Source organism: Neofelis nebulosa, chromosome 3 (assembly GCF_028018385.1).
Source record: "Neofelis nebulosa isolate mNeoNeb1 chromosome 3, mNeoNeb1.pri, whole genome shotgun sequence".
NCBI lineage: Eukaryota > Metazoa > Chordata > Mammalia > Carnivora > Felidae > Neofelis > Neofelis nebulosa.
In genome coordinates this window covers 119,910,699-119,982,787 of record NC_080784.1, presented here as the reverse complement: position 1 = coordinate 119,982,787, position 72,089 = coordinate 119,910,699, and the positions used below count along the sequence as shown (strand labels likewise).

Sequence of the window (72,089 nt, the reverse complement as noted above, 5' to 3'; positions counted from 1 at the left end):
GCCTTATACATAGCAGACCATTGGTAAATATTAGTTGCGTATATAAATGATGCAATCAGTAGAATTAAACAGCTGTTGTAGCCTCTACCTCAGTTAGAAGTGTTTACAGTTATGAAGTCAAATTACTGTGAATGAAAATATTTAAAGTGACCAATTACTAACTAATGTCAGCAAGGAGAAAAAATACTCCTTACTCTTAACTCCTTAAGGCCCTGAAGTACCACCAAAGTGGCTTTAGTTCAGTTTGAATATATAAAGGTTGCCTATTTACCACTTGCCAGCAGATGGCCTAATTATTCCATCATTTGCCAGGCATCAATGCTGTTCTATATAAAGAAGAGCACTGGATGAGGACTACCTTTCACGTTGATTTTTTTTTTTTTTTAACAGAGATGCTGTTTTAGTATATTTCCCATTCTTTTTCTCTGGATTAAACAATTGATTAGAGATGCTGATTTTAATATAGCCTAGTCTAACCAATAAGGAAAGTATATACTTTTTTTTTTATATATGCCAAATCACCTATAAAGATCTATAGAGATGACATACTAATATTATTGCCTGAAGGATAAATTGGCTCATCAACATCCATGAGTAAATGAAGATTTTTGTTTTCCTCTAGATCGTCCTTATAAGTCATATAAAACGTTATTTCATTTAGATGACTTTACCAACTTTCCTGAAAATCAATGTAAAAGAACTGTTAATGTTCAGACTTAGTTTACCCATAATGAATTTCTTCTGAGTTGTGAGGTTATTTAAAAATTATATAATTTGTCTATAAGAGAAAAGTGCTCTTTCATGTTAATAGTATATTGAGTTGGGACGAGCACTGGGTGTTGTATATAAGTGATAAACCATGGGAATCTACCCCCAAAACCAAGAGCACACTGCACACTGTATGTTAGCCAACTTGACAATAAATTATATTAAAAAACACAGTATATTGAATTTGTTCTTACTGAGTTAACATGAAAAAGATGCTATGAAGAAAAAAAACAAGAGCAAGACGAGGAAGGTGGAAATTTTGATTATATATAATATTGTCTTGTTTGATATTTTATTATTAACTCTACCAATATAAAAGCATTCATTCCATTAATTTTTTTTTTTTTTTGGAAATATTGTCTCTTTGGGACTTTAAGTATTCATTTGCTTTCCTCTACTTGAATGTTAACACTTATGAGGATAGGTGCTTTGTCTCTCTTGTTGATTATCTTTTATGTACTGACTATCAATAACAGTGCTTGACATATGGAAACAATTGGTTTAATAGTTATGGAGTGAAAAAAATTGATTCTGAGTATTTTTTTCTGGGGTAAACTAATAGGACATAACAATGAAATTTGGCATCAGGAACAAAAATCTCAATTTTGGGACATTCAGAAATTTAAAATAAAATAATCTGACAAATTATTTTTCAGACATTTGCCCCATCAGGTCTAGTTATACCTTGCAACACGCCCTTCACTCTCTTTGATGTATTACATATTAAATATGATACCCAAGATAAAATATTGTTTTTGTAGAAAACCAATGATCTATCTCCAATCCTAAAATGTCATCATAAAAAAAAAATTAGAGGAGAAAGTATTAACACAAATAGTATCAATAGGCACTCTTAAAATTAGGAACCAGGTTCACAGTGTTTGTTTTATTATTCTTTATAAGTATAGTAAGTCTTTCTGGACATACTAAATTTTACAGAATAAAGATATTTTTAGAAGAAAGTGAAAAGGAGGTAGAGTGATTTAATCATTTTGTCCTTGCTACCTCATTTTCTTTCATTTGTGGTTTTACCACGATTTTGAAAGAAGGAAAACAGGCCTTTTTACCCTCATAATGACATCTTTCTGATTAGTCTTCCTAGATGTATTTCATATTGTATGGATATTGCCTTATTAATTAGAAGAGCAAGTCATTTCTGCTTCCCAGTGGAACTGTTACTGCATTCTTTTTTGACAGTTTACAATATTGTTTTATTTTTTGCTAAGCAAATCATTGGAAAATTATTTCTTGTTAAACATGAATGTGGTATTTGGGGTTTATGATTGTGTCATTTTTAATTTGTATTTTTGAAGTAAAAACTCTCATGGAAAGAACATGCCATTATTAAATATATATTGAAACTGATTTCACTGATATAAATGCATATTTTTAATTAGTAATAAGAATGTTAAATTTTTTTTAAAAAACCTAGACACCTTAAGAGAAAGTTCACAGATCTCAGAATATTCTGGAAAAATGCTTGGTATTGTCAGGCTGATTTTTTATAATTTATTTATTTATTTATCCATTTATTTATTTGATTTCACTTCAGAATTGTATCTCCTTTAATCAGCGCTTTGAGTATGTAATCAAGAAGGAGTCTGCACAGTTTGCTATTTTAAAAAAGATTCGTAGAAAATTTCTCAAGTCTGCTGTAGAGTCTTTGGGCATTAGTAACAGTAAAGACAAAATGTTAGCACTTTTATGGTCTTAGTATTTGGATGCTTTTTGATTTCAAGATTTCACTTATATTTTGGAGATCTAGCACATCTATGCTCTGTTCACTTACTATCAACAAAGAAAAATTGATTTAGATACTTCACAATGGATATTATTTTATCTAAATTTTCTAATTTTTAAAACAATTCAAAAACTATACTGTAAACAATACTTGGAATTTGAGATTCCCAAGAAACAATAAAATATGGTGGGTGTAATTTCTTTTTTATATAAAATAGATATTTTATACAAATATACAGGAATACTCTCTCTAGAGATACAGATATAAATACATAGAGACTGGGCTTACTAGAGGCCAGAAAGGCCATGTATTGTTCTAGACACAATAATGAACAAAACCAATTAAAATCTCTGCCCTTAAGAATTTACATTCTAGGGGCGCCTGGGTGGCTCAGTCGGTTGAGCGTCCGACTTCAGCTCAGGTCACGATCTCACGGCCGTGAGTTCGAGCCCGCGTTGGGCTCTGGGCTGATGGCTCAGAGCCTGGAGCCTGCTTCTGATTCTGTGTCTCCCTCTCTCTCTGCCCCTCCCCCGTTCATGCTCTGTCTCTCTCTGTCCCCAAAAAAACAAAAAAAAAAAAACAAAAAAAACAAAAAAAAAACGTTAAAAAAAATTTAAAAAAGAATTTACATTCTAGGAGAGGGGGAAGCAAAGGATACCAACAAAATGTATATTACAAAATGGTAAGCAAGAAAGCAAAAAATCTATCTGGCTCTATTGTTTACTAGCTAGATGATAATGGTCAAGGAATTTATTCTCTCTAATGCTCACTTTCTGTATTAAAAATGAGCCTAAAGCTTACTACAAATGGATGTCATAAAAAGCAAATGAGATAATAAATATAAAGTGGTTATTTAAGTGCTTGATATATAATCACATCCAGATTAAAGGTGCAATAATAATTTTAGTTATCAATATCTAAAAAATTCTATTTAATTGGGGAGATAGCATATAAGCAAAACATTGATTGATAGCTATATAGAGTGTTCAAGGAGAAGAAGAGATAAAGAGCTTAATTTCAATAAGATGGATTTATGGATGTTGTCGTTTTTAAACTAAATTTTACAAAGTTTGTTTTTTTAATTGAACATTAAAAAAATCACAGGTGAAGAAGAATTACATATATGAAAAAATGACAAAGGATTTCTCAAAAGATCCTTTACAGCATAGACACCACAGGAAAAGACAGGTAGACAACATCCAGTACTAGGCTTTAGATCAACTCTTGATACTTTTGTTGATTAAAAAAAAACCACATTTGCTAGGCAAGTGTGTCATCCAAGGAGATATTAAAACAAAAATTGACAACAGAGATTTACTAACTGGATAGAAAGGAAAATTAAGGGCAGCCAAGGCTTGAAACAAAGTAGTGAACATGTATCTGTTTCTAGATGTGATGAGAAAAGAATACTAACGTGGCCAGAGAAGGCTACTCTTGCAAATCCCGGTAACATTGTGACTGACGGTGGGTGCTCTATCAATGAGCATCTCTACTCCAGTTACCAAGCTGTGGGCGGTTACTGTTCTCCGATCCCTGAAAACAGATCAAATAAACAAGGGTAATATTGGCTTCTAGTTGTAGAAGGTGACTCTTGTATTCAGAAAGTCACTAAAGCATGGTATCAGATTTTTTTTAAAGGTAAACGTAGCGGATTAAGCTCAATTTAAAGAAATAGCGCATAGATAATGGAAGCTAGATAGAAAGAAGTGAATTGGGAAACAGAATGAGGCAATGATGGGGGTTCAGAAATGACAGTTTGTTTTTCATAATTGAGTTCTTGGTTTACTTTAGAGTTTTTGAGCATTGTTTAGGGGAAAATTTGACTTCTTTTCCTAGAATTTTTCCTGGAAGTCTAATAGCTGAGAGCCAGTGTGTTTTTTTTTACTGTGAGAAAGAAGAAAGAAGAGGCAAAGGACAAGATTGAAGCAACAAAAAAAGCTTGAGTGGAGGAAAGAACCAGTAATGTATGGAGAATTATCAGGCTAATTGTTACGTGAAGATATCCAATTCAAACAATATCCTTTAGAGCTTTGTTGAATAAATTGATCTAATTATTTTTACATTCCTACTTTATTCTCTACAAACATAAAAGAAGACAATAGCCAAACCATAGGCCATCTTTGCCATTGCTCCCCTGAAATGCCTGCCTTTCATCTTCAGAGGGCCTTCATCGGGCAGGATAGAGATCCATGGAAGAAGATAGGAATTTTGCATTAAGACCAACAGGTATTTTCTATCATAATCTAAAATGACAAATGTCTGTAAGTCTAGGGGATAGAATATAAAAAGTGGGTGTTTTAGACAGTACTTTCCTAACAATCTTAGTATTTGAAGGGGATTACTGATCTACATTCTATGATAAATGAACATGAGTAAATACTTTAAACCAGGTATGTTTGGCCAGAGCCACTGTGTTATTCCTTTTCTGTGATGTATGTACTAATAGTTATAATGAATGAAAGTATAAAACACTTTAAGTATTCATGTAGCTATTAAATTTGTCTTAATGCAGAAATTTAAAAAATACACAAGAAATAAACATTGTATGTATATATGTATGTATTTACAGAGAGAGAGAGACAGCACAAGCTGGGGAGAAGGGCAGAAGGAGAAAGAGAGAGAGAGAGAGAGAGAGAGAGAGAGAGAGAGAATCTTAAGCAGACTCTATGCTCAGTCGCTGGGCTTGATCCCATGACCTTGGGATCATGACTTTGGCTCAGGTCATGATCTCACAGCTTGTGGGTTCAAGTCCCGCATCAGGCTCTGTGCTGACAACTCAGAGCCTGGAGCCTGCTTCGGATTCTCTGTCTCCCTCTCTTTCTCTGCACCTCCCTTGCTCAATCTCTCTCTCCCCCTCAAAAATAAAGAGTAAAAAAAATAAGTAAACACAAAAAATCATATATATAAAAAACGTATATATTTTAATTTCTACTTTCTTGCCCTTTGCTGCTGGTAGATAACCTTAGTATTTAAAACTAACAGCAACAAACACGATGGAGTGACAGACATCAGAGGATACAGGAAGAGGTCAAACTACACAAACAAAAATATAAAATAGAGAGTACCTCCTGCTTAGATATTTTAATGGATGTCTGAATACTTAGTCAACCATGTGTGCAATGAAATAACCCATTATAACTTAATTGCGCTATATAAACACAAATGCACACACCACAATGACAGGACTCACACGCATGCGCATTATGCGGTGTAAACATTCGGCACCTAAGTTAAACCAGTATTTATTTCATTCGAAGCTTATGTTAATTACATTCGCAAATATTCTGTAATATTTAAATTATACATATAAAGTTACATAAAGCTTATTTTATGAAATTGGGAATCAAATCATATACAGTTGTATATGAATTACATCTGTGTTTATTATGCTCCATATAGCAACAGATGGGGCATGAGTCTATCAAAAGTACAATTCCATTCTTTGCTCAAAGGATTTAGTTAGGGTTCTGCAAGATACCAAATACACACACACACACACACACACACACACACACACACCAATTCTTAAGTTTTTTCTTGCTTATTAACCCTCAGCCATTTGGCCTAGTCTCTCACGTTCACTAGGCCTCAACAAAGACACTAAGTGCTTTCCGGAACATAGATTTAAATGAGGCCCCTGCCCAGTGGGCTTACAACCTAATTAGACAGAGACAGTTGACCAACATATGCCCACAGACTACAGTTGGCCACTTATTTATTCTCTAATTAACATAAAGCAGCAGGGCAACAGATCCGCCTGTGCTCAGTGAGCAGGAGAGCGTCTATGTGCGCTGTAGAACTCTGCGGGAAACGAGGCTGCTTCTTTCTGCGGGGCTTTTCAGTGTGCATTCTCTTGCTTCTTGCTTGTCTCCGTAATTAATATTCCTGTGCATATCTTGCTGTGACTATATATGTCCAAGCAAACAGACTCTCATGGCACAGCAGAACCATTTAGTTCAGCCGTCTTGATGATCAATACAGGTCACTGGATGGTTGACTTTATGGTTGCACATGTAACTGTGCTGAAAAGATAGGCCAGAGCAAGTCCAAGTGCTTATTCCATGCTGTGATTTAGTCTTTTCAGCCAAACAAGGAAGATTTTCACCTGATGGCATTAGATTGTCAAGGTCCAGTGGCTTCTTTCTGCTATTCTCACTGCCCTTACTAAACACTCTTGCGACCTCTTCAATTTTTGAAATTTCTCCCTTCCTAAGTGTGTTTGATGTGATGCTAGAAAAGTATTTGAAGTGACATAAACATGTACAGTGCCACACCGTTAAAAAAATAAGTACAGGGCGCCTGGGTGGCGCAGTCGGTTAAGCGTCCGACTTCAGCCAGGTCACGATCTCACGGTCCGTGAGTTCGAGCCCCGCGTCAGGCTCTGGGCTGATGGCTCGGAGCGTGGAGCCTGTTTCCGATTCTGTGTCTCCCTCTCTCTCTGTCCCTCCCCCGTTCATGCTCTGTCTCTCTCTGTCCCAAAAATAAATAAACGTTGAAAAAAAAATAAATAAAAAAATAAGTACATGAGAATATTACGAGGAGAGAAAGATAAGCACGAGGACCCATCAGATAAAGTTTGAGAAAAAGTTGGTATCTGAAATGCATGTCACAAGCTCACAAGTATTCATTAAACAAAATCCTTCATGAAGATGGTAGATGAGTTGAGAATTCAATCATTGTTTATCCAGAGACAAGAATGCAAGCAGGAAAATCATATTTTTTCCCTAAGTCTAAGGATATATTTAATGGTGGAAAAAGGTAAAACTCATTTGTTTTAGGTTACAGACACATGTAATTGCCAGTTACTACCTCTCTTAATGTTCCCTTTAAAATTCTATTTAATGCTCTTGACCTATTATTAATCCTGATTTACATCTTCTGAGAAGGAAAAGCTTCACAGATTTGTAGTCATGAGTTTTTCACCCTGTGGTTTTCAATCTGTTATTGGAGAAACTGATTTTTTGGGGGGAGGGGAGAGGGGTATTGTTTCTTTCCTCATTCTATACTAGGTCCTAAAAAATAGTGTAGATATCGGAGAATATAATTTCCTATGATATCATTCTTCCTTTGTTTAATTCCAAATTTTCAAACACACATAATTGCCATGGGGTAGTCAACATCATTATTGTTTTAAAGTGTTTCTCAGATGAACTTGAACATAACATAGAAGATATTTGGACTATTGGGAATTTAATACTTATATAGACTCTTCTCATATTTCTCTATAAATTGTGATCCTGTAAACTTACTACTATGCTGCTGAAGTAAAGAAATATAAACATTTAAAGTATAGTTTAAAAAAATTTGGGCGCCTAATGACACTATAAAGGAGACTTGCTTTCATGAGTCAAGTAAAAAACAAAAGGCCTGAGTCAAAATATGAGAATCTATAGAACTCATTATATAACTGCTTCTAAAATAGAGTCCCAGAAACACCAGCAATATTGTTTTTGCATGATAAATGGAGTTGGTACAATCAGACTGATCACATTTTAGAATTTAGGTATTCTGATAAAGATTCTTAACCTTAAGCATCTTATGGTTTAGAAATAAATGGTCATTTTAGTCTCTTTGAGTCAAATTGTTGCTTTAATTATTTTTTAATGTATATGTGAATATGCGCATCATGGTGAAAGTAAAACCCAAATTGAAATGAGTATCTAAAGCTAATGCAGTTTTACTTATTTCTACCAAAAACTCTGTATCTGGAACTTAAAACAATGCAATTTTGTGTGGGGTTTTTTTTTTTTTTGAGGAGGTATCCCTTTTCTCTCTCTCTCTCTCTCTCTTCTTCCATCTTCCATTTTCATTGTGAAAATCTCGTGCAGCAAAATAGGAAATTCCATCCACGATGATCTAACCTCAGGGCCTCCTCTAAGCATGCTGGAGAATCAGTGCTCTGTCACCTCTGAGAATAAAATTCATTTTGGATTCTTGTATTACCTGCCTCTGGTACTTGGGCACTTATTTCCTGACTGACTGAGTTATTGTAACTTTGGTATGATGTAAATGTCCTTTACTGCACAGTCTCCAATTTAGTATTTTTAAAATCAAGATGAACTTGAAACAGTGCCAGGTATTGTGCCCCCTCCCAAACAATAAAGTACTTAACTGAACATTTCAAAGGAAAAGTAATAAATCAAAGCTAGAAAGCACCATTTAAGATGGACTTATAGTGTCATAATTCTCAAAATTCAAATTATAGAATATTTTCATGCGTCCAAATATATTTCCTTACGAAATACAATGATTTGCAAATGATCACAACTATAAGCAACTTAGCACAATAAAAATATTGATAGTTGTATCAGCATCTGTAGGATTTAGTTGTTTTGATGGTACTTAACAGGTAGAACTAGTATTTCTGGGCTCCTGCCAGTTGACCATCTGTCTAGGTAGTCCGTGGAGAATCAGAACAACTGAACTTGTGGCACATCCAATTACACTGAGCAGCCACCAACCCTGTTTTAGGTTACAACAGAAGAGAGCATCACCAAAAGAGTATGTTAATTGATTTAATGCTGAGAATTTGGGGAATCTGGAGGTAGTCATGGGAGCATCTCCGCCTTAAGGAGTTGAACCCATAAAAAACATAAATTAATTAAGGGTTCTTTCTCTTATAGGTGTTTTGCAATAGGCATTTTGAAGAATACAGTGATAACATAATCCTTGCCCTTTATTGCATACAAAATGATATATGAAATAAAATTTTTGTTATACATATCTCTTAAGGAAGGCAGCCAAACATGTCAAAAATATCGCTACTTTTGTTGTTGGAGTACTGGGAGGGCAAACTACTTCCATATGGAGATCAAGAAAGTGGATCATGAAAGGCATGCCATTTGTGTTAAGTCTCAAATATGGACATGCCTCTGAGAAATAAAATTAGAGGTGAAGGTTTTACCAGGCTGAGGGACAAGTAGACTAAAAATAGTGAAGTGAGTTAGGGAATTAAAGCAGACTAAGATTGATTGGGGCCAAATCAAACTGAGAAATCATTTTAGAAATCCAGATTTATGTCATAGAGAGTCAGTAAGGAATTCTGAGCAGTGGAGCCATAACATTGTGTTAAGTATGATATGTAAAAGAAAGCGTAGTTAGAAGAATCTGGGACGAAACTCCTACAATGATGCAACTTGGAAGAAATAGTGCCTTCTCTGGGGCAAATGGAGAGGGAAAGAAAAAAGAGGGTTGATTCATGAGATGCAGCTGAGACAGAAGTGAAATATTTCATTTGAGTTTATGTAAAGGGAAAAAGAGGAAACAGATCAAGATAGTTCTAATGTTTTTGAGCAGCAGGGACTATAGTGTTATACAATCAAATGAGGTACAGAATTCTGCGAATTGCACAGGTTTTGAGATACGTTATGTGATCATTAAGGCCATACAAGTGCCTGGAAGGATAAATTTTGAAAAGTGCCACTACTGAAGAGACAGAGGAAAGACAGAGAAGAGCCTGGGAAAGAGAATGAGGAAAGGAAAATATAGGAGATTCAATGGAACTCAGTGAAATGAAAAGTATTCGTAAACAGGTGGTCATCAAGGTTAATTGCCTAAGAGATGTTAAGGAGGAGACCTTAAATAAAGTCACTGGATTGAGAATACAGAGGTCACAGGGGAATTTCAGGGGAATAATTGTAGTTGAGTAGGTAAGTGAGAAAGTCATATTATATTCATTTTACTTCTAAAAGAAGTGTCAAGTTTGCTAGTGAAAGAAATTGAGATAAAAGAGATTAGATAGATGATAAATGGTAGATATTGACAGATAATCAGACAGACACAAAGACAGATATAGAAAATCATCCCATAAGAAAATGGTTAGGAGTCCTGTGTGTGTGTGTGTGTGTGTGTGTGTGTGTGTAAATGGGTAGTCAGGGAAGGCAAGACAAACGCTAGCATTTTATCAAAGAATGTAAAATAAAAGGACTGTTACACAGAAGTTTGGGTAGGGGTAAAGAAACCAACAAAGGATGTTTACACTCTTCTCAGTCCTAATTCTGAAGAGGAAAGCGAGGAAATAGAGGACCCCAGTCACTGCAAGCAACGTGGTTCGCAGCAGACAGGGGAGGTAGAAGAAAGTCACACTTCTCCCCTCCCCCCAAACTCTCCCCCCAAGCCTCCTGTCTCCCGTCTCCTCTTCCTGCCTTCTGTTAGCAGAATGAAATATAAACCCTGTCAGCACTGAGCTTTTGTTGTACAGTTCTTGGGAGTCCGTTTCTTGAAGCATAAATCAAGGCACAACGGGTATGGAGTGGACAGTGGGAGACAAGCATATTCTTTTTTTCTTTACGTTTATTTATTATTTATTTTGAGAGAGACAGAGACAGCATGAATGGGGGGAGGGGCAAAGACAGAGGGAGACAGAGAATCCAAGCAGGCTCTGCATTGTCAGTGTGGAGTCCAATGCAGGGGCTTGAACTCAGGAAATTGTGAGATCGCAACGTGGGCCGAAATCAAGAGTTGGACGCTGCTGGGTGCCCAGAGAGACAAGCATATTCTAAGCAAGGAAGAAGTCCCAGGAGAAAAAGAAAAAAAAAAGTGTAAGAAAGAAGATGAGATAAAAAAGTGGAAAACAGTTCAGGATAAGATGAAAGAATACATAGAAAATTTAAATTAAAAAGTACAAAAGAGGAAAAGATGGGATGCGAAGCACTTTTGAAGTGGGAATTGGGGCTTGTGTACAATGGGTGTACAGAATTTGCCTTTGCCAACCTAGACATACAGGAATGCAAACAGTTACAAATTCACAATGTTATCAGAGCTTAACCTTGATTATTTTTGCAATGCTTAACTAATACTTTATAATTATTACCAAGTGAAGACTTTATTAAATACATTTACTATTAAGTTGAAAAACATCTGTAAAAATAAGTACACTTAATGACTGTAACGTACATATAAATGTGTGTGTGTATATATATATGTATTATATATATATGGAAAATAATATTTCAGTAAGTACAGTGATCAGGCGTTTTGTTAATATGTCCTATGGAGTAGACTAGAAAGGAAAGTTTCACAATAGTTATTTTCTAGTCATCATATCCTTGTTTCAAGCAGTGAGATGGAGAAGGGGATAAAAAGGGATACATTTGTTCACTTTTTAAAGGTTTCCTGAAAGCCCACAAGTGTCTTTCTGTGTATAACTTAGTCACATGGGGCTGCCTAATTCTGAGGAACAATGGGCCTTCTAGCTGAGTGTTAGTGTCCTAGCAGGGAATCAGTATTCTGATCACTAAAAGATCGGGAAGACACAGCTTTGTTAGGCATCTACATTTTCCTCCTTCCTGTGTTAAAATGAAGATGTTCTTAGAAAGACAATGCTTTTGTTACTCATGTAGAATAAATTCATAAGTGAGTATTGGAGAAACTAAGGACACTACTCCTGATTTGAAACACTACTCTAGGGGAGAAAGCACTTGAACATCGAACTCTAGGGGAGACAGCATGAAGTAGGGAAAAATGTAAGTCTGAAATAAAAAGGTAGGCTTGGAGAGTATCAAAGGCAATGTAGAACATATTCCTGGAATCAGCTCTACCTTGGAACTTTAAAATAATTCTGAAAGTCATCAAGGACAGAAAAGATTTTAAAATACATATCTCGAGATGAGATCTCTTTATTTCCCTTAAAGAAATTCTTTTTGGAGGATATTAAAAATAATGCACTGATTTACAGAAAACTCTAATCCATAGTGAACAATGTCCTAAGTGAACATTTTCACTAATTGGCAATAATGGCAATGGTCTCATTCATTAATCAACATATGTAAGTGGAATCAGACTGGGGTGCCTGGGTGGTTCAGTTGGTTAGGTGTCAACCTTGGGCTCAGGTCATGATCTAACAGTTCTTGAGTTACAGCCCTGTGTCAGCCTCTGTGCTGACAGCTCAGCGCCTGGAGCCTGCTTCGGATTCTGTGTCTCCTTCTCTCTCCCTCTTCCCTGCTCGCGTTCTGTCTCTCTCTCTCTCTCAAAAATAAGTAAATATTAAAAATATTTTAAAAATAAGTGGAATTAGACTGTGCATTGGACAGCAATTTATAAAGATTCATCTGGCCAGAAAACTAGTCCCTTGAACCCACACGAAACTTTTATATAACAGATATTTAATGGATGGAACACTTAGTCTAAGTTGAGTCTCCTAGCATGACACCCTCAAACTGTGGTCTGGTTTTAGCTTTCTGGAACCGGTGGTCATACCTCTGTAAGATAGGAAATTTAATTCTCATGTTCTTTTAGTTCTGAGCTATGAATGTTGCAGTACCAGTGAAGAAGGAGCTGTGACAATCATCACAGTATGTTTGAAGCATGTGCACTGGCTCAATCTTTTTCGTTTTACTAAAAAGAGACTAAAAATTTACAGCTTAGAAAATGTATTAAAAATGTTGCATAAATATCCATATCATAAACTCTAAGCAATATAATAAAAGTGGTAAGGAAAACAAAATTCTTACATCTACATTATCATAATTCTGCATGTTCTTTTAACATCATTTTGTGCAGAAGATAGTAATCTATAATGTCTTGAATGAGGTGTGGGGCAAAAAACCATATGTCTGTTGAACAAATATAATCATTCTTAGTGATTCTATTAAGCTACATGACAAATGATATATTCAATGGGTTAATTTTTAAATTCTGCATCATCTTTTCTATACATAATTTATTACCATACCTAGCTGAATCAAAAGTGTATCACTTGATTAACATTTACTCTCAATTATCTTAAAAATTCTTTTATATTTGTATATCTTAGAGTTTCAAAGATGTCCTTCAATAACTTTTTTTTTGCATTCAGGATATATTATAGACATAATATTATAATTTTTGTTCTTGCAGAATAAAAATGATTTGGAAAAAAAGTGGATTGGTGAATAATTTTACTTTGGTAAATTAGGAAATGGTTTCTTGTAAATATATAGAATATGAATGGCACAAGGGCAAGCTAATACTACATAGGTACAGAAAAGATGACAGAAGAATGGCAGGAGATTTTTAAAAAGGCAGTAATATATACTTCATAAGAAACCAAATAAAATTTGATAAATTAAGGCTGTACAAATATATAAATCCAGGAAATTATTAGTAAAAGCAATAGCAGGTAAACGTCTAGAAAATAACCTTTGTGCTCAGGATACCTGAATCCCAGATAGCAGAAGTGTTTAATTACTGAAGCATTTACCCATTGGCTCTCAGGGTATTGTTTGTAAAAAAGAAGGGATTGATTAGAGTGTGTGACTTTTATTAAATTCTTACACATTGTTTCATTTGATACCTGCAGCAATCATATTGAAGGCAATATTATCAGCCTCATTTTACAAATGGAGAACCTGAACTTTAAAGAATGTAAATAAAATGAAGTTCATAAAACAAGCAAACAAAAGAACAGGCCTAGAACCTAAGACTAGTTGAAAGCTTAAGTCAAATTTCTTACCCACCTTAAGGATTGTTTTTTTCTATGCATGACTATTTCTTCTTGCCAAGGAAGCCAATGTGCTAAAAGTCCTGGATATAAGTAAAAGAATTTAAAAAAACACATATTTCAAAGAAAGAAATGTAGTAAGGAGCAGGGAAGCATCATATGAATTAGTATTTATTTAATAGGTTATAGTCATCAGATTGAAAGTGTGTCACATAACAGAGCATATTGAAACTTCAGATCGTGCATTTTTGATGCTTTACCAAATATCTTGACAAATGGTATTTAAAAAGTATTATTTGCAATGTGGAATCTAAAATACTATCAACGAACATTTTGTATTTTTTTACATTAAAATCCATTGGTCCTTACAAAAAAATGCAATGTATAAAGGTGTTTAATTTCAACAGCAGTGAACTTACTTTCTGGTTATCTTGTATAAGGAGTAAAATATAGGTCTAGAATCTCTCTTGTTTGAGAACTGGCCCTACCAATTGGACAACTTATATGCTACTGCTGAATCTCAATTTATTCATCTTTAAATAAGTAATAAATATAAAACTTACATAATACTGTTGTTGTTTTTACACACATCCATACATGAACAATTTTGAAATTCCTGAAGCAAGTTTTTAAAAATAAATTTTAGTTTAAATTATTTTTACTATTATGGACATTTATAAAATGTGAAATATTTTTGGGTGCCTGTGTGGCTCAGTGGGTTAAGCATCTTACTTCGGCTTAGGTCATGATCTCATGGTTCTTGGGTTTGAGCCCTGCATTGGGCTCTGTGTTAACAGTTTAGAACCTGGATCCCACTTTGTATTCTGTGTCTCCCTCTCTTGATTCTCCCCTGCCTGGGCTCTGTTTCTGTCTGTCTCTCAAAAATTAATAAAATTTTAAAAAATAATTTATAAAACAAAATAAAATTTTAAAAAGTGATTCTCTTTTTCATATACAATTTTTTATGCTTATTTATTTTTGAGAGGGAGAGAGAGAGAAAGACAGAGAGTGAGCAAGGCAGGGGCAGAGAGAGAAGGAGACACAGAAGCCGAAGTGAGTTCTAGGCTCTGAGCTGTTAGCACATAGCCCGACATGGGGCTCGAACCCAAGAACCGTGAGATCATGACCTGAGCCAAAGCAGGACACTTAACCGACTGAGCCACCCAGGCGTCCCTATTTTCTTTAATCATGGCTTGCTTATTTGAAAATAACAAAAACAGTGTTCTAAAAATAGATTATCGGGGCGCCTGGGTAGTTCAATTGGTTAAGTATCTGACTTTGGCTCAGGTCATGATCTCATGATCTCATGGTTCTTGGGTTCGAGCCCGGTGTGGGCTCTGTGGTGACAGCTTCGGGTTCTGTCTCTCTGTCTCTCTCTCTCTCTCTCTGCCCCTCCTCTGCTCATGCTCTCTCTCTCTCTCCAAAATAAACATTTAAAAAAATAAAAAAAATAGACTATCAAAACATTCCTCAATATTGTCAACAGCCTATGAGCTATTTAAGTACAGGACCCCAGATCCTTCATCTTTGTGTTCCCGAGACCCAGCACTTAGAGGACTCTGTATGAATGTTGATTAAGTAAGTTAATCAAATATCTAATGTAGGTTCACTTAAATCTTTGCATCCAAATATTGGAAAGTTGTTCATCTATAATAATCTAATACTTCTATGATGATTTAAAACTTAGAAATAACTTCTACATATGATCACATGTGCCCTTACTACAACTCCATCTGATATCAAAAAGGCCTTTAAATTATTAATTCAAATAATATTTACTGAAATTGCCCTATGTACAAGACATTTTACTAGGTGATATTTGCAAGTGAGTTTAAACATGAAAAAGATATAGTCTTTATTCATGAGCTTTTAATCTATGACCTTAATTTGAAACAAGTTGTAAAAATGTATCATGGATTTCCAGTTTCCTGTTCCATATATAGGGAACGTGAAAGCACAATTCCATCCTAACAGCAAGTAAAAAGCTGAAGGGCCTGAAAAATCAACAACTCTTTCTAGATCCGTAGACAGCAGAGGTCACAGGGCAAACCGCAGCCCCTTAGACTGAAGAGAAGACAGGTGAATACAAGATATCATGGCTCACAGAAAACAGACTCAAAGGCGGAAAGCAGTATGGGAACCAGTGCCTGATACAGTGTGGCTGGCTGTCTCGAAAAATTACAAGGTGTACCAGAAGGCAAAACAAACAAACAAACAACAATTTGAAGATACAGAGCAAGCATGAGAGCCAGCCATGGTAGAGATGCTGTAGTTATCACACCAGCAACTTAAAAAACACCTATAATTGATGTACTAAGAGCTCTAATAAACATAGTAGATGACATGCAAGAACAGATGGAGAGTGTAAGGAGAGAGATGGACATCCCAAGAAAGAATGAAAAATAAATGCTAGAGATAAATGTATCACGTCACAGGGGAGGCAGAGTAACCGACTTTCTTGTCTGTAAAGAGGTATTAACAACTTCTACCTTTGACTGAAATATGTCAAAATTTGCATACATTCATAGGTGTGTGAAAAATCTACATAAACATGGCAGTTGCATCACAAAGATTTTCTCTGTTCCCTTTCAAAACACAACTAATAATAAAGCAATCAAATTGTGTTAGTCTACTAAGACAAAGGCTGGCAGAAGTGAAAACAGCAGGTTTGAAGGAAGGAAAGCGGTGATTACTGAGACATCCAAATGGCAGAAGTTAGAATCTATGTGCTTACAGAGAAGCTTCACAGATCCAGGGGAGAGGTCTAAGGCTTAAGGAACTCAGGTGGTGGGATGAGAGGAAGTCTTTAAATATCTATGTAATTCATATCTCTGTTTTTTTTACCAGTTTCTGCTCTTCTCTTCCTGGACACAAGATAGAACTAACTGCACTTTCTGAACCTCTCATGGATGGTTGGAACCTGAGATTCATCCTGGCTGATTAAGTACAGGATAAAGTAATCTATGTCACTTCCAGTCTGAGGGAATAGCCAATGTGGGGCTCTCCAGAGATCTCTCTCCTTTCCAGAATGGTTACCAACAAAATTTAAGATGACTGACGTCCCATCATGATAAGCAGAAATGTAACTTAACCTATGGTAGTCATGCAGCATGATTAAGAAACAAACCTTGGTTATTTTAAGGTTGAAGGCCTGGAATTCTTTGTTACTGCAGCAAAATCTATCCTAACTTGACTGATATAGTCTAGATGTGGGATATGATAAGTCTTCCTCATTATGCATAATTGGGAAATTCTCTACACCCCCGGGTTAACTCTCTGGAGGGACTGACCTTAAAATGGCTCCTGGGGCCGCCAAGCAGGGTACAGAGTTAGCCATAAGTTAAAGGACTAAAGTCAAGGGTTTATGTGAAATATAACACACTAAGCAGAAGAACTGCTTCTATCCAGCATGAGAAAGCTAACACTCAGATGTGTATTTGCCAGTGAAGGATTTGAAGAATTTTCTGTAGTAACTGACCAACCTCAGAGAAAGGCCTGCAGATACCAATATTGGAAGTTGCCTTAATGAGAAGACCTGCTCATTGCTTTACCGCATCATAGCAGTGTATCTCCCTTCATCCCACATATACGCACCAGACTGGTCAATGGTGAGTAATGAGGTCATTTATTTAAATTAGCATTTAAACAAATAAAAAGAATGTAAGATGTCAGAATGCACTCTGAGTATGTTAGAAATTGTTTTGTGAATGTTTGTTTCAATTATAGTTTCATGCATCTGTGTACTGGGATACAATGCAAAATGTACTTATTAGTAGGAGCAAATAAAAATTCAGGATGCCGAGGAAAATTAGAATTTGAATGTAAATTTTGGAAATTAAGGAGATGATAGGCTTTAAAAATCAATAAAGACATTTAAAAATCAACAAAAATGTTGCAAGATTTGGTTGAAAAAACAACTCGTGTTTTGCTTTTTTTTTTTTTTTATCACTGACTGACTTATTTTAGAACTGGAAGTTTGTACCACTTGAAAGTAAAACAAAACAAGTAAGAGTCTGCAATATATGTAAGTAAAGTCATTATGCTGCACGCTTTAAACTTGCACAGTGCTATATGTCAACTATATCTTGATAAAATTGAAAGAGAAAAATAAGAGAAGAAAAAAAGCCAAAACATGGAGAAATATCACAGGGGGAACAGGGGGATAGAGTGTCTGTCCAGTGTAAAGAGGCTCACATATTTTTGAATTAACTGAAAGATGAAAAATTATCAAAGAAAGAATACAGGATATTGCCCAAACTGAAAACATGAGTCTTATAGACACATACACTATGTCCCATACTACAAAAGGTAAACCACCAATGCTATATCATATCACCATGGATATTTTTTTAACATTAAGGATTTAAAAAAAAGCCCCTCCAGTAAGACAAAGACTTGTCTCAGTCAAAGGCTCAAGAAACAAAAGTGAGTAAGAATCCTTAACTTTATGAGAAGATAGTAGAGCAATACAATATTATGCAATAAAAAATGTTTTAAAGTCTAGATTTCAACACACACACACACACACACACACACACACACACACACACACACACACCATTTATCGCGTCACTTGCTACCATGGATTTTCTGCATCTACAGGATGCTTCATTTTGGAAATAGTTAAATGTCATTTTATCCTACATAATGGGTAAGACATGATTAAGAATAACTGAAATCACTGTTTCTGGTATGAATTTTATATTATACTGCTTTTAAATTTCTTCATAACTTTTTCTGTTTTGTTCCTATCTTGAGTGAATTGTGTTAATAAACTTTATTGACCTATGTCTATAATGTACAATGTCAAATCCTATAGTTGGTAATCTTTGGACTAGATCACATCATCAAAGTCATTTATTTCTATTACACTTTAATTTGGACAAATGATATTTCATTTGCAGCTTTAGGTGCATATGGATGTTGTTGCTATAGGTCTGTGGTAAGGTCTCCAATATTAAACATGTCCATTCATTTAGACTGTTACACTATCACTGCTCACACACACATAATAACTATATTGACCTCGATAACTTCGCTGGCTTCTCTTTGTTATAAAGCTTATCATTCTCCCCTGCTGACAGCATAGAGATTTCTAATCTTTCATTTGCATTAAATCTATAGCATTTTGGATTTTTTAATAACAAGGAAACTGTATGTGACAGAAATTATTCTTCCACATGCACCATGTAAAATCTTACCCATCCCAAACTTTATTTGCCCTTCACAAGTCATGTTTTGGATATATATTAAAAGCTAATGAAACAGTGGTGTATAAGCCACCTGAATGTCCTCTAAAAATGCTTGTGTGTATGTCTGGAATTTCTTTACATCATTTATCACTACCACTGCCACCACGCCAGCTGAATTGCCATCGCCCCTCATGGGACGACTGCCGTTGTTTTATGGAAACCTACAAGCAGTTTCTATGAATGCTGTTCTTGTGCTCAGAAACTCTTTTCTTTTCCACCTGCTTAAGTCCCGCTTGCCGTCCTCATCTCAACTCAAGGGTCATTCATTTCCTGGTCACTTTGACTTGGTGAAATGCCTTTACTACAGGATCTTGAAAAGTGGACTTCTTTTGCAATATACTTGTCCACAAAATATTTTGTCATGTGTGCAAGGATTAGTCTGTGTTTATTCAGCACATGAAGTTAATACATATTTATTGAATCAATGAATAATAGTTTAGTTTAATAATTAAATTATAATTGTTAATATGTGTCTTCTAAAGCTAAAGTTCAAGTGCTGCATTGTTTTAACTTACTATCACAGGCAAATCAATTTAATTGTTTTTCTAATATTCAGACAAAACAATTACAAACAGATCTTATGAATTTCCTTTATTTACATCCCATAGTACATTATAGTCATTAAAACCTTTCTTTCTATTTAAGAGGTAAGCATCCTGAAAACATAACTTTCTTTTTTTTTTTTTTAAATGTTTATTTATTTTTGAGACAGAGAGAGAACATGAATGGGGGGAGGGTCAGAGAGAGAAGGAGACATAGACTCCGAAGCAGGCTCCAGGCTCTGAGCTGTCAGCACAGAGCCCGACGCAGGGCTCAAACTCATGGACCATGAGATCGTGACCTGAACCGAAGTCAGACGCTTAACTGACTGAGCCACCCAGGCACCCCAACATAACTTTCTTAAATCATTTTATTTTATTATTTTTATGATGATAAGTGTGTTATTAATCCCTATCCCCTATTTCCCTCATTGCCCCACCTACCTCCCCTCTGATAACCATCAGTTTGTTCTCTATAGTTAAGATTATATTTCTTGGTTTATCTCCCTCTCTCTTTCTGTCTGTCTCTCTTTTTTCCTTTGCTCATTTGTTTTGTTTCTTAAATTTTACATGTAAGTGAAGTTACATGGTATATGTCTTTCTCTGACTGACTTATTTCAGTTAGCATAATACTCTAGCTCCATCCACATCATTGCAAATGGCAAGATTTCATTCTTTTTCATGGGTTAATAATATTCCATTATATATATACCACATTTTTGGTATCCATTCATCTATTGATGGACAATTGGGCTGCTTCCATATTTGGCTGTTGTAAATAATGCTCTAATAAACATAAGGATGCATGTATCTCTTTGATTTAGTGTTTTTGTATTTTTTGGGTGAATATCTAGTAGTGTGATTCCTAGATCACAGGATAATTTTATTTTTAGTTTTTTGAATAACTTTCATACTGTTTTCCACAGTGGTTGCACCAATTTGCATTCCCACCAACAGCGCACATCCGTTCTATTTCAGATTAGGGTCAAACTGTGACAATGACAATCATTCAGAGCCCTAGCCTCCTCTTGATCTGAATATGCTGTGATCAAGGAGCAAGGTAAGTTTTATACAATGGACAAGAACTAAACAGAAAGAAATAAATGATTGAATTATTGCCATTCAACAATAGCAGTTGAGCATTCCAGTATCTTCTGTCAGAAAAAAGAAATGAATGAAATTGATATCTTCTCACAAAACTTACAATTTTGCAGAAGAAATAAGTGATTCATAAAAAATGATAATATATAGTAGCAAGTTATACAGGTGTCCTATTATCTGAGGATGTTACCATTTTTACTTCATGTTTCCAGTAATTTTCTTTTAGGAAAAATTGCATTCCTGGTTTTGAAAGTTTAGGGACTCTTTTGGACTAAAAATGAGGTACTAATATATGCTTCCCCTAAAGCTCGTCCCACCCTCTACATTCTGAAATATTGATAATCTTCTCTGTGTTTTTATTTTTCTTAAGTTTATCGAGAGAGAGAGACCGAGAAAGAGAGAGAGAGAGGGAAAATGGGGAGTGGCAGGCAGAAGAGAGAGAGAATCCCAAGCAGACTCTGTATTGTCAAGAGTGGAGCCTCATGTGGGGGTTGAACTCAACAAACTGCGAGATCATGACCTAAGCCGAAATCAAGTCAGATGCTTAACCAACTGAGCCACCCAGGCACTCCTTCTCTACGTCTTTAAATCCCTGTATCTTCAAATTAAAGTTGATTGCTTTCATGGAATGGTGTCTGCCCACTGTTTAGCATTAATAAGTGAATGATATATTCTTTTAATTGTGTTTGCGAATCTGAATTTTATAGAACACTTTCTCTCCACCCCTTTATTATCCTTTTTTGCATGTGTTCAGGGTAAATGCTGGAGGGGTTCCAATTTTGAAGTGTTAAATTATCAAGTGAAATCATAAGAGCAATTTATAAAAGAGATAGCTGGAAATTAAAATACAAAAACCGCTCAAGGTAAAATTCGTGGGGGGAACTCTCTTGTCACCACCGCGAGACCCTGCAGAACAGATGGAACCAACTCTCCAGCTTCTGCTTGGGTACCTGCTGTTTAATTATACCCTAATTAATTAAAGGAAAATCTCCTGTGTGGTTTCAATAGTAGTGAGCAGGAGGGCAGTCAGAAAGAGACACTTGAATTCAAAAGACTTCAAAATTAACACTAAGAGGCTCAGGAAAAGCAGTTACTGTTTCCTCATTGTGGTCATTTTCCAAAAGCAGTTGTTAAAACAACAAATTGACTCTCTTACATCCAAAAGGATACATAGTATGTCTTCTTTTCAATGACAAAGCTCTGTAAATATTTTATTACTATTTTAAGGCTCACTAATAATTTTTCAGTAAACACATGAGGACTTTTAGGACCAGAGTAGCATGCATAAAGTTAAACTCAATGTGCTTCTTTAGTGGTTATTTTTTACAAAAAAAAAAAAAAAAAAAAAAAAAAGGAAAAAGGAAAGGAAAAGAAAGCTTACACACTCTTGTGCCTTATAAAACTTGTTTGGCAAATATTACTTCCAGGTTTAAGGTTTCACCCACTTAATGTCTCAGCCAACTGCCTACAAAAGTTGCAGGTAAATACAAGTATAACACATCTAGATAAATGGAATGCTAGTGGGGAGCTATTGTACTAATCAGGTGTTCAGTAACAATTCGTGCGTGGCCTTGCCATCCACATTCTGTGTTTACTTATGCACACACACTTGTTCTTCTGGCTCTCTGAGTTTCTCTTCTTTAACACAGATGTCATTAGAGTATTATAAGCCTTTTGGCTAGCTATATAAAGACATCAAGACATTTTTTGTAGAAAACCAATCAACAGATAAAAAGAGCCCATTGGTAACCTGCATTAGATAGGGCTGTGTAGATGTTCACGCATCTGTTGGAAATGTCATCAACTGGTAGAGCAGCCCAAGAGCCCAAGGCATATTTGCTAAAATGAATCCTGTATTCATCAACTGTTATTTTACATGTGGCCTTGAAAACATTAAATAATATATTTATTTAACTGAATTAAATTTAATAAAAATAAATTAAATAGGGGCGCCTGGGTGGTGCAGTCGGTTAAGCGTCCGACTTCAGCCAGGTCACGATCTCGCGGTCCGTGAGTTCGAGCCCCGCGTCAGGCTCTGGGCTGATGGCTCGGAGCCTGGAGCCTGTTTCCGATTCTGTGTCTCCCTCTCTCTCTGCCCCTCCCCCGTTCATGCTCTGTCTCTCTCTGTCCCAAAAAAAAATAAATTAAAAAAAAAAAAGTTGAAAAAAAATAAATTAATTAAATAAACTTAATTTAGAGGCATTTAAATAAATTAATTAAATTATATAAAGATTAATATTTAATTATATACATTATATTTGTTTATACTTATTTGCTTTATAAATAAAATATTAAATATAAATAATATGTAAATATTATATATAGGTTTATTCATTATTTCCTTATTAAGTAGACTTTATAAGGTAGTAAAAAATCCAATCTCACACAACTTCCAATGTGCTTATAGGGATTAAGTCAATTTTATTAAGCCAGATAAAAAACACACACACCAGATCTGGATCTATAGTAAGTATGCATGCAATAGATTTTCATTCTCTTTGTTATTTATAGGTTTATATTTGGGAATTGTAAAGGATAAAAGTACTGAGTTTGAAATATAATTGTCATTGTAGGAAGACTATTTGAGATCATTCATTAATATTAACATGAATTATTGATACTACTAGTGATTTAGGTGGATTGAGACTCAAGGGTTCTTTTTTGCTCCACGTAGGAACCTGGAAAAGAAGTTAAGCTTTTACATTAATGTGGCCTTGAAACATGCAGTAAAAAAATCTCTTAGTTGTTGGGGTGCCTGGGTGGCTCAGTGAGTTAAGCAGTTAACTTCAGCTCAGGTCATGGTCTCATGGTTCATGGGTTCAAGCCCCGTGTTGAACTCTGTGCTGACAGCTCAGAGCCTGGAGCCTGCTTCAGATTCTGTCTCCCTCTCTCTCTGCCCCTCCCCCACTCGAGCTCTGTCTCTTTCTCTCTCAAAAATAAATTCACATTAAAAAAAATTTAAAAAATCTCTTAGTGTAAGGAATATTAGTGGGGAGTTACTTTACCTGTTTATGAATATATTGCACATAGAGTATTACTAAGAATCCCCAAATAATAGCTCTTAAGTCAATTATATGTATGTTTGGATATGATCTTGTCTGACCACTATATGATGTACTATATGATACATATATGGAAAGAGAAATTGCCAGACCAGTTATTTGACCACTGGCAGTTTGATTATTTTTAAAAATATAGGTTTGTTTTTTAAAGCAGCATTATTAAGGTATAATTCATATACAAAATCTGTGCATAGTTAATGTGTACAACATGATGAGTCTGGACATATGCAGACACCTGTGAAATCATGGCCATAATCAAGGTAATAAACACACACGTCTCCCAACAGTTTTCTTGGGTCTTCCTCTTTTTAAATTTTTATTTAAATTCTAGTTAGTTAACATACAGCGTATTATTGGTATCTGGAATAGAATTTAGTGATTCATCACTTACATATAACACCTACTGCTCATCACAGCTAGTGTCCTAACAGCCATCACCCATCTAGCCCATCCCCCACCCACCTCCTTTCATCAACCCTCAGTTTTTTCTCTGTAGTTAAGAGTCTGTTATGGTTTGCCTCCTTTCCTCTCTTTTTTGAGAGGGTGGGGAGGATGTCTTTCTTTTTGTTGTTTTTGTTTCTGTGGTGTGGACAACTTAACATGAGATCCAACTTCTTAACAAATTTTTAAGTGTATATATTAACTAGAGGTGCTAAGTTGTGGAACAGGTATCTAGAACTTTTTCATCTTGCATAACTGAAACTTTGTACCCACCAAACCACAACTCCTAGTTCTCCAGCCACCCTCCCCCCGGCATGCCCCAGCCCCTGGCAACAGCCATTCTATTCTCTGCTTTTATAAATTTGACTATTTTAAATGCTTCATTTAAATGGAGTCATGTAGTTTTTATCCTTCTGTGCCTTAGCACAATGTCCTCCAAGTTTATCCGTGCTGTTGCAAATGGCAGGATTTTCTTATTTTTAAAGACTGAACAATATTCCATTGTATATGTATGCCTTTTTTTCTTTATCCATTCATCTGTCATTAATTTTCAACTTCCAAAAGTAAAATGAGAACCAGCGTATGTTGGGGAAAATCACAAATAAAGCACAATAGAAAACAGTATGAACTTAAATGTGAATTTGCTTATTAAGCATGATATGGATATGTCCAGATAATTGATCTTCGTATTGTTTGGTAGAATGCCGTCAACTATATTTTACTGTCTGTTTTGTTTTCATTAATGGGATTCGAAGCAAGAGGTATATCATGACCTAGAAGGAATTCAGATTGATAACTCTTTGAGAAAATGATTTGTGGTACAAGAATAATACATGGGTAGAGAGAAAAAAATAGGACAGCTTTATTCTATCTACCTCTTTCTGGCAAAAGTCAAAACTATATTTATTTGGGGGGGGCATATGTAATAATAATAATAATAATTTCCACTTTAAAATATCTATGCATTCTAATTACATTTCCCTTTTCTTTAGAACTCTGAGAATTTTAGTATCCTAATGAGGTATCTAGGTGCCCGTCTAGTCTCAGGCCCTGAAGGAGATAACTTAGCCTGATTTCTAAATGGCAGTTTCTCACTAACTAAAACTGCTAATCATGCTTCGTGCAGCACCTCTGATTGCTTCATAACACAAGGATTCCAGAGGAAAGGTGATCATGATCTTTGAGTCATTTTCTCCATCCCGACACTGGTCACCTATTTGGCTGATGGTTCATTTCTCTCTGAAAAAAAAAGGACAAATTTTTGGAGGAAGCCCAATAATTCTGAAATATGTACAAGAAGCCTTTTCAAGCTACCGCATTTGGGACTTCAGATGAAACTTATGCACTGATAAACCTGATTTCTCTGGAAAATGCGTGTAAGTACTAATCTTTACATAATGTCCCCAAATCAGGGATTCTCCCCTATCTGGAAGACAGTATTTTACTAACTTTTCTTACAGGAGAGAGTGGGAGAGGGTGGTCGCAGTGAGGAAGGAAGGAGAGAAAAAGAAACAACCCAGAAAACTACAAAGAGTACAGATAAAGAAGAAATCATCTTCAGACTTCCCCAAAACCTCTTCTTGTCTTTTCTCTTATATCTGGTATTAACCAAGGTCAGAATATCTTAAATACCTTTCATTATCGGCTCAGCATGGGCTGGTCTGCCATGGTTTGAAGTGTTATATGATTTCTGAGCATAAACTGAGCTGTCTTTACTCTGGAGCCTGGCTTCAATGAATTTTTCATTTAATTTTTCTTTAGAAGACCATCAAGACCTTTGCTGTTAGAACATAAGGGAGACTATATCGAAGTCTCGTTGTCAATAGATTTATTTCCCAATTCCATTTTCAAAACACATTCTCATCATGTATTCAAGTATTTCAGACTCAATCAAACTGCTTCCTCTTTGTAGTAGTGAGAAAAATTATTAATTCATTTTCATAGAAACCAAGCAAATTTACATGGAAAAATTTACTTTTTTTTCTTTCTCACTCTCTCCTTTTTTATTTTTAGTAAGCATGATCTATTCAGTTCTTCATAACTTGATTAATTCATTAAGCGTGAATGACTCATGGGCTGTTGGGGGAGAAAAGTTTACAGATTAAAGAATTTCTTATTGTATCCTAATAGAGGTGTGGAAGGTATAATTACCCCTCCCCTTTCAAGTTGATCCCTCCCCCCCCATTTTATTTTTTAGAGGGCCACTCTGAATTATATCATCCGATTGGTTTCATGTAATGGGAAGCACTGGCAAGAGGCTGGAGGGCAGACAGAAGGAGGCTTTGGGATTTCTCACTTGTTCCTTTCTGACTTTGGAGCCTCAATTTTGACAGGACCTACATTATTTCCTGACTACAGATCTTGCCACTCAGCCCCTGCTCCCAGGCTCAAGCTCTCACTGCATTCCAGGAGCACACTTTCTCCTCTGGCCCCTTCAGGACTAGAGGTAGCGTTTCTCCATGGCTGCTAATCTCTGCTTACTCTAGGAGCTCCTGTTGGCTTCCTAAATCCTGCCCAAACCTCCATAAATTGTCTTTCGTGAGCATCTCTTCATTTGAACCATTTGATTTAAATTTGTTTTCTGTTGGGACCTTGACTTATGATAAAAAGAACAACATCGGGGCGCCTGGGTGGCGCAGTCGGTTAAGCGTCCGACTTCAGCCAGGTCACGATCTCGCGGTCTGTGAGTTCGAGCCCCGCGTCAGGCTCTGGGCTGATGGCTCGGAGCTTGGAGCCTGTTTCCAATTCTGTGTGTCTCCCTCTCTCTCTGCCCCTTCCCCGTTCATGCTCTGTCTCTCTCTGTCCCAAAAATAAATAAAAACCGTTGAAAAAAAAAATTAAAAAAAAAAAAAAAGAACAACATCAATACCAATAATCTAGGACATACAGAATACTTACCACATGTTGGATATTATGCTAAGTGTTTCATATGTGCTATTTAATTGAGTCTCTCAAAAGTTCTTCTCTCTCTTTATAGGGATTAAATTGGGGTATAGAAAGGGCATTATCACTCAAGGTCTACCCAGCTAGTTAGGGGGCATCAAGACTCTAAACCTTGTCTGTCTGACTACAGAGCCCTTGCTCTCAATCACTAACTTTTCTCATCTCAAAAATAGTGATAATAACTCTTCTCCCATGGGGTTGCTGCAAATACTGAGTGAAATGAGATGTGCAAAGTGATTAGCCTAGTGCGTAGTACATAATAAACACTCAACAAAATTAGTTACTAATTTTGCTGTTATTATTCTTATTATATTCCTTTCAAGGTAGCATCTGATAAGTGGTCTAAAATTGGTGTAAACAAAAATCTGTTAATAGGCAGTGAGTCATTTTGTCTTATTATTCCCCACCGGATTGCTCTAGATTGTAAACTATTTTTTGATGAAGGCTACAACTAAGGCTAGGCCAGCGGTTTGCCTGGTTAAATCAATAACTTCCCTCAGAATGAAATAGCTCACTCATAAAAAAAAGGGTGGGGAGAGAATAATCATTTATCCCATATCTATACTGAAGAACAGAGAAAGAGAACAAAGAAATGAGAACACACTTTATAAGCTTTGAAGCGATATACAATGATCATGTATTATGAATATCAATTTCATAAATACTGGTTGAATGATTATCTTAAGCCTATTTTGAAAGAAAGGAACACAGAGTGTTGTATTCATTTTCCAGAAAGACCATGCATTGTTTCCCTGGAGCCTCAAAATAAAGACTTCTGAATGAAAATAACAGGATTTTTCTATTTTTTCCCTAGCACCCTCTGCTTACATGCCAAACCTTGGCACGTTAAAAGTCATTTTTCTTATGTAACCTCTGTAATGATGGGGCAGTGCCAGTGGCAAAAAGCACAATCTAAATTGAGATGCAAATCAGCAGGTTCTAAGCAACAGCAAATATTCAGAGATGCTTTTGCGTTGTGGCTCTCAGTGCAGAGGATCTGAGGACAGCAGCTGTGTCCCTGTCTTGGTTGCTGTCAGTCACGTGAAGGTGTGAAGGCCCTATTTAACCCCGTGCTCTCTGACCAATGATGTTGGGAATTCACGCATCATTCAGTACCTCGTACATGTTCAGAGTTCACATCAATACCGGAGGTCGCCACGAACAAGCTGTGCAAAAATTTTTCTCATGTTTAGGCTATTGAAAATTATTTTTCGGCAAAATTGACTCCACCCCTCCAATTCTGTTTTCAATAAATTATGATGCTTTCACTTTTTTCCCCCTAGAGAATAAGAAATATTGCTTTCTTCTCCTTTTATTGCTTTAAAATGAGAGATGATGAGAGGTAGGGGCACCTGGGTGGCTCAGTTGGTTAAGTGTCTGACTTCGGCTCAGGTCATGATCTCACAGCTTGTGGGTTCCAGCCCTCTGTCCGGCTCTGTGCTGACAGCTTGGAGCCTGGAGCCTGCTTCGGATTCTGTGTCTGCCTCTCTCTCTCTGCCCCTTCCCCACTCATGGTCTGTCTCTCTCTCTTTCTCTCTCTCTCAAAGATAAATAAAAGTTAAAAAAATTTTTTTTTAAAGAAATGGTGAGATGTTACTAAAAAAGTAGTGCAATTTTGAAGAAGCCAACTCTTCCCTCCTCATTTTCATTCACCCCTATTTCTCCCATTTCTGTTATCTCTAGGCAAACATTTAAATGAATACACAAATATAAATTCTCTACCCAGTAAAATAGTTACTTCACAAAAACTTTACAGAGAAAACTTTCAGTTTTAAAATGAATACACTAATAGACAAGTGATGTGTAATATTTATTTTGGCTTCATCTCCTGATTTTCTAAATTTAGGATACACTAATTTCTTTTAAGCCTCAGGCCACAAAATCTAGTATTTTCTGTCATGAATAGTGTGTTCTCTTGCCTTGGGATGGGCATGTAAAAATACCTGTTACTTATAATGGATGCTTATCTACAGGAATAACTAAGGGTGTTTAAAGGGTTACTGGCAGAAACTTCACATAGTACCACCTAAAAATTTCCCTGAATCTTATCTCAGTGAAATAAAATTTCAAGGAAATCTCAGGTGATTTTAGAGATGCTGTAGGAGATTTTTTTGGGGGTCCCTTTATTCTCTATATATCAATATAAAATTCTATCCATTGAACTTTTCTGCTTTTGAAGTGTGTAACATCAGTGTATTTCCATTGAGGATAAAAAGAACTTTAAAAATTTCAGTGTGCCTTTCTTTGGGGTTTACTCTCTAATATAAACTCACAAGAAGAAATATAATACTTATTTATGTTAACTTACAGAGAGCTATTGACTTATAAAATAAAAGTCATTAATCTTTTAACATCAGCACTTGCTGCACATAAGTATTGTTTACAAATCATTTATATTTTAATAAAGGTATTAGGATCAGTAAAGAAGAGACAAAGAAATTTCAAACTAAAATTTTAGGATCAGCTGAAACTCAAAAAACAATTAGATATATTTACAAAACTGTGCAGAAAACAAGTCAATGTTGGATATTGGGATTTAATTCACAAAAGTTATTTGCTGCCATAATTAGTTATTTCACCTCTTATAGAAATATGTCACCAAATGAATTATACAAATAAATAACTCACTCCTATGACTCATGGATAGAAAACATTTATCAGATATGTACAGACTACTTTACTAAAATAAAATTACCACACTTTTTCTGCTATTATGTCTTGCATACTTTTTATTCCATGATATCTTCTCTCTATAAATTATCCCTGTATATAATAATAATAGGGATATCTTCCCCATATATAATAATCTTATTCCATGATATCTTCCCTATATAATACTCCTTATTTTTTGCTTAACTGATAACTCATTTAGTCTGTAGTTTCTCTAAACTGGTAGTTTATGTCTAGAGGTGTTATTAGATTTAAGATCAGTTTAGGGGAGCAATACATCTCTAGAGGTGGTTATGTGGACTTTCTAGTAGGTGAGTTCATGAGGCACATACCCCTCTCCGGTTATCAAACTTAGAAATTCAGCTTTATCTTTTCGTCCATGGCGAATTTCCCCGACAGCACTTCACCCTACTAACTTTAGAATTATAAATGAAGAAAAATTGTTTCATTCAAGTTTATAAATGGTAATTTTAAATGCCGATGTCTTTCCTCTACTTTTTAGCTATGATTCTCCTTTTAAAAGCATGTCATCAAGAGTTTGGTTGGTTTTTAATACCAACCAAAATGAAAATAATGGTAAATATACATTCTTTTCCTTATTAATCAGTTTTAGACTGATGTTCTGATGCCCTAGGAAGCTTCAATGCTGACCAGTGAGAGTATTTCTGTTATTATTAAGAGCTCTTAGACTTTTACACAGTTGACATGATTCAATTTTTGTAGTTGTTTTTGTTATGATCCTTCAATTGTTCCATCTGATGCCAGTGGAAGCTGATTCTAGTTGACACTTTTGACATGATCACATGAATCTTTGAGAATTTCCTTATTTCTGGAAGAATAAACTACTTCAGGTTCATCTTGCACATTTAGTACCTTAGACCTGGAACCAAGAATTTCAAGCTCCCTGATTATTTTATTGAGAAATAATTTCAAATTAAATTATCAACACTAGAGTTGCCCATCATGACTTGGGTTTTAGAATAAACAAAGTTGGAAATACACATTTTTCAGGAGAAAATATATGATATTTTCACTTTTTTTTCAATCTAGTAGGTGGGAAATGGTATCTCAGTGTGTTTCATTCAGATCTCTCCTATTTTAATAAAGGCTGAAGTTTTCTCCCCCTCATGTATCATAGGATTATTTGCATATTTTAAAAATCAATGATATATTTATATCATTTGCCCATTTTTCTAGCAGATTCTTGATGCTACCCAATTTCAAAAGCTCTTAATATGTTAGGAAATAAGTGACTTGTGATTTGTCTTTTTTGATTTTTTTTACAATGTGTAAGTTTTTTTTTTTTATTTTTTTTTCATTTTGATAATAGTGGACTGTAATATGAACTGAAATATCTACCTGAAAACAGGTGGTAAATTTTTAAAACGTATATGAAACATCTGCTCTAAAGGATTCACAGATTGTGAATAATTTGGAAGTCAGGATTCAAGAAAAAAAAAAAAAAGTCAGCCAGGAGGGATGAACCTGGTAACAGGAGCAATTGTTTTGCAAGATGCCTCTGCCAATTCCTAAAGCATGGCTAATGGGCAGAAAGATCCACTTTCCATGTCAGAGGGAAAACAAAAGCATTGGAATTCAGGGCCTGCCTGGAGTTAGCCAAACTGTGAAGGCTGAGGGCACAATACTCCACAAGACCACCCTCATGTCAGACACCAACTGCAGGTTCAGAGAGTCCTGAAATCACCACCTCAGTTTTGATAATTCTCTAGAAGGACTCTGAGAACTCTAAGAAAGCTATTTTACTCATGGTTATGTTTTATTACAAGAAAAGAATGCAGTTTAAAATCAGCCAAAGAAGAGATGCATAGGGCAGAGTCTGGGAGGGTTCTAAATGTGAAGCATCCATTGTCCTCTCTTGTGGAATTAAGACATGTTACTCTCTTGGCATCAATGTAAGGCAACACATATAGAGTATTGCCAACCAAGGAAGCTCACCTGAGTCTCAGTGTTCAGAGATTTTATTGGGGCTCTATTACATAGGTATGGTTGATGGGTTAATTGCCAACATGGTTGAGCCTATTCTCCAAAAGTATGACCCAAAGCCCCTACCGTAAATCCCATGATTCGTCTTTTAGGCCTGGCTAGCTCTATCCTAAGACTATAGGGTACAGTTGGTTCCACTATGATATCCAATGTGGCCAGCAACCACTCTAATAAAGACACTCCTATAAAGAAAGATATGTTATCTCCTAGAAGCTGATGACATGACCTCTTTTTTAAAAAAGTCTGAATTCTTTACTACACAAGGGCTCAAAAGAAACTCTGGTATACCTCCCAGAGTGAGATTGTGAAAGTCCACATTCTTTGGAGTAAGAATGAATAAATTTGGAAGAGTCCTTATAGGAACTGAGGGCCTACAGAAATTCAAATTAATTCTGATAATTGAATTAACTGATATGTAATTGCTACTGCCCATCGCCACTTACCAGAAAGAAACTCAAATACCATGCAGAAGAATGTAATAACAAACACTCAAACTATTTTTATTAAACGAAGGGGAGCCTGGGTGACTTGGTTAAGTGTCCAATTTCGGCTCAGGTCATGGTCTCACCGTTTGTGGGTTCAAGCCCCATGTTGGGCTCTGCACTGACAGCTCAGAGCCTGGAGTCTGCTTCAAATTCTGTGTCTCCCTCTTTCTCTGCCCCTCTTCCACCCTCACTCTGTCTCTCTGTCTTTCAAAAATTAAAAAAATTAAAAAAAATAAAAATATTAAATGAATATAACCAATTAAGAATAATCAGGCATAAAAAAACTCAAGGTAATCAGGGCGCCTGGGTGGCTCAGTTGGTTAAGCGTCCGACTTCAGCTAAGGTCATGATCTCACAGTCTGTGAGTTTGAGCCCCATGTTGGGCTCTGTGCTGACAGCTTAGAGCTTGGAGCCTGCTTCGGATTCTGTGTCTCCTTCTCTCTCTGACCCTCCCCTGCTCATGCTCTGTCTCTCTCTGTCTCAAAAATAGATAAAAACATTAAAAAAATTTTAAAAACCTCAAGGTAATAATCACAATTTAAAACAAATAAAATAGACAGTAGGAACAGATCCATAGGGTATTCAGAAAATAAATACAGATAAAGACAAACACTAGACTTAAAATCTATGCACACTAAATGAAATATTAGACAATATTCAGAACTTTTGAACAGAACCAGAACCACAAAAATTAACCAATGGAAAAGTTAAAATTTTCTAAATTTTAAATTTAGACCTTTAGACTAATTTTAGTCTAAAGACTAAATTTAGACTAAATAAAGACCTTTAATTCTTCTAGACACAGGGCAAAGATTTCTGAAAAACAAACCTCAAGTGTAATCATGAGAGTGGCTGCATTACAGAAAAATAATGTATTCATAAAGTCATAGAATTGCATATGTTAAAGGTAGGGAATTCATCAGAGGAGGATTTTACTTTGAAAATGGGGAGAGCACATGTGGGAATATTTCAGTAAACTTGAGTACCTTAAAACTATATTTTCCTGAACCTCCTATGTCAGTAGAAGTACCTCTTCCTCCCCTGACTGAGGAAGGTTGTCTTAAGAACCTATAATGACCATCCTAAAAGTACAAGGAAACATTGATCCTTCTGATGATGTACCCTCACTAGTCTCATTGTTTTTAAACCTATAACCAGATTCAAGTCCTGTCAGGACTCAAGAGATAATACATAGATAAAAATTAGCATAATATTGACTATTCCAGATATGGGTATAGATCCTTGATCGACTAGGATAAAATGGAAGAAATATGTTGGATCTGACTGAATTTGTTGATATGTTTGCTTCAGGATAGATTCTGGATTCAATAGGCTAGCCCCAATAACCAGAAGAAATTCTAACAATTCTTGGAGAGAAAGCAGAGCTTTGGACTTAAAAAAAGGTCTATAAAACAAAAGGAAAATTCCACATCTTCCTTTTTTTTATTATGAAATTTATTGTCAAATTGGTTTCCATACAACACCCAGTGCTCATCCCAACAGGTGCCCTCAATACCCATCACCTACTCACCCCTCCTTCCCACCCCCCATAAACCCTCACTTTGTTCTCAGTTTTTAGGAGTCTTTTATGTTTTGGCTCCCTCCTTCTTTAACCATTTTTTTTCTTTCCCTCCCCCATGGTCTTCTGTTAAGTTTCTCAGGATCCACATAGGAGTGAAAACGGAATCTGTCCTTCTCTGTATGACTTATTTCACTTAGCATAACATTCTCCAGTTCCATCCATGTTGCTACAAAAGGCCATATTTCATTCTTTCTCAGAGATCAAGGGACTAAGATCCACATCTTCCTTGGTACACTATAGAAGTAAGTATGCAAAGGCTAAAGAAGGTAAGAATTCTAGTGTGGATTTATCATGAAAGACAATCATTTAATTCCTTATATTCTTTGGAATGACCAAAGATTATTTGCTTCACCAAAGCTGTGAGAAATATATCCAGGAAGGGATTCTAGTATCCTTGATGATCTCAGTATTGGCTATTGTCTGTAGGTTGGGAATGACAGTGGGAACTACCATAAGTGAATTGTAATCCTTGATGAAAGGGTGATACTTACTAGGGTGATAGGGACCAGCCTGTGGTAGTTAATTTCCAGAGTATGGTTGTTATAAAGGTACTAGAAATGGTTACTAAACAAAGCCAAAGCATTTGTCAGAATGACTTGAAGTTCAGATATTGGTGATCTTTGCTAATTGTTCATGATGTTCGTACAATGAAAAACAGTCTACTAAAGTCTTACTTAATATGATAAACAGAAAAGCTTTAGTCTGGTGAACAGAATTCTGACTTGAGTCACAATACAGTTGCAACCTCTAAACAAATTCTCACACCTGAGCCCTTTCATAAATTCAGAGTACCTTTCATGAAGGGCAGACTGGATCCCTTGAGAAAGAAACTTTCTACACATTTAAAAATGTATATTGTAAATCATCCTTATGGCCTTTCCAAAAGAGATATGCAGACTTTTACATGATAACTGTGCACTGGAAAAGTGTATATAAGAAGGATTTACGGATATTATTGGACAATGGCTCTGAACTGCCACTACATTTTTGAGACCCAAACCACCAGTGTGGTTTATCAATCTGAGTAAGGTGGAGTCCAGGGGGTTAGTAAGTTCTGGTTAAGGTCCATCTCACAGTGGGCTCAGTGGGTTCCTGAACTAACTTTGTGTTTTATTTCTTCAGTCTGGAAATCATATTTGAATAGACATGCTTATCAACTGACAGAATCCCAACAATTAGCATTTCTTTTTTCAACACAGGTCTTCCTAAGGAGTCATTTTATTTCTTCTTAGAGGAGTTTGGAGGCCATTATGTTAGGAAAAGCCACACGGAAGCTGCTAGAACTGCTTCTATCAAATAGATGTTGCATCCTTGAAGTTTTGCAGAAATTGGTGCCATTATCAAAGACTTGAAAGATGCATGGCATGGTGAATCTTACCATAGTCTCATTCAAATCCCCTATTTGGCCTGCACTGAAGACAGTTGGATTTTTCAGAATGACAGTGGATTATCACAAATTTAATCAAGTGGTGACTTCAGGTGGAACCACCATTTCAGATGTGATTTTGATACTGGGGCAAATAGACATGCTTCCCAGCATGTGGCATTATCAATTGATGTAATAAATGCTACTTTGATATCTATATTCTATCTTTTTATTGGGGACTGTTTGATTTCACCTGACAGGACCAGAAATACACATTCACTGTTCTACACTAGGGTAATATCAGCTTCCTATCCCAATATCATAATCTTGTCCATAGATACTTTGATGGCCTCCCAATTCCAGAATAACTCTAAGCCATTCAATTAATCATATGATTCTCATTGGACATGCTGACAAGAAAGAAGCAGCTTTTCTAGACACACTGATAATGTACATGTGTATTAGACAGAAGGAGGTAACTGCCACAGAAATTCAGTAGTATGCCATTTCAATGAAATATCTAGAGTCAAAGCATCTGGAACATGTCAAGATATGATTTTCAGGATGAAGGAAATGTTGATGTGTCTGCAAATTGGCTCATGTTTATGGAATTTATTGATTCCCATGATCATCATCACACTGCAGAAGCTAGCATGATCAAATAGTGAAAAAGCCTTTAGGAGATTCAGTTACTGTGCCAGATGGGCACATCAGCTTCTGGAGTTGAAATAATGTCCCCTAGGATGTGATATATGTTATAAATCAGTAACCAACATTTAGTGCTATTTCTCCCATAGCACACATTCATAACTCAGGAAACCAAGGATAAAATTGGGGGGGGTGGGTAATTCTCTTACTTTTACCCCTAGCAAATGAACCATTAGTGAAAATTTTGCTTCCTGACCTCATATCTTTGAGTTCTGCTGCTTGATATGTCTTAGTTCCCATGGAATTAATATTCTCAGAAGGGGCCAAAATTGTTTTATTAAACTAGATGTTGAGATTGCCACCTGGCCACTTCCGAATTCTCAAGACACTGAATCTGCTGGCAAAGAAAGGGATTTCTATGCACTTTGGGATAATTGATCCTGACTCTTCAGAGGAAATCAATTTGCTACTATGGGGTAAGAGGACATAGGCCTGGAATGAAGTAGATACCCTGGATACCTCTTAGTACCCCATGTTCTGTGAAAAAGTTAATGGAAAACTGTAAGTACTCAATACAAACAGGACTGATAAAGCCCAGACCTTTCAGAAATCAGGGTTTGTGTCGTCCTGTGAGGCAAGGAACCATGAACTTTTGAGGATCTCATTGAGTGCAAAGGAAACACAGAAATGTCAAATTATAAATATCAGCTACACAATCATATTAGGGCTTTCTTCCTTATATTTATTTGAATATATGTGCATGAACTCATTCAATTCTTTTTTTAAATCCCATAATTTGTATAATTTAACAAAAGTATTCTAATAATACTTAGCCTTATTTAACATTTTAAAAGTGCCTCAGCTAGAAGAGAAAAGAACATCACCCAAAAAAGGGATAAAGTGACATTGGTACTTTTATCCTTTTTTTGGATAAAGGGTTAGTGTGTTTTTGGTTGTATGAAGTTCAGTTGCATCGTTAAGTAGAGTGTGACTTTGCTTTTATCTTTCTTTGGAGGTTAGGTATAGTTAAAAGATGTGTACATGTATCTCAGGTTGACAAAAGGTGAACTGGGTTGTTTCCCTACGTTTTCAACTTAGCTAAACTAAACAACATTTTCTAGAGTTCTTTGTATAGTTTCAGGTTAGGGCTGTGTTGAGAGTTCATCTAAACTATTTCATAATATTGCTGCCTCAGCATCCGTTTTGTGTGATCAAGGAGCCTGCAGGGGCCCTGAGCGGAAACACTAGCTCCTCCTGTGAGCACATGCCATAGATAACACCCTGAAGAGGCACAAGTAAATGTGATGTAGTTCCTGATATTCTGATATTCTAAGATGGCTCCGACATAAGCAGTTTCTCCTGCCTCCCAAGTCTCTCCTTATAATCCCCCTCAGATAAGGTCCCCAGGAAGATTTCCAAAACCTTACTTACTTTGGTTTGAATTTATCCATCTGGCCTTGGCGTGGAGCCCCAAAAGAACTCCACCAGTGGACCCTAGTACAAGTGTGTGCTCCAAGTTCTACTGGACTCTCTCTGTTGGCACTCTGCCTTTAGGTCCCTTTGTGGCCCCCTTGAGGCACACTGTGTACTTCCTCCAGGGATCTGTGAGTGGCAAATCTCTCAATTTTGACTCCCTTGTGGTCTTCAGTTAAACCCTGGTTCACCAACACCCTGGGCTCTATTTAACAAATTTTAACAAAGTCACAATAGGATGGCCACAGGAGAAATTTCTGTGAGATTCTGAAGGAAGTAACAGCTAGTCATTCCATTTAAAGGTGGGAGTTTGGCACCAGGCAGCCCTGCAGCTTTTGAATGTAGTTAGTGAAGTCTTTTTGGAGTAGGTCTGCAGTCTTTTGAGCTACCAAAGATCTCCTCAAGCTTGTTTTGGGGTCAGGTAATTGTGCAATTTGGCAGCAAAGGGCATCAACTTCTGCAGATTGTATAGGTCACTGAGGGTGGAAGTGGGGAGAGAGACATGATTGCAATTTCTCAGTTTTTCCTCATGTGTTCTAATTGTTTTCAGCTCTCTCACTTCACATCTGGCTGTTTTTCTGAGGGTTGGCTGTGCTTATCGAGAGCTTCATCCACCACCAGAGTCAGAGGCAGCTGCCTTTCACAGACATTTTACCAGTATCCATAATTTCATTTGGTTTCATCCCTCTTCTAATTTTGTGAATTTACATAATTCCTAGTAGTCCTTTTCCCCTAAATAAACCTCTGATGGTTATTTGTCAACTTAACTGGACCAAGGGTGTCCAGATATTTAATTAAATGTTATTCTGGGTGTGCCAATAAGGGCATTTCTGGATGAGATTAACAATTGAATTGGTAGACTGAATAAGGCAGATTGTCTTCCACAATGTAGGAGGACATCATCCAAATCATTGAAGGCCTGAATAGAACAAAAAGGCTGAAGAAGGGAGATTTTTCTCTTTTTGCTGGATTGTCTTTGAGGTGGAATACCAGTCTTCTCCTGCCTTTGGACTCATGCTAGGACTGGAACTTATACCAGCTTCTCTCCTGATTCTCTGGCTTGTAATCTCAAATTGGTCCTGTGCCTTCAGCTTGCTAACTTGCACATCTTGGGACTTCTCATTCTCCGTAACCACACAAGTCAATTCTTTATAATAAACTGAGGAAAATTTTGAGTGTCATATTTCAAGAAAGACACTTAAAAGCTTGAATGAAGACATTTTATAGCCAGAAGAACTAAAAAGCATATGGCGGCCCTCTTTCTCATGTGTTACTCAAAATAAATATAAATAATAATCTGTAAAATAAACACAATATGCCCAACTAAATGCTAATTATTTCCAAGGTAATTATCTTAATAAATGAAAAAATACATATTAAATAATAAACGCTTTCAAATTATCTCTATCCCCTGCCCCTGCTTTTTAATGTTCCTGTTTTTTTTCTAGTATGCTAAAGCATATTCTTAGTCTAACTATAGGAAATTGTAGTAGACTGCAAAAACAGTTCTAATTTTTCTATCTCTCTATCTACCACCTTTGCAAGGTGACCTTGCAGATCTTTCTATGAGGAGGTGGAGTCTTTCCCATCCCTTGAATCTGGGCTGACTCTTAACAAATTTTGGTCAATATAATACAGTAGAATGGCATGGGTGCCAGTTCTGACCTTGGGTCTCAATTGTCCTTGTGCTGCTTCTCTCAGTGACCTGTGCAAGTCTGATCTAGCCTACTAGGAGATGAAGACCATATGGAATGAGGCCAGTTGCCCCAGCTGAGGCTTCCTAAGCTTGTCTACTACTAGCAAATATTAAGAAATGTGAGGGAGCTCAGCCAACCTTGCCAGAGTTTTTACCTGACTCACAAATGTCCAAACATATGAGAATAACTCCAACTGAGATATAGACTCATGAGGGATAGAAGCTGGTTTTTCCTTTAAACCATTGGGTACTAAGGTGGTCTGTTATATTCCAATGGCTAAATGATAGAGAAATCCAGCCCTGGATGTCATTAAGATAGAATATATACAGAGGAGGGTGATTAGCCTGTGAAGAGGTCTGAAAATCAAGCTGTAGGAGGATGGATTGAAAGGACTAGGATATTTAGCATAGAAAGCAAGTATTTGGGGAGGGACATAGTGGCTTCCCTTAAATAATTGGCAAACTGTTATGTAAACGGGGATTATATTTACCTAGAATAAATTTAGAAGGCAAGTGGTAAACATTGGAAGATATTAAGATGATGAAAGACATTGTAATAGAGATATATAAATTATAGAATTTGCTCAGATTTATTTGGTGGGGATGGTGCCTTACAACGCAGTTTTGTCATTAGAAATGTACATACAGAATGAATGACCTTTTCACATGTTTGTTCCAAAAGGCAAATTTCCTCTTTGGCTTGAAGTTTTGACTAGATAACATATAACATTACTTGAAGTCCAAAATTATATGTGTTGTGATAATTTATATGTTTCCTTTTATTAAATATACTTTTCATAATTATCGGTATTCAAAATTTCTATTGTTTAAATACCAATAATATAACTGTTTGATTTTCCATTCATTTTGATTTGAATTGATTATATCGTAGCCACACTCTGAGTGGAATCATCTGAAAATCTATCCACCATCTTACCATCAATAGAGCTGTTAAAATGTGTTCTGGGTTCCAAAAATTCACTTCAAAAGAAACTGTTGGGTTACGACCAATAGTGAAAGTGAAGACAAAAAATTCATATAGAAGTAATATAAGAAGTTTATTTCTGTTCCTTTATTCAACAAATATCTATTGATTTCCTGTTATTTGCTGGACACTTATTTAAGCCCTGTGGAAATGCTTATAAACAAGTGAAGGCAGGGGCGCCTGGGTGGCGCAGTTGGTTAAGCGTCCGACTTCAGCCAGGTCACGATCTCGCGGTCCGTGAGTTCGAGCCCCGCGTCAGGCTCTGGGCTGATGGCTCGGAGCCTGGAGCCTGTTTCCGATTCTGTGTCTCCCTCTCTCTCTGCCCCTCCCCCGTTCATGCTCTGTCTCTCTCTGTCCCAAAAATAAATAAAAAACGTTGAAAAAAAAAAAGTGAAGGCATTACCTTTAGGAAGCTTATCTTCTAGAAAGGAAGGAAAACAATAAATAAATATGAATTCCATTTATTGTGTGTTGGTTCACAGCCCTATCAGGATCTTTGCAGGTATACTCAAAACTGGCCCCCATACTCAGAGGGTAGAGAGAAACCAAAGAAAGAAAGAGGCAGGCACTCTAGATTGGGAAGTGGAAGCTTTAATAAGCAAAAGTAACTTATGTACATGGCTTATGTTGGGCAGCAGCAAGATGAATGGGCCCCCACAACCACCTGCCAAATCTTGAAAGTTTAAATAGAGGCCCTAATGGGTTCAGTTACATACATTGGGCAGGTGTTCTCAACACCACATCCCTATCTCAAGCCCATGTCCTTGGAACAGTATCTGGGAGCAGAAAACGCTAGTGAAACCCACTTTCCAAGGACAGGCAAGGGAGTCAGGAGACTAAGTGCCAGGACCCACCCAGTTATATTTGGCAGTCACATCTTTTTGATGATGTTCCCCAACATTGTGAGGTGTGATAGTGTTAAGAAGAAAAATAAAGCAGGGTAAGGAGACATAAATTAATGGGTAAGTCAATCTTTTAGAAAAGGGATCAGAGAAGTCCTCTGTGGGGAGGTAACATTTGAGCACAGGACTAACTGAAGCTAGAACAAACCTAGCAAACAAGGGGAATAATTTACCAAACAGATGGAAAATATGAAGAAGAAGTTGTGCTAGCCATATTCAATGAAATGCAAGAAAGGCTCCATGCTGAAATGAGGTGAAGCAAAGGAGAGAAGCAGGAAGAAATTGGAGCAGTACTGGTTAGTCACATGAAGCATTATAGGTCATGATAAGAACTTGGTATTTTATTTAGAGTATGATGTAAAGCCATTGGGAGGTTGGGACTAGGCATTTGGCAGGATATGTGTTCCATTTCAAATGGCTCACTCTTGCTTTGGGGGGACATAAAGCTACAGTGGGGTGCAGTAAGGGGCAGAGGTCATTGTCCCTTGACTCAACTGCTTTCATATCCATTCTCTCCTTTCTCAAGTCCTGTTCTGTATCAATGGAAGAATGGGAGGAATATAGCCCTGGTGCTGTATTTTCTAGGGTTTTTTAATGATACAGCTGGGTGAGACACTGACGGTGGAGGGAAGAGAGAAGCCAGGCTATTTTTTCAATCTTTGTTCTCTCTGCTCATCACTTACTATGAGTTGAGAGAATTATGGTGGTTCTGCTTTCACTGGCATCAGTAGTGAGTATACTTTTGTGCTCTGGTTATGCCTCCTTTTTTTGCATCTAACAAGAAGACAGTTTTGTTAATGATAGAAACAGTACAAATTTCAAAACAAGCTGCAGTTATTCTTTTCAAACACCATAAAAAGGTCCTCGTTTTCAGATGGTTACGTTGTCAATTCCATAAAAACGTTTACAATAACATTGCTGTTTTTTTTTTTTCAGGGACTGGACTGCCTTTGCTCTTGACACATTTGCTTGTGACATGACCAATTCTATGTCCTTGACCTCTACATCTCTTTCATCAACTTCTTCCTCTTCACTCTCCTCTTGTTCAGGTGGAGTCTGTGTGTTTTCTTGAATTTTTGAGACAGTTTTGCCTTGAATTCTGAATTTCTCAGCAGTTTCTAGTTGTGCCTGCTGAAATAAATCCTTGATCTTGGCTTCCCCCAAAACAATGTAGGTAACTGAAACTGGGCTTTTATGGACGTCTGGTTTTGTGATGACAAAGAGGGTTTTCTTAGATTTCCAGATAGTGGCTCTTGTAACCCCTGCAACCTGTCAAAGACCCAGTTTGGACATAGCCTTCTGTGCCTTCTTTTCACTCCAGCTCTGTTTTGCTTTACTGACTGGTTCTTCATTGATTTCAGCTGTTGCTGCCAGCTGGGCTTATTGTGTGGTTGGCTGTGTGGAATTCTGTTCCTCAAGCTCTGATACTGATTCATCACTGTCAGATTCTGTTCCAGATCCTATCTCAGCCTAAGGCCATGGCAACTCCTGCTCTCCATCAGGGATGGTTTCTGTGGCTTCACCAGGCATTTTGTACAGGGAACATGGAACCAAAATGGCAGAAGAGAGAGAGAGCAAGCCATGCCTCTTCTTTTTGAATCCCAGCCTATGGGTGGGGAAATCTCTAGAGTGACTTGTTTGTCTAGTTGGACTCTGACTGAAACAAGGGGCAAAGTTGAGGCAGGAATACTGTCATGAGACTATTTCAGTAATCTAGGCAAGAGAAGAGCAAGTTGAACAAGTTACAGTGACACCATGGACAAGGTAAAAAATGATGAAATTTGGGATCTCTTTTGAATGTAAAACTAACATGGATTGTATAACTAGTGCAATAAAAGAAAAGAAATATAATGTCTTCAAAGTTTAGTTTGAAAAACTGTAAAGGTGGTATTATTGGGAGATATAGGGAAGATTGAGAAAAGAGGAGATCAGGAGGCAGGGTATATGAATCAAGAGTTCTGTTTGGTAAAAGTTAACGTTGACATAGCTATTTGGTATCTACTTAGGAGATCAAGTAGAAAGTTAAGTATATGAATTCAGAGTTTAGGAAAGCACTTCAGTTTAGAAATCTACTGGATGGGTGGATAGGATTATTGGTATAATAAAGTCATGAAATTTGAAATGATTACTTAGGAATTGGCTCTGCATAGAAAAAAAATCCATGACTGAGGACTAAGCCTTAATGACTCCAATGTTTAGAGAGAGAGAGAGAAAAGAAAGAAAATTGGAGAGAGAAAAGAAACCATCATAGGAAGCTAAAAAGGCACATATAGCAAAGCAGAAGGAAAAAAATAAAAGAAGTACTCCAGGAAGCCAAGTGAAGAAAGTTTTTCAAGACCTTCCCCCTCCTCCATTTCTCTTTCTCTCTCTCTTTTCCCTTACTTTTTTCTTTCATTCCTTTACTCAGTTATTTAGCCAATATGTATTGAGAACTTGCTGGATGCACTGTGATAGTTAATTAAGAACTCAGATACAGGAGGCTTTGAATAAACATTTTTAGTGGTAGTCTTGTGGATGAGAGTCAATTTTTTTTAGACAGTTCCTTTAAACTAGGAATGATAAAAATTTGTTTTTAGAAAACATGGCATAAGTTAATCTGGAAAACAAATCCATTATTATACACCTTAGGAAAAGAATGGGATTTTTACCTTGCTTAACACTTTATATGCATTTACTCATACAAATAATATCTATATATACAAAAATATTTTACATTCAGTTCTATCATATTTACTTACAGAACATCATCTTGCAATGAAAAAAAATTTAAATGTCTTCTTATGTATCTATTCTATAATTTTATTTTGCTGCTTGGAAATGGCAAATGCAATTGGATTTTCTCCAGAGCCGCTCAGTTCTCTGTGACAATCCAAGGGTTAAATTAAAGGAGAAGTCAGCTCCTTGTCCTTGGCTCAGAGGAAAGCTGAACTGTAGCCTTCATTTATTTCCTTCACATTCTGTTTTGCTCTTTCCTCTTTTAGGACTGAGCATGTAGCCTTCACTTTTCTCATCCCCAGCCAAGATGCAACTCTACAGTGGGGAGATAGCCAGAATATGGGTTGGATCTAATTCTTAAAATCAAAGATAGGTAAGCTCCAAGGTTAAATTTGGAAAGCTCAGGAAATCCTAAGTGCAAACACCACCTTTCAATCATCTGCAAATCATTTCCTGCTCCCTTGTCTCTGAAAGGCAGGATTGCAGCCTCACTGTAATTTTTCTTTCTAAATTAAGCAGCACATTTCAGGTGTCTGAGAAGCAGCTGAGTGAGGCAAGGGATTTTAGAACTGGATTCCATTCAACTTTGCTATTGGTTTATTTTATCATTACATTTTCACACATGGGGGTGAGAATTTTATAATTCAGCGAAGGTCATTAAAGGAAGAAAATATGGCAGCAAAATAGGACTTGATGTTTTAGAGTTAAAAATAGGAAAAATGAGAAAGAAAATATGCTATTAAAATTCTGTACTTTTAATCCTTTTTTCCTCAGCATAATTCTGAATTTCAGGTGACAAACAAGGTACATTAAGTAGACTGATCCTGGTAAAATCATTGTACTTAACTGCAGAACTTAACTACAGGACTTTTTGTCTTCAACTTTATTGGAACCATTAAAAACTTGTTTATATGTTTATACCTTTTAGTCACTAGGATTGGGATGTAAATGTAACAGAAAAGACAGGGGCCAGGACCCAGTATTAATTTACTGTTAGCCCATGAGAACAGCCAAGCCTCTTGAATAAAATACAAAATACATATTTTCGTCTCCTAACAACATTATGTTCTATTGTGACTAAATTTATTTCTGAAGTATGTGTATCCAGAGCGTACCTAGAGAAATTCAATCTACAGAAGAGTTTAGTGACTTCAGATAAAAAAATTGTTATATTTTGCTAGGTTAAAAAAATCAGATAAAGGAATAATCTTTCCCTCTTCATTTCTCTCATTAGAAATGATATCTAGCAGAGACCAAGACCTTTTTGTAAGGCTTTTCATCTGCCAGTTTGCCTGGATAGTGAGGATATATGGTAAATAACCTCCAATGAAGGTCAAAGAGTAAAGAATTAAGATTAAGATATAATTGAAGGGGAAAAAAGAAAAGAAAGTAAGAGAACACAAAACATTGTAAATGCCTGGAAAAATTAGATAAAAACACAAATCCTAAGATCACGTTGGCTATTCCCTTCAGTCTGCCCTGAGGTGTGAAATCCAATCATAATATCAGAGTTACCTATCCCTTACCATTGGGTTCCACTGGTTTTCATTCACTGACAAAATCCAAACATTTGAGAAGACAATGAACTGCTTTCAGATGTTTAAGAGGGAAGGGAATGTGTCTATTACCACTGAGTCATAAGTAGATATTATTTGTGGTAGGCAGACTCTAAGATAATAACTCATGATCCCTGAGTCCTCATATTCATACTTTTATGTAATTCTTTACCTTGAGAATGGCTAGATTTGGTGACTCACTTCTAATGAATTGAACACAGCAGAAGCAATAACATATCAGTTCAATTAACAAGTCTTAAAAAAGATCGTCACTTATGTCTTGAAATCTTTGTTTCAGGGTCATCACCCTGGGGTAACTAGTAGTCATGTGAGAAGCCCCATGGAGAAGGCCACCAGCCAGGAGCTGATACTTCCAGCTTTCAGCCAGTAAGGACCCAGAGACATATGAACAGCCACCTGTGTAAACTTCAAAGCGGACTCCCCTCCAGCTGAGTACTGAAATGACTGTAACCCCAGATAATACCTTGACTCCAGACTTCTGAGAGACTAGACCATAAACACCCAACTAAATCACAGTAAGATCTTGACTCACAGAGATAATAAATGGTGTTCGAAGCTTTCAATTTCAAAAAGTACCTTTTTAGATTGTCTCATTAGTTTTCTATCCTATGTTTATTTGATAAAATATGGGATATACCTCCATTAATCCACAATTACTTAAAATAATAATTTTATAATAAAATAATGATACTGAATTATTGCCTGCCCTAAGGAGAAGCTTAGTCATTTCTTGACTATTAGTTTTTGTAAAAAAAATATCTGTTTAAGATTTCTATGAAAATAAGAATTTGTTTCTGAATTCTGGCCTCCATTTTCTTCACTCTGCTTCCATCTAATCCAGCATAGAGACATCACTGAGTTCAACTATCAAAACATATATTTGTTTTTAAAAGGAATTAAAATCTATCCATCTCTTTTCTTTGATTAGACCTGGGAATTTATTATGAAAATATTTTTCCATTAAAGTTTAGAAAACATGATATGAAATGGGATAGAATGATCTCAAATAAAGATATTAGAATATCTTTAAATAGAATTACCCTCAATAAAAATAGTTCTTTCTTCTTTATTTTTTCCTTATCTATATCATTATTTATTCTTTATTTGTATTAGTTTAACATGTTAAAAAGAGACATTTCTTAGATACTTAAGCTGAATATTCTGGTGACTAAAAATCTTTTTTAGAGTGATAAGAAATAAGGATAATTTTCTAATTTCTTCCCAACTATGTAGTTGTAAAATCTTTACAATTGAGAAGAGTAATTATTCATTATGGTGGCAAAATAATTTTCTTAGAAGAGAAAGTAATATATTAGCAGACAAAGTAGATTGTGGCCTAATTCTTTGAGTACAGAGCAGTATGGAGGGGAGGAAAGAGCCACACTACATCAGAATTTGGCATTCCACTATAGAATAGCTGGATATCTCCTCCTTATTATTTTAAATTGACCCTCTTTAGCTAGACCGATGAAGATAAAAAAAGAGAAAGACATCCAATTAAATAAAGTCAGAAATAAAAGAAGAGACATTACAGCCAATGCCACAGAAATACAAGGATCATAAGAGACTACTATAAACAATTTGTACCAACAAACTCAATAATCTAGAAGAAATGGAAAAATTCCTAGAAAGATACAAGCTACAAGTACTGAATCATGAAAAAATAGAAAATTTGAACAGGAGAATTACAAGTAAGATGACTAAATTAGCAATCAAAAACTTCTTAACAAAGAAGAGTCTTAGACCAGATGGCTTCACTTGTGAATTCTACCAAACATTTAAATAAGAATTAACAGCAATGTTTCTCAAACTCTTCCAAAAAAAATTGAAGAGGAGAGAACACATTCAAACTCATTTATGATGCCAGCATTACCCTGATGGAAAAAAAGGGAAATGATCCTTGATGAGTATATATGTAAAATTTCTCAACAAAATAATATCAAACCTAATTCAACAGCATATTAAAAGGATCATAAACCAATATAAGTGGGATTTGTCCCTTAGTGCAAGGATGGTTCAACATATGAAAATTAATTCATGTTAAACACCACATTAACAGAATAAAAGATAACAATCACATGGTCATCCCAATAGATGCAGAAAAAGTGTTTGATAAAATTCCTCAACTCCCTCATGGATAAAATCTCTGAACAGTGAGGAATAGAAGGAAAGTACTTCCACATAATAAAGGCTGTAAATGACAAGCCCACAGAACACATCATTCTCAATAGTGAAAAAGTGAAAGCTTTTCCTCTAACATAAAGAATAAGGTAAGGATGCCCACTCTCACCACTTGTATTCCACACGGTATTGAAAATAGCTTAGAGCAATTAGGCAAGAAAAACAAACAAAAGTCTTCCAAATCAGAAAGAAAGAATTAAAATTATACTTCTTTGCATATGACATGATTTCATATATACAAAACTCTAAAGATTCTATAAAAAATTAAAGTTAATTGGGGCGCCTGGGTGGGTCAGTCGGTTGAGCTTCCGACTTCAGCTCAGGTCATGATCTCACACTCTGTGAGTTCGAGCCCCGCGTTGGTCTCTGTGCTGACAGCTCAGAGCCTGGAGCCTGCTTCGGATTCTGTGTCTCCCTCTCTCTCTGCTCCTCCCCTGCTCATGCTCTGTCTCTCTCTGTCTCAAAAATAAATAAAAAGACATTTAAAAAAAATTAAAGTTAATTAACAAGTTCAGTAAAATTGCAGGATACAATATCAACATATAAAGTTCAGTTGTGTTTCTATACAATAACAGCAAATTATCTGAAAAGGAAATTAGAAAACAATCCCATTTACAATAACATTAAAACGAATAAAATATTAAGAATAGACTTAACTAAGGAGGTGAAAAATGTGTATACTAAACATTACAAAACATTAATGAAAAAAATAGAAGAAAAAACAAATAAATGGAAAGGCATGCCATGTTCATGAATTGGCAGACTTAATATTGTTCAAATGTCCATACTACCCAGAGCAATCAACAGACTCAATGTTATTCCCATCAATAACTTTTACAATTCACAAGGAAACTCAAAAGACCACAAATAGCCAAATTATTCATGAACTAGAAGAAGAAAGCTGGAGTCATTACATTTCCTTATTTCGGAATATAGTACAAAGGTATAGTAATCAAAACAATGTGGTACTCATGTAAAGACAGATACAGACAAATGGAATACAATAGACAGCCCTGAAGTAAATACATGCATATGTAGGCAACTGATCTTCAGCAAGAGTCCAAGTGCAACAATGGAGAAGGTTTTCAATAAACGGTACTGGGAAACCTGGATATACACATGCAAATAATGAAATAGGACCCTTATCTTACACCACACACAAAGTCAACTCAAAATCAATTGAAAACTTAAACATAAGATGTGGAACTATAAACCTCCTAGAAATAAATATAAGGGAAAACCTTGACGGCATCAGTCTTGGTAATAATTTCATGGATATAATGCCATAAGCATGACAACAAAACAAAAATAAGCAAGTGCAAATGCATGAAACTAAAAAGCTTCTTTTCAACAAAATGAAAAGGCAACCTATGAAATGGGGGGAAATATTTTCAAACCAAAGGGTTAATTTCCAAAATATATAAGGAACTCATGCAGTGGAATAGTAAAATAACAAATAGCTTGATTAAAAAATGGGGCTAACAGCTTAAATAGACATTTCTCCAAAGAAGATGCACAAATGACCAACACACATATGAAAAAATTCTTCACATCACTAATTCATCAGAGAAATGCCAAATTAAACCACGATTAGATATTACCTCACACTTGTTAAGGTGGTTATTATGAAAAAAACAATTGTTGGTGAGGATATGGAGAGCCTAGAACCCTTATACACTGTTAGTGGGAATGCAAAATGGTGCAACTGCTATGGAAAACAGTATGAAGTTTTCTCACAAATTTTTCAAAACTACCATATGATCCAACAATCTCATTTCTAGGTTATCCTAAAGAATTGAAATCAGGATCTCTAGGAGATGTTAGCAATCTCATGTTCATTGCAGCACTATTCACAATAGTGAAAATGTGAAAACAATATAAATATACATCAGTAGATGAACAGAGAAAGAAAATGTCATCTACATATAATGGAATACAATTTGGCCTTAAAAAAAAGTCAAATTCTGCAACATGGAGGAATCATGGACACTTTATGTAAAGTAAAATAAGTCAGTCACAGAAATATGAATACCACATGATTTCACTTACATAAGGTAACTAAAATAGTCATGGAATTAACGAGTGGAATGGTGGTTGCTAGGGGAGGAAGAAAAGTGTAGTTACTAATCAGTGGGCATAAGGTTTCAATTAAGCAAGATAAATAAGATTAGCTACATAATAAATTTAATTTTATTATTAAATATGTTATATATTTACATATATAAATATATATATTTATATTTATATTTATGTTATATAATAATATATATAAAAATAATATATAAATATAAATATAAATAAATATAAATTATAAATAAATATATAAATATATTAAACATATATTATTAAATATGTTATGTATATAATAAGATAACATATAAAGTATAATTGGATGTACATTAAGCTCTTGAGACATGTGGTATAACGTTGAACCTATAGGCAATGACAATGTATCATATACTTGAAATTTAAGAGGGTAAATGTTAAGTGTTCTCGCCACAATAAAGTACTTTTTAAGTGAAGGATAAAAACATGTTGCATACATACAAAATGTGCCAGGCATTTTGCTATATAATTGTACACATATCATCTTTTTAAAAATTAAATTTTCATAACAAGAGGCAAGTAATGCAAATTAATAATAACAAAGCATTAAAAAACATATTTCAAAACTGATTCTTCCACCTTAAATTATGATGTAAGACATTTCATCTTTTTGAGATTAGTTTGTCCATCTGCAAACCAAGGTAAATAATTTCTGTCTTAAATATTGTATGAGGATACCAAAGCAAACAAACAAACAAACAAAAAACCCAGTGGGGGCTGGCAGATAGTGGGATTCCAGGTTTCCATCCATGTCAAACTTTAGTATTATGACTAAAATGTGCTGGAATTTTCTAACCTTTCAGAAGAAAATAATGCAGAGTTCTCTACATTCATTATTTTATAATTGGTCTTATGTAACACAGTTCACCTATGGTGAAGTATATGCTCCATTTGGATTAGCTGAGCTCGAGATTTAGAAATAGATAAACAGCCTGATGATATAATTGTGCCTCCTTTCCTCTAATTCCACCCCCTGTGGTGCACAGGTGTCCCACCCAAGGTGTCAACATTCATGCAAAGTCAGGTTCACTTCCCTTTTTTTTTTCCCCCCATTTTCTTAATGAAATAAAACTGAAATGATTGCTTAGGTAACCTGAGCTGTCAATATTGCCATTTCCTCCTATGAATGCTGCTCATATTTTCTTCTCTCCTTTATTTCTACCTCCTTCTCAAACCCTCCTTTCATCCCTTTAATTAACCAGGCTAAAGGTATGTTTACTAATTCTCGAATCTTAATGTCTCTTCTATTTCCTCTTTCATTGGAAGCTGGCAAGTTCACACCATAGCTGGGTCTTTCATGCGATCCTGAATGAGAAATTCTAAGGATAAACTGCACTTTTTAATTTAAAAATTTTTAAATGTTTACTTATTTTTGAGAGAAAGAGAAAGAGAGAGCATGAGCAAGGGAGGGGGAAAGAGAGAGGGAGACACAATCTGAAGCAGGCTCCAGTCTCTGTGCTGACAGCTCAGAGACGCGTGGCTGGAACCCATGAGCAGTGAGATCTGAGCCGAAGTCAGAGGCTTAACCGACTGAGCCACCCAGGTGCCCCTGCACTCTTTAATTTCAATATTGGATGGCCTGTGTACTCAGTGAGTGGGGTGGCTTGTTGTTCAATTATTAAATATCGTTATTACTATAGATGGTACTTATTATATGTTGGGAGATATTACTGCTTTGCCACTAAGTCAGATGGTCTGGATTTGTATTCTCCTTTAGTCCTGATCATGTGATAACTGAGTCACGTAGCTAACTTTTCTAAATCTCAGTTTTCTCATCTGCAACACATAGAACTGTTATGAAGATTAAAACTAAATTACTACACCCATTTCCTGCATTGTTTTTCCATAATATTTATCTAAATCTCTGTATATTTTTCTTCTTCTGAGTACTTGCTGTCCTCATTTAATATTTTATAAGAATAGATATTTTTGTCTGTGTTTCAGTGTGGTATGGATTGTGCCTAGTGTGTAGACAGAACTTAATAAAGGGGTTATGAATGAATGAAAAAATGAGATATGATTAATGTGATTTTTAATACATGAGTGCAGACTATTATAATTCACATAAGGATTATTAACAATCCTTCCAAAACCTTGTAAGGAGGTTAACGTTGTTATTCCCATGTTAGTCATAAGGAAACTGATGCTCAGAGAGGTCCCACAGCACTAGTTGGTGGAATAAGGGTTCATTCCATCCCCTCTAAGTTTCAGAGGCTACCCCACATGTAAGTTTTAAAATTTGTAAGTAATATCAGTAAAAGGATGTCTTGGATGAGCCTCTTGAGAGACAGAACCTGAGACGAGTATTTTGGTGCTACATTCTTGGAGTGCCATCAGAAGAAACCTGTAAGGAAATAAACTGAGGCAGGATAAGATAGATCAAAAAGCTAAGCCAAAATACGGTTTTTACTGAAGTCTTGACTGAGCCTGACCTCATGGGGAGCTCTGGAGTGTGAAAGGCACCACAGGGTTTTCATGCCTTGAAATAAGTGGGTTTGGGGCCACAATTTTGCATCCCCGTATCAGCTAGCCAGTGGCTGATTTTTGTCCTCCTCTTTAGAGGGTGCTTAAGCTCTCAGATATCTTCTAGTGAGACAGTTCCTGCCAGTCAAGGAGAATTCTCTGGAGAAATGTGCAATTGTACTTAATAGTAGCCAGCACTAACAGCAATAGGTGATAAATGCATTGGTCCAGTAAAGGGAATCTGGGCAAAGCACCAGCAGCCTCTCTCAAGGGGAAATCTTAATTGTTCTGCTGTCTCCCATGCATCCATTTTACTCCAGTAGCTTACACCCACATTTCTGAGACTGTATCAGCCTAAGGTCAACCTATGTATCTGCTTTTCATTTTGAGCAATGGTGAATCTAATAAAGGAAACAAGGGGAAATTAAGGGAGCATTGTACCAGTAGCCACTTTATCATCAATAGGAATATTTTATGGTTGGTTCTACTTTAACTTGATGCCACAGTCACCAGTTACTGGGCTTATACTTTTCCACTAGTATTTTCAGATAACTGACACCTAGAATTATACTGTATTCTGTACCTGTTGTGACTCCAATCTATGTTTTGCTCTATGGAAGTCCATTTGTGTCTGCTGTTGGATCTTCAGTGAATGTTTACCCTGCCTTTGGGATTCTGCCTAGAACTTACCTACTTATGCTTACATCCTCTGTGGACTATTTCCTCTGTTAGGAATTCCCCTTTCCCTGTGTACAATTACATGACATGTTTAGTTTCAGAGGCATTATTCAATCCTTTGGCTCTGCCTGTTTCTAAGCCAAGCTCTCCACATCCTGTATCCGGTGACCCCCAGGGAAGACAGCACCCTTTTTCCCCCAGAAACCCAGTCACAGTGGCTTCCTTGTGGAGACAGCAAATATTTATAAAATATTTTGAAATGCAGAGCATTTTAATTACACAGAGAAGGTTAATGCTAGAATTTTAAATCCCTTGAAGACTCTTTACTTGCCCATTGCAGCCCCCATAAATGTCAATAAAACCACAATCTGCAAATTAGAAAGTGAGAAACCACTTCTCAAGACAGCTGAGGTTTAGGTGAACCACAGGGAAATGCCTTTACCTGGAGGCCAAATAACCATGGTAAAAGGGCAAGGAACTCTGGAGCACATTATTCTAAATCATTGAGAGCCAGGGGACCTTAGATTTCATAAAAAGGAATCTTTTACTTTCTAACATCCTACACTGAGCACATGGGTGTTACTTACATTTAAAGTAGTTTTTTAATGGTTTACATATGTAAACCTGCTTTTGGACTTCCCGATAAACAATAGTATTGACAACAACATCAAAAAAACTCATTAATAATAATAATCAAATAATAATAATAGAAGAAGAAGAAACCACTGCTGCCACCACTACCAGATGTGAATCTTGTCTTGGAATAATTTTCCAAACAAATAAAAAAAACAAAAAATGCAGGCAACAATAACAATGAAAAGTAGTAGTAGTAGTAGTAGAAGAAGAAGAAGAAGAAAATAATAATAAACCATAAATCTCACAACCTTGACTTCTCTATTGGAATTTTTAAGGCTATGAGTTGCTGGTGTGCTTCTACATGGGGAGATGCATGTGCAAAGAATTCATGAGACATTTTTCTTATAATTAATGGGCTTAAAGTTTAGCAAAGGTAAGTGAGCCATGTGAAGACTTAGCCATTATAAAATGTTACATTTGTTATGTTGCCCCCAACAGAGGGACAAGACAAGAAGCACGAAGACAAGAATTCTATGTGTGCAGAAGTGAAGAAAGGTTTCAAAGAGTAGGCAATTCAAGGTGAATCTTGAAAAACTTCTTTCTCCCTGTCCCCCCAGCTTTTCATTTTGTAAAGCAGTTAAGGATGGTTACTGCTACCTTTCTTTGTTGTGGAAGAAGAAATGTAAATGTTAGCTCTAGAGGCAAAGAAAACAAAAAGCAAGGTGTAACACTGAGTAGTATGGAGGTGGTGGTGATGTTTGAAGTGATGAACCAAAACACAGAGGCTTTGAACAAAGAGATACAGTAAAACCTTGGTTTGTGAGCATAATTCATTCCAGAAACATGCTTATAATCCAAAGTACTTGTATATCAAAGTGAATTTCAAGAACCATTGGCTCATTGTGATCATGTGACATTCGATGTCACATACTACTTGCATTGCAAGGCCCCCTTGGTTTATCAAGTAAAAATTTATTAGGAATGTTTGCTTGCCTTGTGGAACACTCACAGAACAAGTTACTTGCAATCCAAGGTTTTACTGTAAATATTAGAGACAACATCTAAATGCTCGCCTTCTGTGAGGTGGCAGGATTACTGCCTGAAAGCAGATGAGTTATGATGCAGTTATTATTCCTGATGAAAGAAATATGATTAAGACCAAGAATCACAAAATTGCTAATTATTTTACCATTTGAAGTTGTTAAAAAATGTATTATTTAGCTATAATGCATATAGGAAACCAACATATTACTCCTTGAGAATAGTATGGGCTTTTTGTGAAAGCCAAATTAGCATTTTTATTAGATAAATAAAGTCCCCTGTGTTCATGCAGTTTACTATCTAGTAAGGGGCACAATTTAAAGTTATACAAATACATACACAAATATATACCTATATGGGTTGTCTTTTGACATATGACTGAAGCTTTAACTCATCAAGAAGATCTTAATGGAGAATCTGCCACTTGCTAGAACTACTAGATTCTGTGGGGAATAGAAGAATGAATCGGAAACAGATTCAACTCTGCCGGAAATGTCAGTCTAATCGAAGCAATAGGGCATAAAACTAATGATAGTTCAAAATGTAGAAAGGGTAAGTGTCATAAGAACTATAGGATTCCTGAGGAGAAAGAGATTACATTTTAGTAAGAGAAATAAGTACATTCTGATAGAGAAATTGGCAAACTCTCTAAATCTTGAATAAAAGTTCGTAGTTTGGATATGTGCACAAGGGTATTCAGATAAAAGGAGAAATGTGAAGAAAGCAGTGTATTTGTTTGCTAAGGCTGCTATAACAAAGTACTGCAGACTGTTGAGGGGGAGAGGGGTTGAACAAGAGACATTTATTTTTTCACAGTTCTGGAGGATAGAATTCTGAGATCAAGGAATTGATAGGGTTGGTTCTTTCCGAGGTCCACGAGGGAGGGATCTGTTTCAGGGCTCTGTCCATGGCCTGTGAATGGTTGTCTTCTCCCTCTGTTTTTACATTGTCTTTCCCTTGTACATGTCTGTATTCAAATTTCCTCTACTTATAAGATTTATATGGGGTTAGGGTCCACCCTAAGGACCTCATCTTAACTTGATTATCTCCATAAAGACCCTATCTCCAAACACTATCACATTTTGAGGTAATGGGGATTAGGATTTCAACATATGGATTTTTAGGGAGACATAATTAAGACCATAACAAGGACTGAGGAAAAGAATTGTGGGGCATATAAAAAGGATGGTGAATTATAGTTTGACTAAAATACAGTTACATAAACTAACATAGGATTCAGACTGGACAAAAGACTCAAACCAGATTGTATGGAGCTTGAATTTCAAGCAAGAAAGTTTGGGCTTTGTTCCTCCAGCATTAGGGAACCAGAAATGAATTTGAACAGAGGAGTAGCGTAATAAATACAAAATTATCACATGCTTACAGTGCCAGACACCATGCTAAGTGTTTCACCTAATTATCTCGTTTTATCATCATCTCATTTAATCTTTGCAATAATACCTTTAACCAAGTTTTATTATTCTTGTTTTACAGAGTAGTAAACTAAGGTTAAAAAAGTTATTATAGTTTATGAATATTAGAGCAGAGAATCTAATTTAAGTCTTCATAATCTGGCATCACTTCCAGTGTACTTTAATCTCAGACATTGTAGTTTTCATCTCTAAAATTTCATTTTAATTTTTTTTAATGTATCATCAATGGCTCTGCTTCAATTTTGAACATATGGGATAAAGTTATAATCACTTTTTTTATGTCCTTGTTTGATAATTCTCGTACCTGTGTCAGTTCTGGGTCAGTTTTCCGTGATTGATTTTTCTCCTTATGGTGGCTCCTGTTTTGCTGCATCTTTGGATGCCTGGTAATCTTTGATGGGATACCAGACATTGCAAGTTTTACCTTGTAGGGTTCTGGTTATATTTTTAAATAAATATTCTTGACCTTTGTTTGGGATTATAAATTACTTATAATGGTGTAATCCTTTTTGGGGGGTCTTGCTTTTAAGATTCATTAAGTGAGGGTGGAGACAGACTGCAACCAGGCCAAATGTTCTGCATTCCTGATGCAAGACCCTCTCTGTACTCTACCCTATATATTTAGAGATTTTCCAGTTTGGCTGATGGCAACAGGTACTGTTCTCTCTGGGTATGAGCTGGGCACTGTTACCTCTAATCTTTTCCAGTGGTTCTTTCCGGGCCTCAGTTGGTTTCCTTAGGTGTATGTACTGATCAACACACTGCTGATTACTCAAGGAGCTCCTCCGCAGATCTCTGCATTCCTGTCTCTGTACAGATCCCTCCACTCCAGGACTCTGTCCTGCAAACTCTACACACTTTACTTAGACTCGTGGATCTATCTGAACTCAGGTGTGCTCAGGGCTCCACCTGCGCTCCTCCTGCTCGTGCCATAGCCTGGAAACTCTCCACGGCATTAAGCTGGGACACTTGTATGTCTCACCTAATTGGCTTCTCGTTTCTTAGGAATCCCCATCCTTCATTTTCAAAGATAAGTTGGATCCCTTTCATTTAATGTTGGCCTGAAGCCAACACCAACCTAGGAGTCTTAAATTTTAAAACATTGTTTTCCACATAAAATTTGAGGATGGAGGGTAAAAGGTGGGGAGCAGAGCTCTAAAATTAAAACATGCTTAAGACAAATCACCAAGATAAATATGACATTATTAGTGTGACTAAGAGTGGAGCAAGTAAAGAAACAGACTTACAGGGTGTTTTCTCCCAGCAGCGGGAGGGTAATAAAAGTAATGCCTCGCTCCTATTGCTGCTGCATAACAAGACTTCTGGGTCACTGGGAGTCCCACTCTGCTCTAAAATAGTCTTCTAAAGAGGAATCCTATCCCTTTCCCTTTTCCTCCTTTCCTTCCCTATCTTAGCCCAGGTTGGTCTGACAGCCATGCAGTCCTTATCTTCTCTTTCTTCCTTGTGGTGAAAACAGCACCCTAAATGCATAGGGCATCTGATATTGTTTTAGTTGCTATTTAATGATGCTTTCATATCCTCACCTTCCTGTTGCTAATGTGCTGAAATGAATTTCAATATCCCTTCAACATCTACTAGAAGCCCATTTGTGAATATGATCCTCATTAAGAAAGACATCATAGAAATTTGGTGAGCATTTCTTTAACATCCTGGAAGAATGGGCTTCACGGACACAGTCCTGAAAATGATGTGTGAAATGTGTTTTAAAAATTGAATTATATTTTAAATATACTAGTAGATCTTGGTTTTTAAAATATAATTTTAATGCTTGTTTGTACATAATGATTACATCTGAATTATCACCGAGGAAATCTAGCATTTTGTTAATTTAGTATTTCTGGTCTCCATATAACTCTGCCCTTAGATCAATATGTCTACTATATTTCTTATTAGTAATTTTCACAGTAAAGGTTAGACACAGCTAGATAAACTGCGTACCTACCTCACTATTTGTTGTAATTTAGAAATCCTCTAATGGAAAGGATTATTTGAATTATAATTAACATTGAAGACTGAACCTTATTTTATTTTTCCCTTGAATGAAGTTGTATTGAATGAGAACTATATCTTGCTCAATCACATAATTATAATTTCTGATAACACTTTACATATGAATCATGTAAACACAGAAAAGTGTCAAGTTGGTAGCTTAAGTACCTGAAATCTGGGAAAAACATTTTATTTTATTTTGTGGGGATTTTTATTTCTTTACTCTTAATATGCTAACGGCAGGATTAATTGCATTCCAGTGTATATAGTTAATAATATATAATTGATAGATATTGATAGAAATAACATATTTGATATTTACTTTATATATTTGATGTTGATTTTATTAATAGATAGGATAGATCTCATTTATATCAGTGTTTGAATGATTAAAATGAACATTATTTAACTTTATACAACTTTGCAATAATGCTTCAACTTCCTTCTGCCATTGATTTTAGTATGTTCTACTCAATTAAGAGAATATTTTGGACACCTTTGGGACATTTGTTTATTTAATACATTCCTTTTAAGTGTGAAAAATGTTTATGTATTATTTTAGTGTGTAAATTATGCTTGAAATCATGCAACACAAATCTTATACACACGATACCAAGAGTTAAGAAATGATTTTTTCCCCTGTTAACTTACATGCTCTTTTATTTCTGGGGGCTAGGTTAATTGTGATATATTGAAAAATAAAAGCTGTGCTATTTGTGCCTTTTTTTTATTATCATGGCTTTTAAATGTCAGGCCACAGACAAAGGTGTGTGTTAAGAAAGTAATCTTGTATGTATGCCCCTAAATAGAAAATAAAGCAAATGTACTCTACTTGCTTGTTTTTACCACCCCCCACCCTGCCTGTCTTCCCTGTCCTTCTTGAAAATGAATGATTGAATAGAATGGCCTAGACATAGAGCCCATTTCTCTTTGTGCCTTGTTCAATGTGAAGATCCTACAGCCTGAAGCAATATCTCCTTTAGAAAACAGGGAATTATTTAGAGACTGCATCCATCCTGTGATTGCAAGGGAGGATTCCAGGGTTTTGTAAAGGCAAAAATAATGCTTTCAAATCCACACAGATGTCACTCAAAGCACAAAGCTAAGTGGAAAAAAGAATTAGGCAGCCACGATTTTTAGATTTCAGGCTGAAAGATGCTATATAAGCTGAAATTTGCATTTTCATTACCTAGTTAATAGTCATCCAAACTAATAAAATATACTGCAAAGAAGAATAAAAAGGATAGATATGATTTTTATACTTACTAAATAATAGCTGAGTTAGAAGAAAACTGTTAAAATGTTAATATTTTTATGAGGTTACAATATTATTAATTCTTAGCAATGATAAAAAAAACATTTTTTTTAATCATCAGATTCTCTTCTTCAGTGCATGCTTTCATTTCATTTAACCAGATTTTTGAAATGTCCTTATCAAATTTTGGTGTGGTTTTGGTGGTTCGTACTATTTTTTTAGGTTAAATGAAAGGTTTCCTAGGACCTAATTGTGTAAAAATGTGACAATGGCAAGACTAATTTGGTAGGTTTGTCTTAAACAGTGTATGTTTGAGGATCAGGTTGGAGTATGAGAATTACATTCAGTCACAGGTTTGGTAAGCAGGTCTGTTCACTTTCATGGGCATGCAGAAAACCAGTCCAGGCCAAGCAAAAGCAAGGAGCTTTAGCATAAAATTAGAGGGCTATCTGGCTAGCTCTCTAAGAAGAATGAAATTGAAGTTAGAAAAAAAATGTTGGGGGATGGGTAGAGGAGAAAAAGTCAAGAATTAAGGAGAAAATAACTCTTTCCAAAGAAATCATCCTGAAGATTAGTAATTTCTCTAAATATTGATGCTCTTGAAAATTAAAGTGCATAATGAATGATTCAAAGGACACCGTAAACTCTCAGGCACATATTTTAATATCAGGTAGAAGGAAAAAGGTAGACTCTTGAGCATGAAAAATGTTTTTATTAAAAAATATGGTTTGTCCACGAGGCAGGTTTCTTTAAGCTCTCAGAGTTCACTGCACATCCTCAGCAATTTAGTGGGCTATGCCTCAGAATCATCATAAATCAATGAGAGGATGTCTTGAGCCATGGGGAATTAGCTGGCTCGCTTATGTATGAGGCGATTCACAGCACTTCCATTCGGAAACCTGGAAACCTTTTATGAGTCCACATGCTTGCTTGTCTGAGACATACCTATGTCTAGGCAGGGATAGCTTTGGCTACGTTATGTTAGTTTCCCCTGTATTTTTTCTGCCTGACTGAAGGAACATTTTTTCTAGCCAAATCCTTTCTCCTTTTGGGCAGGGCTCCTGATTTAGTTCCTAGTTGTCTGGACGATATTCAATGCCGTAGACTACAATTAATATTATCAGCTCCAGGATACACAAAAATTCAAATTTGACTAATGTTTAGGAGTGGAGGAAATCCGTTCTTGAAATCACAGATACAATCAGAATTCTCTGATGCAATCCACCAGGGGGCAGCTCCCTGGTGATACGCTCACAACATTTGCCTCTGAGCCTACAGCCTGCCAGAAGGATTTCCACAGACTGGAACTACACCGGTCCTTGTCACTTTTCCATTTAACCATCAGAAATCCTGCCTCAAATTCTTGTTTTGTGTAGTAGTGCATGTACTAGTGAAGGTTCTGAAAGGAAAGTAAATGTGGCTCTTAGAGGGATTTTAGTATCAAGAAACTGAAAGACTTCTTAAAAGCCACACCAATGCCAGCCTACTAAATAAAAGCCTAGAACCTCTTCAGCTGGATAATGTTATTATTATTTCCGGGAAGAAACTGGCATTATCCTGCAAATAGAGAGCTTCAAATGAAAGAATGTTATAATCCAAATAAAGAACACCTGAAAAGGACACTTTTTAAATAACAATTATGGTAAAGAGGACAGTGACTCCTACCAATGTTATTAAATCTCATTCAACAGTGGATAACATTTAACAAATTTTACTGGGATTCTACACTAAAAGTCACGGGTGGTGAGAAAACGTGGACACCACATTATAGGAAATCAGAAAGTCAAAGCAGAATTTAAGCAAATTGTTCTATACCAAATGCATTAACAATACCTCCCATACTTACACTATGGTTTATTTACTTCCTGATAATAAACAATTTTACAATGTTCCATCCTAACAGTATTTCCACATCTGATATAGAATGGCAGTGAATAAAACTTGCTTTTGCATTAGGAAGTTCGTGTATCCTGAGAAGACCTTTATAATACACTATTAGTGAAGTCTATAACACCTGTGCTGTCGAAAGTTCTTATTTTTAAAATGTACAAAAATGTGGTAAAAAACAAAACAAAACAAAAAAACTCCCAGCAAGACGTTGAGAGGGACCTACAAGGGAATGGGGCAGAGAAATGACTGAGACTTTTTTCAAATTAATTTTAAACAACACAGTCTAATGTAGATAATGGATGGTCGACACTTCTGGACAAGCCTAAAAAACATTATTGTCACCACGTATTTTCTATTCTATTGTACTGAATAATAATTCCAGTTAGCATGCATCTAAGGTAATAGAAATGTTGCCTGGAACAAACTGTTGGTATTTCTAATTCTGAAATGTTGTTGACCCTTGGTTGGCTACTGTGGAAAAACATGAAAATAGCCAATTTTCCAATGTCCTGGCAACTCTGTAGGAAACCCCATTCTTCATTTTATTAAAACTAAAGTGTTCTTATATGTCTCCCAGGCTATCTTCATCAAAAGTTATATTGGGTTACAGGGTAGGCCACGGTGACAAGTTATCCTGAGGAAGAGTGCTTAAACAAGATAAACATGAATTGATCTCTGTGATGAAACTCTCCAGGCAGGTGATTTAGGTATGGCGAAAGTACCTGGAGGTGTCAGAGATGGAAAAGCCTTCCACTTCTTTGGCTGTGACATCCTCAGGCTATTATCTCATCAGTTTGGTTGAAATTGGTCACCATGACCACCTTACAGCCCATAGCAAAAAGAAAGAAGAATTTGTATGCAACTTTACTTTTAAGAACAATTTTTTAAAACGTTTCTTTTTGAGAGACAGAGAGAGACAGAGCACAAGCAGGGGAGGGACAGAGAGAGAGTGAGACACAGAATCCAAAGCAGGTTCCAGGCTCTGAGCTGGTGGCACAGCTGGTCATGACCTGAGCTGAAGTCGGATGCTTGAAGGACTGAGCCACCCAGATGCCCCTGCATGCTTCTTTACTTTTTTAGAGGTATGATTCAGAGGATGCACACTTCAATCCTGATCATATACCATTGGCCAGAATTGGACACGTGACCTACCTGGCAAGAATGGAGATTGGAAATACTATGGTTACCTCGATACCCATGTACTCCATCACATTACCTATTTGTATACATGGAAAGGGGAATGAATTTTGGCAAAGGCAATTGGCAGTCCCTGCCACGAGTGTTCACAGATTGAAGGTACAGAAATAGCAATCAGATAGACAAAGGTGCCTTTATTTTAGCAATTCAAAATTCCTCATAAGATTTTATGTAGACCAAAATTTTACATAACGGATAGCGGTCTTTGCTAGAAATGAAGATGTCATTTTCTGGATTTTAAGCCTAAGTTGGACATGTTCACCAGAGAGTTTGCAGCTCCCCTTCAGGCATCTGTAAGGATTACTCTTTATATCTTTCAATATTTCTAATTTCATTTTGCAGATTTATGATTTTTCATTTCTAATTTGTTTTCAATCAATTATAGCAACTCCATCCTTTTTATAATAGTGAGAATGTGAAACTGCGTAATGACCAAATGTTGGAGAGCTAATTATAACCAACTATATGCCCAAAGAAAATAATACAGAAATAGATACACATCATCAAATATATTTCCAAGGCCAGTTTTTTAAGTAAGTCATTTTAAATTTTCAAGGAACAGACAATACTAATGCTATGTAAACTACTACAAAGCAGAGAAAAAGGAGAATTCAAATGCCAGGTTTACTTTAGAACAGAAGTTCCTCATATGCATCCTGTTTCTTTTTGTGCACTCCTGTCCTAAGACATTGCCTTAAACATCGTGGAGACGTAATAAAACCCTGAGAGTCATTGATCGTGTGAGTAATTTATTCACTATTTTAAAATTATTTCCAGGGTGCCTGAGTGGCTCATTTGGTAAGTGGCCAATTCTTGTTTTTGACTCAGGTCATGATCTCACGGTTCTTAAGTTCGAGCCCCTCATCGGGTTCTGCACTGACAGCACGGATCCTGCTTGGGACTCTCTGTCTCCCTCTCTCTCTGCCTTTCCCCTGCTCATGTTCTCTCACTCAAAAATAAAATGCTTTAAATGCATTAAAAATGCTTTAAAATTATTTTCAGAATACAAAGGGAGATAGCTTCTGTTTATTAAGAATTATGATAGCATTTAATTTTTCAGTTTTGGTGAGTGGGTACACATTCTAGTAGACCTTGTTAGTTGTTCTTTTTAGGTTATGACTTTCTCCTTCACTGAAAAACTACTCCGACTTAGTGATTTAGAATGAGACTACTACTTACAGAACAAAAAATTACCATCCAAATGTTATATAATCACAATATTATTTCTAAAAGGATAAAGATGTTGATCATTTTATTGATCATAAGCTTAGGATTAATTAACTTCCATTAAATCAAAGCATAAAACTAAACATAAAGTAGAAGTGGACTGTACCTTTTTATAAGATTTGTGCTAAGTTTATTTTCTCACTCATTCAAAGCCCTGCTGAGACATCTATATTCAAACATCATTACTACTCACTACTCTGCTATGAGCCACAAGGTACTGAGAGGCCTGGTTTATCTTATCCTGATTACCAAAACATTTTATCCACTTTACCAAAAACCATCAGGATAGGCCATTCTTCTGAAACAAATCCTTTTAAAAATTATTTTCCTTGTCAATCTACTTTCTTTAAGCTTCATTTTGAAACTAGAGTCTTCTGTCTCTAATTTTCCCTTATATGTTAGGACAAATATCCCATTTGCCTTACTTTGACTTTTTGACATCCTCTTATATCTGGAATCATGTGTCAGTGTAACTCAGCTAATGTTATATCTTTTATAGTTGATTGGAAGATTTATAATTCCCTTTAAATAAATAAAATGAATAAATAATTCGCATACAAGTCAACTTAAAGCCATATTTTATAAGTAGAAAATCCATTCAAAATTAACGTATATGTATTTTATATTTCTTATAACTTTTTAAAACACTCCTCATGATTTATATCATTATGCTTTTACAACAACAATAACAACATAAGAAAATGTAAGAGGAAGATATTTATTTTCCTTGCTTTGGAGATAAAGCATTTGAAGTGCAACAAATGTAATAATGAGACCAAGATTACTGAATGAATCAAGGCAGTGCTGGTACCAGGACTTGAGTCTTCTGATTATGATCCCATAGATCATTCCACTAGATTGATAATCTCCATTGTTTTCACATCTTTATAAGTAAAAATTGAATTCAGTGTTTACCCTTAATGCATGTATATTTATTTATTTATAAGATATATATAGGTGCTATTACGTTAATTCAGTTTATACATTTCACTTAAAAACAAAAGAAATGAAAAAGAATAGGATAAAAATGGAAGAAAATAAAACTTTCAAGATTTTTTACATATCCCAATGAATCATAAGCTACTCCCTCTAGGTAAATTCTATTAACCTCGTTTGGAGTCCTATCCACCATCCCATGCTGAGGTAAGGCATTTCAACTCTAAACTACTCGTACAGTTTACTGATATCTGCAAGTACCAGATAAGAAAATGGGTATCCATTATTATGAAAATATGTTCTTTCCTTTGTTTGCATCTCCTTTGCATCTCTTCATTTATCCCTTCACTTTTTATCATCATGAAACAGCCATATTTTCCCCCAGGCACAAAGAACAACAAATATTAAAGGAGCAGCTTAAAAATGTGTTCTCAATGGCCCATTTCCTTAATACCATTTCATTTCTTGCCCTGAAAGATCTTGTTGGTCTCTCTGGTTCTCTGAGGTCATAAAACTCAGTGCTTGCCTTTGACCAGAAGTAGCAGAGTGGGAAGTTAACTTAATGATAGGTGAACACGCTCGACACAGCAGAAGGCCAACTGAGCAGTAGGGAGCTGCTGTTGCACTGGACAGCCTCCTCACTTTCAAGCAAAAAGTGCTTACATGAACAACTGTCCAAAGTGCTGGATGAGGCCATTAGCGGCTAGCTTGTATAGTGCAAAATGAATGTGTTTCACTCTATTTGAGCTACGAAAGATTTGGAGCTTCGGTGACATAAATTGGACTCCATTATCCCTTAGCAGCTCTTCTGGAATTCCATATCCAGTGAATAGTGTTTTAGTTTGGACTGGAGAGAGAGAATTTCATAATAGCCTACAGCCATTTTCAAGAAATAATAAGAGTACTAATGACTATATGCAGAGTTTAGGAAGCCCACTTCCCACCTTTACTATTTGTTTAGCTAATATAAGAATTTCAAAGATATTTATGGCATACCCATGTTACATGAGAAATTATTCTTTAGTTGATATTATCTGCAAATCGATCCTAATGTCATTATAGGCCTAAACATTTCTGCTTTTGTTTTCCGATTTCTCAATAATCCTTTGTAAGGCTGTAATCCCTCAATCCGCTTTCTTCAGTGAATAGTTGGTATGTTTCAAAGATATACTTTATATATGTGTTATGTTGATTCAAATGGTAATATGACACTTGAGTATCCTAATCATCTGTATGTATACTATAGAACCATAATCCTGGAAGAAACCTCCCAAAGCCATATTGTTTTCTTTCCCTGCATGCATATTCAAGTATAAGTAAAATTTCTTTTCACTTTAGTTTGTGTCATTTCCAAGACTTCTAGGTAAGATTTCAAATATTTTGTTATAACTTTTTCTTACACATATTTACGTTTATTCTCGTTGAGAAGTTAAAAAAAATAGTCACACATGAAGTTTTCTCAGCCAGTTTCTTCTTTCTTTCATTAATTCAATTCCCGTTCTGAACACTTTATATGTTTATTTGTTTCAGCATCACTGCTATCTTAGTCTTTGGCGGACAATACTATTTATTCTTCTTAGATAGCATTAGATTTCACATCTACCCTTAAATCCTGTCTTTACATCTTTTTCCAGTCGTTGCCGACTCTCTCTAAAAGTCATTCACTATGGCACAATCAGAATCAAATACGGCCGTATACTTTCAACAATATTTTTTCTTGGAAAGTGGCTGTCATTGCTTTTCAAAACGTGTATAGTCACTATTACTAGTGGCTTACTGAGTATAATTTCCACATTTCATCTTTCTTTGCCCTTTAGTTCCCATTTCCTGTTTTCTCTCAGTGATCGCTATAACACCCTTGTGTTCCAATGCATAAATTTCTATTTTTATGAGTATAGACAATCTTCAACATTTTCTTGCACATAAATTATCTAGATTCAATATTTGAATCTTTAACTTTGAACCTCAACTTCTCCACATTTTTTACAATATTCCTTGCATATGCCAACTTTTCCCTTTCCATTTTGTCATGAATTTGCAGCAAAGTTTATATTCACGCTATTTGTATAAGGTGGGCATCTAGAATTTAAAATTTATTTCCATGATTGACATGTTGGGACAACAACAAAAATGTGCTACATTATATACATAATTCTGTCTCTGCAACCTCCCACCCTCCCCTGTAAAGAGATAATTTGGATTAAGTTTTGGTTTTTGGTCATTTTGTTGCAAAATGGAGACAAATTTTGGAGACAAAGTAGCAAGACTACTTGCTATGACTGAGAAGATCAGCAAGTCTTCTCTCCAAAGAGAGATTTTATTGTCACAAAATTAACAAAAGCTATTATTTCATTGCTCTGGAAATTAGCCAAAGGCATAGAAATGGAGAAATATTTATGGTTGCAAAACTTCTGAACTTTGTACTATTCCCTCGGCTCAGTGTGGTGTTTACGTCAGGTCTGCAAAGCTGTGAGGATTCATTTTTTCTCTCTGGAATGTTGGGTGATATCCCCCTTCCAACAGCATTATTAGAAGTGACTCGTTGAAGGCAGGCAACCAGGTGAGAGTCAACTGTTTGGCTCCACTAGCCTTAGACTCTGGAAGAGATTGGGCCAAGCATGTTTCTAGCTGAAGCTGTGCATGTGTCCACCTGACATTAGAGTAGGTTCAAGGCATTCAAACACTCCTGACCACATGCACATGTGTAGAAGGCTTGAAAGTGATCAGAGGGAAAAGTAAAATTTAGGCAACTTGAAAATGGCCTGATCATTGAATGTGTTCCCCTACTCACAAACAGATCTATCTGCAGAGGACAGAAACCTGACATCCAACTTCCATGCAATCATTGGATAATCACTAAATTACATAGACACAGAAGCATCTAGGAAGCCACATTAAAACAAACAAACAAACAAATCAGAAGAGAAATGAGTAGCCGCACACTACAATGGAGACAGATATCACAGATTATGTCTGGGAAAGTTCCAAAAACAAGAATAAGGAAATAGTAAAATAATAACGACTACCACTTGAGACAAAATATAAAAATCTAGAGTTGCTACAATATATAATCTAGCACATAGGTGATAGATAGATAGGTGGTAGCAATTCTGAAGTTAAAGAGTACAAAAACTGAAGTGAAAAAACACATGTGAAAAAAGGTTCCACAGCATATTCCAGATGGCAGAAGAAAAAAATCAGTGAAAAAATAACGGACAAAGACATCCCAAATTTGATGAAAAATATTAATCAACAAATATCATTAGGGCAAATACAAAAAGCAGTCACAACAAGGTACATATAATCTATTCTTTTAAATCCAAATACAAAAAGAAAATCTTGAAGACAGCCAAGACAAAAACAACTCATTTTGTACAGGAGTGAATCAATGAAATTAATAAAATAGCTGATTTACCATCAGAGTTAAATGGAGTCTAGAAAGCAGTGGAATGACATGGTAAAAGTACAAAAAGAAAAAACAAAATAAAAAATAAAAACAGTTAGTCAAGTATTCTATATCCAGCAAATCTATTCTTTCAACACGAGGCAAAATAAAGACATTCCAAGAAAGCAAAGACTGGGGATATTTGTTGTTAAATAGGCTTGCTTGCAGTAAATACTGGAGAAAGAAATACTTACTGGAGAAAGTCCTGCAGGCTGAAAGGTAATGACACCTGAGGGTCACTAGAATCATCTGAAAGAAATGATGAATATCATAAATGATCACTATGAGCTAACATAAAAGATTTTACAAATGTATTTTTATCATTTCTTTTTATTTTTTAAAAGGACATCAGATTGTATAAGTAACTAGAGTAACACTATATTATATTACAAAATATAGAGACCGAACATGTGATAATAATAGTGTAAAGGAGGAAATGGAACTATACTGCAACAAAGTTATTATATTTTATCAGAATTAAGTCAGTATTGAGTTAGAGTAAGTTAGTATTATTCTGAAGAATATTGTAACAAATTAGAATACATAGTGTAATCTCCAGAGCAACTACAAAAAAAAAAAAAAACAAACCTCAAAACAAGGAAAAAAAAACCAAAGAATTTAAATGATATGTAAAAATATTTAGCACTAAAGAAATTAGATAGATATAAAAAATGAAAAAGACAAGAGACTTACAGAAAATAAATAGTAAAATGGTAAATGAAAAAAACCACACAAAAATTGTATTAAATATAAATAGTGTAAATACTCTAATAAAAATGTAGAGATTGCAGATTGGATACGAAAGCAAAAATCCAACTACAGTTGACCCCTGAACAACACAGGTTTAAACTGTGTGGGGCCACTTACCTGCAATTTATTTTTAATGAATACAGTAAAGTACTGTAAATGTATTTTATCTTCCTTATGATTTTCTTTTCTTTTTTTAAAAAAAGTTTATTTATTCAATTTTTGAGAGAGAGAGAAATAGAACATGTACGAGGGAAGGGGAGAGAGAGAGAGAGAGAGAGAGAGAGAGAGAGAAAGAGAGAGAGAGAATATCCTAAGCAGAACTCGATGCAGGGCTCAAACTCAAACTGTGAGATAATGAATGATGATCTGAGCAGAAATCAAGGACTGGATGCTTAACTGACTGAGCCACCCAGGTGCCACATTCTTCATGATTTTCTTGATAACATTTTCTTTTCTCTAGCTTACTTTTTGGAATAATACAGTGTATAATACTGTACATACATACTATTTGTTAATCAAGTGTGTAATCGTTAAGGCTTTTGGTCAACAGTGATTAATAGTTAAGTTTTTGGGGAGTTAAAAGATATACATGGATTTTTGACTGTGCAAGGGTCAGCAACCCTAACCCCTCTATTGTTCAAGGATCAACTATACATGTTCTCTAAAAGGTAAAAAAAGATATACCACAAAATCAAAAGCTGTAAGAAAACTGGAGTGCCTATATTAATATCAGACAAAATGGACATTGGAAAAACACATTTTTATTAGAGAAAGAGAAATATTTCATCTAATAAAGGGTCAGTTAATCAGAAAGATATAATAGCTATATAAGTTTTGTTTTTGATTTAGAAATACCTTTATATTAAACGATATACTAATTGGAAAAAAAACGTATTTTCTTGTTTAGAAAATAGAATAGTTTTTGTGTTGTTCAAATATCAATTTTCTACTTTCAAGTTATTTTCTCAATTTTACTCATAGTAATGTGATATACATCTATTTCTATTCTATTCTATACATGACATTTTTGTTTTCACATGCAGTGATTTGTTCTAATAAATATACCAATCTTCCATCACTGGAGTTAACAAAATTACAGTAAAATTAAAGATAAACTGAAATGATGAAAACATCTAAAAAATTAATTTCTTGGCCTTAGAAATATAGTATGCAATTTGTAGCTGTGTTAATGCCTAATTTAATTCCTATATGCCTTATTTTAGTATATTTTCTTTTCTTCTTAAACAAGACAGAAGAACTTGGGAAGAACTTGTATTACAAAGTAACTCTTGGTCCCCTACCTTTCCCTCTGCCAACATATTATCCTACACCCACAGGTGAAACTATTCTCTTTAGAGACTTTTTTATTTTATGGTTTTCCCCCTTTTTTATTGTAATTATTCATTTATTTTATTCCACTTAAATTAAAATGAAATGAAATTAAAATTTTTCTTTCTATGATTACAGGCAAAAATCAGAGAATACATAATTATTATAGATATATTTATTATATGTATTTATTATTATAAAACTGTTTTAGGGCCTATGTATACTTGGAGAATATCTTGAAAATAATTATGGGAGAAGAATTTCTTGGATGCTTTTTCTTTGTTATTTTTTAATGGCTTTTGGATTTTGTTTGTTTTAGGTAATTGATTTCAGTTCAGGAAGATGTTAGTCTTTATCTCATTTCACAACTTCCTGGTTAAATGATCTTTGGTCGAGTTTTTCAGTTATTCAACTTTGTCTTCTTTTGTTTCAGTATTTGTAAAATGGAAATAATAACACTGCCAATTTCACAATGTTATTTTGATTTTCAACATACTCATTTTCTACTGTAGTATTCAGTAAAAGCTTAATAAATTAATTCCTTTCTTTTCTTCCTTTGAAGGTTGCCAGTGAAGCAGAGTTCTAGCATTAAAGAGAAGAAAGAAATATTTAGCTATTCTATTATTGCTCAATAGTTTCAGCTCTGGACAGCATGTGAATAAATATATGAAATATATTTTGAGTTTATTTTCTTAATGCAGTATTTTTAAATCAGAATATATTTTTCCAATGCTAAAGAAAACCCTCCCTTAAAAAGGGAAGAAAAAAAGGATGCATTTAAGCAAAAGTACTTTTCTAATCAAATTCTCTATTCTACAGGAATTTTTATTTTAAATATTTAAATTTATTTGAGCAATTGCCCTGAAAATATAGCAGTTTTTCATATAAACCTAGCTTCTTACAGCTGGAATGTTATTATTAAAGAATTCGGATTTCTTAAAAATAACTGTTATTTTAGACTTTTATATTTATTGATCTGAAACAAATGTCCTTATTCATTATTTTGTTAACATAGATTCCCTGTTACTTTTTTCCTCCAGTAGCTAAAAATATATGGAGAAAACATTGATTTTGGAATCTCTGAAAGCTAAGCTTCCTAATTACTTGAAGTCTAATGCATAGCGAGATACTTTTTTTCTTTAAGAGTCTATCTTCCATTTGAAGATTTTTTTTTTCTTAAATTGTGTTCCCATCTGTACAGACACGTAGGGTTGCTTGGTCTGGATAATGTTGTCTAAAGAGTGGTAGGTAGATCATGTCTCTTTGCTGCTGGTCTAATACAATTGCTCAACCTAGGAGAGACAGATAAAGGGTAAATGTTATACCCTGGGAAAAGTCATCACTTTGAAATCTCAAGCTGCAAACAGTAGAAAGAGGCAGGTTATACGGTTTCTCTAAACACTGATTTTCAAGGTTATAGGGAGCAAGATGAGTAGGAAGATAACACTATTTCATCCCAAGGTTAGTTTTCTCTGATGCTAATTTAGAAGGAATAGATGAAGCTAATGAGGAGAGAAGTGCAAGAATATATATTGTGAAAATATTCACACTGAGTCTATGATACTGTCATCTGGAATTTCTTCCAATGCAAAAAATATATACAATTTTAGATCTTTTTTAAAATTTTTTTAATGTTTATTTTTGAGAGAGACAGAGAGAGAGAGAGAGAGAGAGAGAGAGAGAGAGAGAGAATGAGAGAATGAGCAAGAGAGGGAGACACAGAATCTGAAGCAGGCTTCAGGCTCTGAGCTATTATCACAGAGCCCCATACGGGGCTCAAACCCACAAGCCATGAGATCATGACCTGAGCTGAAGTCAGACGCTTAACTGACTGAGCCACCCAAGCGCCCCAATATAATTTTAGTTCTTAAAGACATCATATGAGACTGCATGGTGTATTGAAAATGACATGGCCATTGGAATTAATGTAATGAATTCAAAGTTTAACCTTTCCTTCTTCCCTCCCTCCCTCTCTTTCCTCTTCTTTTCTTTCTTTCCTTTCTTCCTTCTTGTTTGAAAAGGACATTTCTTTGTGTTTACTAATGGTATTTCACACACTCAATCAGGTGGGATCCAGACCATCTCATCTCATTCTAGTATTAATTCTCAGAAATACACACACAAACACACATACAGGAATAATGTGTAAAAACCAAATACAATTCAAGAGAAGTTACTTTTCCGAAGATAATACACAGGAAAA

At 35.6% G+C, this 72,089-nt stretch overlaps 1 pseudogene; it reads right to left on the bottom strand.

Annotated features, from left to right (window-relative positions):
- Positions 1–41,947: 41,947 nt before the first annotated feature.
- LOC131508036 (nascent polypeptide-associated complex subunit alpha-like) lies at positions 41,948–42,607 on the bottom strand (annotated as a pseudogene).
- Positions 42,608–72,089: the final 29,482 nt, after the last annotated feature.